The sequence below is a fragment of the Hypanus sabinus genome, unplaced genomic scaffold (assembly GCF_030144855.1).
Source record: "Hypanus sabinus isolate sHypSab1 unplaced genomic scaffold, sHypSab1.hap1 scaffold_129, whole genome shotgun sequence".
Lineage (NCBI taxonomy): Eukaryota > Metazoa > Chordata > Chondrichthyes > Myliobatiformes > Dasyatidae > Hypanus > Hypanus sabinus.
The window spans coordinates 253,830-325,918 of record NW_026779356.1 but is presented as its reverse complement, the minus strand read 5'-3'; the positions used below and the strand labels follow the sequence as shown (position 1 = coordinate 325,918).

The 72,089-nt window shown below is 43.7% G+C and overlaps 1 non-coding gene across 1 annotated transcript; it reads right to left on the bottom strand.

Annotated features, from left to right (window-relative positions):
- Positions 1–37,997: 37,997 nt before the first annotated feature.
- On the bottom strand, positions 37,998–38,111 carry trnal-caa (transfer RNA leucine (anticodon CAA)). Its single transcript has 2 exons — positions 38,074–38,111; positions 37,998–38,032 (listed from the first exon to the last, which is right to left on the bottom strand). It is a non-coding gene; the product is annotated as a tRNA-Leu (tRNA).
- Positions 38,112–72,089: the final 33,978 nt, after the last annotated feature.

Below are 72,089 nucleotides of genomic sequence, written 5' to 3'. Positions count from 1 at the left end.
TGGATAGCATCAAGTTCATATTGACTTTTACCGTAAGGGTGGAATATTCCATCCGGTTCTTGTTCCGTGCCGTGTGTGGACAGGAGGTAGAGTATTTTAAGAGGCGAGACACAGAGCAAGTTTCCACCGTGAAGTTCTGCCCCTTGTTGCAAGGCAGTTTGAAACTGAATTTGTCAATCCACCTAGGATTCTCTGAGCTTCATTCTTATCGACCGGACACAAATCCATTTGAACAGGAATACTGGGAATTGTTTACACATTGATTTGGAATGCAAAAGTCATGGGAGCGATGGTATTCTACAATACTGTACCCGAATTTACATTGCGGCTCATCAGTGTGGGGCTGCCACACCGGGAGTCCACGATATGACCATCAGATCCTGAAGGACAGATTGTCATGAACGGTGGTTCTTGAGGAAGCAGACGGAGATGCAGGTAGGGCACCTTTAACACTTGCACGGGTAATTGGCAGGAAGGAGTTCAGTAGGGAGGGATAGTGGACTTGGGTGTGATATGGAAAGTGATGGCTGCAGAAAACGGCGAGTGTTCTCGGGGAGTGGAAGATGATGCGCATCTTCGAAAGATCCACCTGGGGACGGAGGAACTTACGGTGGACGAGACGCTCGTGTGTGTTAGGTAACCACATGAAGATGCTTTTCCTACCTGGGACGCTGGAGGAAGTTATGATAGCAAAGTCACTAGAAAGTCAAATATAGATATCTTGAAATAAACTCCTGTTAATGAGTAATAATGTCCTTCAGTCAAACAATGGTCAGTGAGATTTTGCGTAAAATCAAAAACTGAAACCTGCACAGTAATAGTGATTATTATCTGAGGTAAATGAAAGTCCCGGAATCCGCGCCAAACTCCAAGCGTGTGAGAGTGGTTTGTCTGGTCATTCAGTGGGAGATATTCACGGACTTCGACCGGCCAGCCTGTTTATTACTAGAATGTGTTGTTCTGCCAACTCTGCAAAAATCTCAGCTGGTGTATCTCTGTTGAATACAATTACTGTCATGTCGGTGTGAATATATTGATCTCTTTCTAGTCAATATCATATATGTTTATTATGCTAAGTATCATCAACTACAATCAGCACTGAATTACTGACGGCTCAGGGAAACGTGGGAACTCCATTTTAAGGAGCAGATACACATCTATTTCATGTTACCAGCTAGACCCCTGACTTCCTTCCTTCAATGGAGAACCATACTGCGCTACCAAGATAAGAACTGACACTTATTTGGCGCAGATCATTCATGTTCTGAAAATGACTTGCAATTATAATTCTTCAAATTAAGCAGCTCATTCCGTGCCGAAATAAAACCCACCCGAGCCTTCATTTGAAATGCTTTAAACAATAATTTGCTTGGCAGCCCTTTGACGGGCTTCTCGTGCTGAACCAAGGGCAGCTCGTCCAAATTTGGTCCCGACCTGCCACCGAACACTCACTTGTGACTCCAAGTAACTGCTTGTATTCGACAGGTGCTAGACCCTGGTACAGGTAGGCTAAACCAGGTGACGATATCCGGGAACCACCAATACGGATTTGACAATCACAGCATGCGAACCATTTGCCGGACTGGGTGGCTGACAACAACTACAAAATCCAAAGCCCAAGAAGGCGGTGTTGCAATACTTCATTGAGAGGGAAAGGCAAAACAAGGCATTGAATGGGCCATGGGTTTCAACTGCAGCCGTGGAAGCCTCTGAACTTGACGATCCTTCCTACCATTTTGCGAGATTGTTAAGCCGAAAGAATGGAGCCGCCCCGGTATCCCGAATATAAAATTCTTCCAGCACTGGTACAGGTCATCGTCGGAAATGATGGACAAACAACACCAACTGAAAAAGTAAAAAAAACAGAAGGAATTATATAAGGAAACAATATCAGGTAGGACATAATACAATGGCAACTTCGTTATTCTTCCGGAATTCTATCTTGCACGATAGCCACAATCACTGCAAGTGTGCATTTGCTTTCTAATTTTTGCTTATGTATATTCAAAAGACATTGTCTACAGATAATTTCTACCGGATACTTTTCAGTTCTTCACCAATATGCGTGTATAACTAAAGAGATAGACGGGTGGACAAATCGATGGTTTTATAGATTGAAAGAAGTACACTTAAGAAACAGATAATTTGATTCGGTTTCTAGTCTGTGAGTAAACACAGCGGTATTTCTCTCCTTCCAAACCATCAATTACTTCTATAAATGGAATTGCTGGCGGTTTACTGCGCATCACTAAACACACTGCTGGTCATGCCGCCGTCACATAAGTCATGTCTCTGCTTGACCACTTTTCTCAATACTGCAATGTTATTATCCCAGCCTATTCTGTTCCATGATCTTTCACACTGTTCACTCGGAGCCATCTCTGAGTATACTGTAAACGTTATTGTTTTTCCAGCCTCATGATGGACATAGCGCCAACAACATATAAGACGATAAAGCCAGAAAATATACCTCTTTTAAAAAAAAGTCCCTCAGCAAATTCACTCTGTTAGTACTGATGCAAGTGATCGCTAACCGATTTTGATTGCACCCTAGAATTTGTTACTCTATTAATATCACTATAGGCACACGACTGTGTGTGCGATTGGATCACTGCTCCAACGATTTAACAGTACCTGTCCTCAGAAAATAACTGAAAGCTACTGCAGAAAGGGAAGCCTGCCAACCAGACAGCTGTTCCCCAAACCCTCGCTAGTTTGGACAGGTGGGTGTTGACGAAGCTTGGCTTCCCTTGGCTCGATCAGTCCGAAATGGTGTTGGTTGCAGTTCAAAAATGAGGGTGCACTGGAAAGGCAAAGAGCGGCAGATATCGGTCTCACGTGTCAACCTTTCTGGAGGAGGCAGACGGGGCTCTTGGATGGGAGGAGTTAGCGAGAAAGCCGGGAGCAGGGCGATAGATGCAGTTGCAAAATGTTGATGGGAGCTCTGGGATAGATGGAGTGACTGAGTCTGGGCCACAAGGTCGGCTGCATTGGCAGAAAGCGACTCCACTGCCCTGAGCACGGTGTCCAGATGGTTCTGATGTCTCCCCAGCATCACTGCCTGCTATTCCGGGGCAGATTGTATTGTCAGGACGCTGGAGCAGGGATCCAATCGCAGACACAGAAGGTGTAAACAAAGTTCAGCCAAAGATCAAAACGATCAGAAAAATCCAAAAACCGGAACAGGGAAACAGGCAGAGTTCAGACGAACAGAGTACAGATACAAATGCTGGAAAGGATCAGGAAATCTGGCACAATCTGGCAACAAACAGGTGAAAATTCAGGACTGAACTGCACTGAACAATAAACAGAGAAGTAGATGTTAGGTGGAGCACAATGAGACACAGGTGGCAGCAATACAGATAATCATGAGAAACAGATGAGCGACGGAGTATTCAGTAATACAGGAGCCGGAATAGAGCAGGATCAGGAACACATGGCAATGGAAAACACAGACAAACAGCTCGGAGGAAACACACAAAAGATAGAGTTCAACTGCAGGTACTAAGAGAATCTCTAACCACTATCTCACAGTATTGAATATGCAAAACTACAAACATTTGCAGTCACATGTGCCCATAGACCCGAGAAACGTATGAAGACAACAACGATCTAACGATACAGAAACTGATGATTTCTTTCAGTTTGACGCCTTTTCCTGGGAACCCATTGACATCACATTACAGTCGATCGCTGTGTCACATCCGCTTTGCGAGTTCACTGTGATGTCGAGGCGATGCCAGAACGAACTAATGACATTGCACATAATTAGTGTGACCCAACGATCCTGCTGGAAGAATAACATTGACTGAACGTTATCGATCTGAGTTCAAATGTGCAAAACGTGCAGCACTCCGACAGAGCAAAATGACGGCTTATGCTACAATGGTAAAATTATACTGTATATCCCAGTTGCTAGTGCCCTCTGAATCCACGTAGCATAATTTGACATTGTATCTTCCAATCTGCTTCTTTTTTCACGTTAGTGGTGTTGGCGGTATTTTCGAGATCTGGTAGTCTCCATAACAAGGTAACATGGTGGTCTGAAGAAAACTTCAACTAACTAGAGATCGTCTTGTTTCATCCCACTTTTTTGTCACACAGCCATTTGCGTGAGCTCTGATACCGTCCTTGAAGCTCAGCGTGCAGTTCCCTGAATGCTGGTATGTGAACCATATTATTTTGTAGTCTCGGTCTTGCTGCCCCCTTCTAGGGAAAACCGCTTTGTTCTACCCTTTCATGTCGCAGTTTTGGACATTATTTCTTAATGTGCCCCCCTTGACCACAATTGCACCATTTCATTACTCCACTTTTAGTTCGCCCTGTTCCTAGCCCTGTTCCTTTTCCTCTGCTCTTATTTGCCTTTTGATAGTTTGCCAGGGAGGTCCCCTTCCCTCATTTCTCCAGACAGACGGATATTTAATAGATATCATCTTCCCATTAGAGAGTACTAATGGCTTTGTATCACCTCTTCCCACGCTCTACTCATTTCGTCAGTACCCATACCTCAGTATGTGTGGGTTTCAGTACCGTTTTCGAATCATCGGTACTGTGAGACGCAACTGTCATCAAAGATCTATTTGAGGCTTCAATTCTTAAATGGTCCAGCTCTGATGCTCCTCCATACTCACCTCTGAAAACAGTCCATAAACTGAGTGCAAATGCAGTGTGATGTTCACTTCAGCCTCTCGTAACATTTGACGAGGGCGTCTACAGGGTCCCCTTTGTTATGACCCATAACGATCGTTATTGCGTTCTTCAAAACATCACGTCTTCCACCATCACGTCGGTTTATATCTCGTGAAGCTGAGTGTATATTTGGTTGCAAGCACATTATAGTTAATCTCCTTTCTTGGGAGTCATGTATTGCTCTCCGATGACTAGTTGATTGGAAAAGCTCTCAAGGATCATCTCCGAGCAAACATGTGCCGATGTGTTTAGCAATTTTTTTAATCTGTTGCACCCCGAACGGCGTGGTGTGTGTACGTTCTGCTTTGTTTTGCTTCTCCTGCTGCCCCCTCTCTGATAATAGATCGATAGTTGCATTCCCCAACAGTTTTCCCTTCACTGCCAGGGTGACCGACAATCTCCTCATATTGCGGCCATTTTCCCAACGTATTTCTGAAGGTATCCACTTCAATTACACATATCCAAGTCCTTTGAACTTGCAGAGTTTCCCAAATTCATTACGCTGAGTTAGAAACCGCTCGCTACCCAGCCGTAGATCGCTCGGTACCTCACCAACGTTGTCTGACTCGAGTCACCCACTGAACAAAGAGATTTACCCTTGAACCCACCCAGGGACATAAATTCTCCAACAAGTCTTGCAGTAATGATCAGTGAGGTACAGAGAATCTGTATTTACAGACAATTGACTTTGATTGTCTCAACAAAGTACATAGACTCTCTACCTGTGTGCATACCAGTAGAATCCCTGGCTCACCATGATCTGTCAATGATGAGAAAATAAATTACCCGATCTCACCGTGGTGCCATCTCCACCTACATGACTTTTCTCCATAACCCTTAACTTTGCAAGAATCAATCCAACTTTGGATTAAGTATATTTACTGAGGTAGCCCACACTGCAACATTGGGCAGAGAGATCCGCAGATTCACCATTGTTTGGGAAAAGTAGTCCTTCCACATCTCCGTCCAAAATCTACATCATTAGGCTATATCCCCAAGTTCCAGTCTGATCTATCAGTGGAAACAACGTTCCTGTCTCTGTCGTATGTATCCATTTCATAGCTTTATGTGTTTCTATCGCCTGAACCTCTGGGCGACAGTCTTCAAACGAACCCTGAGAAGGAAGAGAAATAAATATTGAAGATAGAAATATAGCTGCTTCCAAAGACGCAAACAAAGCAGCTTCCATTAGGCTGCATCCTCCTCAGCTCCGCCCGCCGATTATAAGGGAGGCATTTCAATTGGTTGAAATGAATTTGCAGGATCATTTGAATATCAGAGACTGCTTACTTTTTTCCGAAATAGTCTGATGTGTTACTGTACGGGGGCCATAATTACCCACATCTGGATTCCCTTTGTTCTTTAGAATATTTGATAAGGATTTTCACTCTCGGAATTAAATGTTTTTTTTCTCTATACGCCAGTTGCCGACGAAAATTTTGAAGGATGAAACGAAGATTTTTGTTTTTCCTTACCTGCGTATTTAGATTGCGTTCTTTTGTTTGTTTGCTTTGGTGTTGATCTGAGAGGGAGAAACGGATTCCACTCTGGTCATGGGAAATCAAGGATAAGGTGATCGGGATATGAGTGTATCAAAGGTAAATTGACATTCAGACAAATTCGTGTATACTTAAATTGGGAATTTGGAATTCGCAATTTCGGAGGTGGTTCATTTGGGAAACATCAAAGGATGCTGCAGAAGACTTTGAAACTCTGGTTTTGAGTTGCAGGGTTCCATTGAAAATGATTGTTTTGATGTAATCGGCCCTGTTATAAGTACACAGGGAATTCATTTCAGAGAGCGTGCAGTTTCAGTCCGGATTCAGTGTTTTCCTCTCATCATCAGCCTTAACTCAGTGAATTATCCAAGTGCTGCAGCATGGTCAAAGTAATGTCAGTCTCAGAACACTGTCATATCAGAGTCTAGACACAGTTGTAGAGTGTACTAAAGATTATACCTCACTTGCGTAACATCTCCATCCACTGCCTCATCGGCCTTCTCTTGCTTGGCTGATTCTGAATCTATACAGCCGGGTTTCACTGGATCCCAGGCCATCTGACGTTCTGAATGAGTGCACCATAGGGAACCCAGTCAAACACCTTAACAATCAATATACCTCTGCTCGACGGTTCTGACTTCATCTACCAATTTTTCACTTTTTTATATGATTGTTTCTCATAAGGGAATACGTGATCTCACAAAAACTTGCTGACTATCCCCAACCAGCATATGTTTCTCCAGATACTCATAATTTCTGTCTCTAAGAAACCTTTCGTATAGCTTGCCCACAACTGACCGAAGACTCACTGGGCTGTCACTCTCAGGACTGCATTTTAATTGTTGGAAAAAGGAATAACATTTGCCATTCTCTGTGTCCAGCGATGACGCATATGTCATGTCCTAAAGCGCAGCAATATCTTCGCTCGCATTCTCTAATTACCTGGATTGCATCCCTTGCAGCACCCGGGAAAGAATTATTTTGATGTTTTCCCAGTTTCGAGATCGTAATTCTAAGCGTCTGTTTATCCCAGTACCTCTTTCCTTGCGCCCTGTAACGACATTCATCAATGTCGCGGTCACTGGTGACTATCAAAGCAAAGTATCAGTAAGGACCTTCACTCCCTACTTGCACTCCAGGGACATGTTTCCACTGATCTCTCCCACTCGCTATCTCGTCGTCCTTCTGTTTTATACCTCCGAGGCCTTCACATGTCCCCTTCTAACTCCTGTTAAATTTCTCCTGGCTACATTGTGTCTTTCCATAGCCCTGCCTGATCCTTTCTTCCCAAACCTTAAGCATTATTTCTTTAATCTTCTTCAAGATTTGTTCCTTATTTGTTATCAACCAGGGTTATCTTTGGAGACATTTGCTCCCCGCCTCAATGAAACAAACCTATACTGACCCCAATCTAGTGTTCCAATAACTATGTCCATATATCTGTTGTGCATTTGAAAGAACACACCTTTTGCCAAATTCGTCGACAAAGTTCCTACTTGCTGACCCGCGGAGAGATCTGCTACCTGATCTGATTCACTTTCCAGTACGAGATCTAGGATCGACTGTTCGCTAGTCAGCCTAACTGTTGTTGTGAATGGGACTCCTTCCCGAATGCAAGCTAGAAATTCTATAACATCTAAAACTTTGTAAACAGATTTTATAAATCTGTTGTAAAATCACCGGTCCAAAATCAATCTCCCGATCTGTCATTGTCACTCTGTGTTGATTTCGTTTTGGTGATGGGAGCTCTGTACAGAATACTCTCAAACGAGTGTTTGTTCCTTTTCTACTAAGTTAGACTCACAGTCTACTAACATACAAAGCCCGCCACAGTGTCCTCCCTTTGTGAGGTCTCCCTGTGTTTAAAAGGGATTACACTTACTCTCTTTTACCTGACTATGAGCATTTTGAAACTTCTGAACTCCGAGATGTCCGGAAGTCATTCCTCCTATTGAGATTGAATTGATTTTATTTCCTCCACATACACGAGGAATAAAAAAAAATATTTAGGTTACATCTCCGTCTAAATATGCAATGCTCAATCCTAGTAATTTACAATACATTATAATAAATCGAACAGTCAATGTAATAGAGAAAAATAAAACACTCTGATCAGCGTGGTTTAATCAGTCTGATGTCCAGGTGGATGATGTTGGCCCCGAGTCTGTTGGTGATGCCTTTTTTGCTGCATTACCGTTTCCCGGGTGATTGTCAAGTCTTTGCGATAGTTTGGAATTTATTCATTTCAGGATGAACAGAAACATGAATGTTTGAATTTATGACATGTTTGCCAAATCTACTCATTTTAAAACGGTTTTATCTGAAGCTCCGCCGAATTGCAATTGGAGTGGGAGTTATCTACACAGATGACCATTTAAAGTAAACACATACTTCATTCCATTCTTCAATTCTTTTCTAAATTTCCTCTGTGTCAGTGTATAGATACACGTATTCGTGCACATACTGAGAATTTGCAACATTAACCCAAATTGTTGTAGTATATATACAGGGTAACTCATATATCTGTCCTGATACAAATAGTTTTCCACTTGCCATGTCATGGAATGAACTACGTAGGGTATCCAAAATAAGATGAAATTTGCTGATATTGCAAACAATAAAATCATTGATTTTCTGCGGTTTTCCACCTCGGTATCCTTCTGACAATCACTGCTGTTCCGAAGACCTCTGCGGACTCTATTTGCCGCAATGAAATGTCTGACTGTTAACCCATTGAACACTAGAATCAAGCCTATTGGTAACAACGGTGTTAAAATACTATCCAATAATTCGTATCCTTTCCACGCTGCTGAAGTAGCGTATTCATGAGTGAAGGCACAACGCCACGGCGTGTTGTCAATAATGACGTAAGGTTCCATGGCAAAATAAAACGTGACACTTCTCCCGCAGCTCACTATAACCACCGTCACCATAATCACCGTAGCTGTTCTCTCACTGCAGTACCGTTCCGCGAGCTTTCGACAACATATTGCGATGAAACGATCGAAGGTAAAACTGACAGTAAACCAAACAGAACAGTCAGTCGTCACAACCCTAAACACAAGTGTCAGAGCGCATACAGGAGTGATGAGCAGGGATCTGGAATAAATGTAGATATTGTTGATCTGTTCCACTAAACCAACAACGAAAACCACAATCAGATCAGCTGTTGCCATTCCAACCAGGTAACGGGTGATGCATTTGGAGAGTCCGCACTTTCCACGAGATAGGATCACAATTGCCGTTAAATTAACTACGAGAAATTAGAAACAAAACAGCATTATCGTTAGCTGAATACACACCATTCATCCGAAACTATACAAGTTTTTTTTGAAGTGAAAAACAGAAATTCAATGTGTGCCGGCTCCATCACTAGACACCTGCTGGAGGACCACAATGGACAAGCGACTTTCCGACAGTTTAGAGCGAGTCATCGAGCTTCCACGGCTCACCTATCGGTAAGCAGTTGACCGCTCCAGCTAAAATCTCCATGAGCAACTCCACTTCCATTATCCCAGGTGAAACATCAGAAGGGATTATTTGATGTGAAATTCAGGAGGTTTAAAGCATAAGTTACAATTCAGTAACTTGGGGAAAAGCAGACCTGCGTGTCGATACTCAACTGGCCTGTCAGTCGAAAAAGCTGTCGATCTGGAAAAGCAACCATTGTCACTTCAGAAAGCCGAGCAGGTTCTAGCTATGAAACTATTGGCAACATCGTATTTCACGTAGGAGATGAAAATAATTCACATCTCGAAAATATGGAAACTGAATTTAAAAAAAAAATATCAGATGATTGATTCCTCAATTCAGGAAACTTTTTTTTTGGCGACTGTTCCATTTGTGCCGAGTAAAATTCCTAACGGTGCAGCGGGACAAAAGCAAGACGACGGCACCATACATAGAGTGACCATCTCCAGTATCTTACCACGGACTCCGATCGCTACAAGTGCAGGATAGTGAACGCTCGCGATGTAGTAAATCGCTGCATATCCCATATTCCGTCAGAAGGCGCGTTCCGGTCTATAGAACGTTCCAAAGGTTCAGATGGACCGGCGATAGGTTTTACAGAGTTATATGCAATTCAGCGTAATTCCACTGAGGCAATTAGCCTGTTTATCACGTCAGTCGCATTGGTGACAACCAGTTGCACAAACACTTACATTAAATTGTTTTTGTACTCACTCTGTCTTCGTGCCATGAATCCGCATCCCCAACGGACGTTACAATTTATTAACATTTAAACAAATGATAATATGAAAGTTGCCAATTTAGTTTCCAAATCACCTGTTCTTCAGCTGCTGAAATGGGAAATTTTCCGGCCAGTGTTATTTCAAACATAGACAATCATCCTGAACAATGAACATGGACAATCACCTTCCAATAGGTTTATTTCGTCACATTGGCCGAGCACATTCGCTTCTGACGTTGTGTCGGAACATTTGCTCGGCAGGTGAAATGGGGCACACGTTATTGAAAAGGAAGATAGGATCATTTTTTTCGCTTGTTCTAATCTAGACATTTCCTGTCATTTGAATGACGGAAGTCACAGCATTAGCTGATGAGATGCCTCACAATAAAATTTGCAATAGGTATGTACTTCTAAGCATATAAACGAGATCGAAAGCAAAATCCCAGCGATATTACATAATAAAACTGTTACAGCCACAGAACGTTATCTGCGCTTGTGAACGGATTGATGAACATACTTTTCTGGATTAGCAGAGAGTGGATGTTTGATTCTTCGAATGTGACAAATGTATTGGCGTAAGGTCGGTTGTTTTAATGACTTAGATGTCGATGTAGAAAACTGATTCAGAAATAATTCGACGAATCCTGGGTTGGGGGCGTTTTTCCAGCCAGGAACTCTATAAAGTCTTGTAGACTGGCTGGAAAATGGGTTGAAAATTGAAGATGGAATTTAATAGAGACAAGTATGAGTTCGTCTGCATTGTGAGGACAGATAGAACAGGTTAACAACCACACTGAATAGAGGGAATTTAGTGTGCAAATGGAGACCTGGAAATACAGATCGATGATTCCATAAAAGCGCGTCACGGGAAGGTCGGCTTGTATTGAGCTCTAATCACATTGACCTTCACAGTCAGTTCACTGAGAACAGGAGCTGGGACGTTACGTTGAAGCTGTACAACATGGTGGTGAGGCCGTAGATAGACTATCCTGGGCTGCTGCGTCCACCAACCTACCGTTTTAAAAAAGTCAATAAACTTCAAAGTGTGCAGCAAGAGTTCGGGAACTGATGACCAGAGTTAGAAGGAACTGTTGAATCGGAATCTATTCGCTTGACAGCAGGACGAGGAATGGAGATCTTACAGACGTAACACATTTGTGAGAGTTACAGACAGGGTGATTGCTCGCAGACTTTCCTGATCCTCTGAGTGAATCTAAAACTACTTTATAGGTGTGGGGTGAAAGCTTAAATATGCAAGAGCGTTGCGTGCTAAAGCTGACTCGCCAAGAGGGTCGAGGGGTGTGGAAGATTCTGCCAGCGTCAGTGGTAGATGCGGGTTCGATTGTATCAGTTCAGGGAAGGTTGTCAAGGTAAGCGCTTGAGACGCGGACCGAGGTTGCAAATAAATGGGACGAGGCGAAGGATCGCAGAAGGATGATCCAGATGGTCGGAAGACCCTACTTCTCTGTAGTAATAATCTCTAACTCCATGATGATCTCTGTCCCATTTCCCCATTCAGTGTCTTCTCATTTTCCACCTTGACACCGATCTCAGTATGTACAGAACTGTAGATGTGTTCAAACTCAACTTTCAACCTCATTTCCTTCTGATCTCGCAGTACATCGCTCTCTGACTATTGAGGAACTCGTACCGATGAGCGTCTAACGCGTCTGATGCGTGGCTCCCGGCTCAGTTCAGATTACCTCAGCGCTGAAACACGCAGTCCGCTCTTACACTTTGAATACTATTTATGAGGCTGACTGCACCACACTCACCGTTTTACTCACCTTTTCCAGAAAATTATTTTCACCCCAACAGGTGAACAGCTGCTCTGTTTTCCGACAGCTGTTCACTCAATTCCTACTCGGCTTTTTTTTTATATCACCAACGGCGCCATTAATCAATACATCCACCCAGCATTGGTTTTGTTTACTTCTTCGATATAAGCGTTGTTACCAAGGCATTATTTATTAGGTGTCTCCAATTGCTCCTCAGATGGAACCGAATCACTTCTCTTCTGTACGACTGCAGCCTTTCAAGCAGCGAATGGAAAGATGGAGACTGAAGAACAGTGCCGTATGGAGATATATTTCTTGGAAAAACAGGTACTGGTCTCGCACGGGATCGCGGGATGCAACCTTGGACGATCACCGCACGCGGCACACACAGTGCCGAATGAAATATGATAAAGTGGACTTTTCTGGATGGTATTAATAATCCTTCGAATATAACCGACACTTTACACCCAGCAGAACAGCACCAGCTGCAATACACTGATAATCCTGCCAGGATCCGGGATGTTTCTGATCGCGTCCACAGAATATTAAAGTAGGAAAGACAACAACCAGAGGTCGTGGTGCATTTTGATACCAACGACATGGGTAGGAAAATAGAGGAGGTCCTGAAAAAAAGACTACAGAGAGTTAGGAAAGAAGTTGAGAAGCAGAACCTTACAGGTAGTAATCTCGAAATTGCTGCCTGTGCCACCTAACAGTGAGTATTGGAATAAAACGTGGTGGAGTATAAATGCATTTCTGAGGGATTGGAGCGGAGGGCAGGGATTCAGATTCCTAAACGATTGGGACCCCTTCTCGTACAGATGTGATCTTACAAAAAAGACGGGTTGCAGTTAAATCTCAGGGGTAAATACCCCTGCGGGAAGCTTTGCTAAGGCTATTGGGTTGAGGTTATACTGGAATTTCTGAGAGCTGGGAACCGAACTGCAGTGACGGTGGAGAGGGAGCTTGGGTCACAGAGAAGGTTTGGAGACAGTGCGAAATGGAGTAGAGGCAGGTGATAGAGAAGGGGCGAGCTCATTCCGATGGCTTGAGATGTGTCTATCGTAATGCGAGGAGTGTTGTGAATAAAGCGGATGAGCTCAGAGCGTGCATCAGCACTTAGAACTATGAAGTTGCTGTCATCACGGAGTCTTGGATGGTTCAGCGGCTGGAATGGTTACTTCAAATGCCAGACTTTAAATATTTCAGGATGGATAGGGAGGGAGGCAATAGAGGTACGGGCGTGGCACTGTTGATAAGGGACAGTGTCATGGTTGCAGAAAAGGCGGAAGTCATGTAGCGGTTGTCTATGGAGTCTCTATGGGCGAATGTTACGAATAGGAAGGTGTCAATAACTCAACTGGGTGTTTTCTATAGACAACCCGAACAGGGATATCGAGGAGCAGAGGGGGAGAGAGATTCTCGAAAGGAATAGTAATAACAACAGGGTTGCTGTGCTTGGAGATTTTAATTTCCAAAATATTGATGGGCATCTCCATTGAGTCATTGTGTTAGAAGGGGTAGAGTTTGTTAGGTGTGTTCACGAAGGTTTCTTGACACAATAGGTAGATTGGACTACAAGATGAGAGGCTGCACTTGATCTGGTATTGGGAGATGAATTTGGTCAGGTGTCAATACTCTGTCCGTGAGTAAGCATTGTTGAGAGATTGATCACAATTCTCTCTCCTTTACCATAGCATTGGAGAGGGATATGAGCAGACAAATTAGGGAAAAAGTTTAATTGGAGTAAGGGGAAATATGAGGCTATCAGGCAGGAACATGGAAGCTTAAATTGGAAACAAATATTCCCAGGGAAACGTATCGAAGAAATGTGGCAGCTCTTCAGGGGATATTTGCCTGGGGTTCTGAACAGGTACGTTCCAATAAGACATCGAAAGGATGGTACGGTACAAGATCCGTGGTGCACAAAGGTTGTTGCAAATCTAGTCAAGAAGAAAAGAAGAACTTACGAAAAGTTTAGAAAACTAGTTAATGATATGAATCTAGAAGATGATAAGGTTTGCAGGAAGGAACTTAAGAATGATATTAGGAGAGCCAGAAAGGGCCATGAAAAGGTCTTGTCAGACTGCGCTTGATGGCTCTGGGCCTGTGTTCACGGGGATTCAGAAGGATGAGGAGAAACAGAGCGCGAACCATCAAAGTTCCTCATATGATAACCTGTTTATTCCTGCAATCATCTTTGTGAACCTCCTCTGGACCCTCTCAAATGGCAGCACAACTTTTCTAAGACGAGGGGCCCGAATGTGATGACAACACTCAAGGTGAGGCCTCACCAGTGCTTTATAACTTCCCTAGCACTGACGACAACTCAACCTTTTTGTATTTTGCAGGTTTTTCCCTCATTCCCGTTTGGAATAATGGATGGGTTCTCACGAGTCCTTACGTAACTCGCCGGTGGCTAGAGAGGTCATATAGAAATTGAGCAAGTCCCCAGCAATCCCTTCACTTGTCTTACCCTGGGTCATCCAACATGGATGAAAGAGAAATGGAGGTTTATGAGGTAGTGCGGATTCAGTACAATTTTTATTTATTATATTGGTCGGCACAACATGGAGTGCTGAAGGGTCTATTCTGTGTTGTAGTGTTCTATGGTTCTATGCTTTGTCAGAACGTCAGAGAATTCAGCGAGTGTGCAAAGCATAACCTGCTTTCCCAAAGCAGCACTAACTATCCATAATCAGGTTATGGTTCTCCAAATTGTCGGAAATCCTATTTCTAGGAATACTGTTCAATAATTTGTCAACATTGAAGTAAGACTCACTGGGCATTAATTTACAAGGTTTGTTACGTATTCAGGCAACAATAAATATATGAGTTCGGCAAGGGTTTCTTATAACAAACAACACGTTTATTAAACACAGAAAACAAACCCCCCAAAAGTAAACAAACACTACCGTAACCGGAATCAGCTGCTGAGCGGCTGTTCAAACAGTTCGTAAAGTGATATTCCAAAACAGTTCTTAAAGTGATATTGCCAAAAGTTCGATATGCTCACAGTTCATTTAAAAGGAGAGACTTTACAGGACGATTTAAGTTCTCTTTCACGTCGCTTGCTTCGATTCCCGACGTCGAAATTCCCACGAAGAATTTACGAAACAGAACGGCTTAAAGGCACTGACCTTTCCTTCCTCACTATCTTCAATCCTTTCTAGTTAAACCTAGGGATTAACACGAAGATAGTCAACGAAATCCTTCCGAATAAGGATCAAACGAAGGTCGCCCCCGTTTCACCGTAGAAAGCGATTCTCCTCGATCTTTAACTTCCAACCTTGAATCTTCACTCTCCTTTAATTCTCAAACTAACAGAATCATAAAGAACCTGTTGGCATTAACCTTTTAATCTTTAGGCATTAAATAAAAACTTCATCCTTCAACTAAACTGCGTCATCACTTCAAACACGCAGTGGCATGAAGTCAACTTGGCAAATCCAGCCACGAACTGCCCCCCCTCACAGGGTGGGGTCTACCTTTTATAATCTGTAAAAAAAAAACATCACATGATCTCTACTGGCGGGAAAATGACGTCATTCCACCATCACAAGACCATCACCTCAAGTCCAGTACAGCCTCAACCCCAGTCACATGACAAGGGCTCCACTGTCATGTGTCACGAGTATGTAACAGGTTATTCCTACAGCCTTTTGTGAACCAAGGTCTAATATGTTCCACTCTCGAAATCTCTGAAGCTACTTCTGTGGCCAGTGATATCAGAGCCTCAACCAAACATGTAAGATGTGTTGGCCATTTGGATTCATAACTGGCTTGGCCGTAACAGACAGAGGGATGTAAACGAATTGACTGCAGGTCTGTGGTTAGTAGTGTTCCGAAGGGATCTGATTTGGAACCTTTGCAGTTGCAGATATTGTTGGGGAAGTGGCAGTTGGTGTAGTACCTAGCCAAATATTAAACGTTGCAATTCGACACGGATTCTCAGAGCCGGGAGTCATAAGCTCCCATTACCTATAAAGTGTTCCAACTGGCGTGCGTCACTAACAGCCTCTATGTACTCTTAGTCTCAACGTTTGACTTAGTTATTAGGCCCGGTGGAATTGTTACTGCTGACAAGAGAAGAGGCAAAGACGGACCACTGGCACCTCAAAACCATTTACTTCGGGAAAATGCGGCTTGTCAGCCTTGGGCAGCAGCCCGCCTAGGAGAAGAACGCTGATTTTAAAACTCTGCATCCTTGCAGCCACACCCACCCGTGAGAAACTATTCGGGATTAAACCCCGAGGAAGAAATCCGGAGCCGGGGTCCCTAAGGCAGATTTATGTTACCTACAACATTAGCCTCTGCGATGACACTGGTGCCAAGCTGTACCGACGCCTGCCTTTCCCTTGGACTACATCAGCGATGTGCAAAGGGGGAGGACCCTGCGTGTCCAAACTTCCAGCCCAGGCTTGCGCCCTGGAGAGCACACAATACACCAGAGACGCTACCCGACTGTCCCCTGGGACCGACGCCTGTCTACTACTACTTATAGCAAGTGTGAAGAGACATTACCCTGTTAAATGAAAGAATCTTAAAAGTGGTGATGAGCAGAAAGATCAAGTTCAATGACCAAGTTCATAATTCCCTTTACGTGGCTACATTATTTGATCAAGTGGTGAAGAAGACATATAGCATCTTCGCATTTGCTAGTCAAGAAATTGAGTTTAATTGTCAGGAGTTTATGTTGCAGATTTATAAAACTGAAGTTCCGTCACATCTGCAGTATTTCATACAGTTCTCATCACCCCATTATATATAAATGTCAAGGGTTTGGAGAGGGTTCTCGATGAGATTTACCAGTATGTTGCCTGGATTGGAGGGCGCATGCTATAATGATTGTTTGGCCAAACTTACGTTCTTTTCTCGAAGTGGCGTAGTGGGGAATGCGGGTAGTTTTGGAAGAGGTTTTATCGATGTTTGAGAGACATAGACAAAGTAGACAAACGCTAATTTGTTCCCAGTGTTGAAATATCTACTACCAGAAGCCAGGAATTTTATATGAGAGGAGATACGCTCAAAGGATGGATGAGGCAAGTTCTTTGACACATAATGTTGGGTGGCTGGAATACGCACCAGGTGTGGTGTTGAGGCAGATACATGTTCTATGACTATGTTCTGTAACATTGTTCACTTTACAATGTTTCAATGCGATATTCAGTTCAGCATGTGTTATTTTTATTGTTTGCCATACGGAACTCCAAAACTTCTTTCAGCATTTTGTTCAACTTTGCCGACCCATTCCTCACTTCCAGAAACGATTTCCACACCCAAGTCAATCCCAGCGACTGGGAACCTTTCCCCATCACCAGGCCGAGGAAGAGCCGGGAATCCTCTGTCGGGGTTCCCTTCTCTGTGAGTTTTGTGATTTCCTGTGAACAATGAACTTGTTGAGTGAAAGACAGAGTGAAGAAAAATGGAAATTAAAAAACAAATATCAGCTCAGTGATGGGACGTCGGACTTTGAGCACAGGAACAGTCACTGGGCAGCCTTCTCACCTATTCTGTAAATTTCTGGGTTCAGTCATTAGCAACAAAGAACTGTGGAAATTACAAATCAGAATATTATTAGAGTCACAGAGCACAAACTCACAGAAACACACCCTTCGATCCTTCTGATTAATGCCGAATTGATTTTCTGCCTCGTCCCATCTGCCTGCACAAAGGTCCTCTCGCCACCTCCCATCAATGTGCTTACCTGACGTTCTCTGAAGTGTCGAAATCGAACCCGCATCCACCATTTCCACAGGGAGCTCATTCCGCACTCTCACCAGCTTTGAGTGAAGAAGCTCCCTCCTCAATTTCCCTTAAAATAAATCACATCCATACTAATCTGGAGGAAGAAGGTAGAAGATGGTTTGAAAAAGAAAGCGGGTGTCGAGGGGCAGGTGCCGGAAGGACGAGATAATGGTAGAGAAAGTAAGAGGCCAAGTGTGGAGAGGGAAACCGAACGGTTTGTTTATACTTAACATATTTCAAAAAAAAAATACTTGAGCTTACTTACTGCAAACCTACTGCCCATACCCGGAACATTCACAACCAAATTAGTGATATAGATGATAAGTAGCAATGGGCGTAACGCTGGGAAGCATCAATAGGCACAGGTTTCAAGTCCAATAGACAATTTCCCACCATCACTCTCTGCTTCCTACCATCAAGCCAACTGTGCATCCAGTTATCCAGCTCTCCCTGGACCCCATGCCATCTGACTTTCAACAGCAACTTTTCATGCTACACGTTACCAAAGGCCTCACCGCTGCCATATAAGCCATATTCCTGCAGGGTCTCAACGTCAAAGAGAATAGATTTAAGCAGAGGAGCTGAGGACAAAAACTTTTAGCCAAAGGGTAGTTAAAATGTAGAACAATCTACCCGAGGTGGTGGGGGAAGCCGTGAAAGGGCATTTAACCTGCAGAGGAGCAGTGGGCTATGAACCCAGTGCTGATAAACAGGACCAGTGTAGACAGTAAGAGGATGGTCAGAACAGGTATGGACGGCCAAAGGCCTATTTCCATGCTGTGCGATCCACCACTCGGACAAGACAAATTAACGATGGTGGTACTGCAAGGCATTGAGTTCCAACTCCACACCCCTCCCCAACTTGGAATAAACCAGACTGCATCATTTGTCGCCACTGCTAAATTCTGTTTCTGTCCAGGTAATATATAAACTTGAACCATCTCACTGAGGGTCTGGTGGAGAACCAACCCCTGCCCTCTGCACATGTGATCACATCTCTCCTGCTTCTGAAATTTCAAACACCCTCAGAATGATTTTTTAATTAATTCTGAAGGTTATGGTACATTTGGCTCGTGGTCAAAGCTGACAAGCTTTCTCACAGCTGGTTCCATCTGTTGGTGTGTTCTCTTTCCTCCACCTCCAGGGAAGCTGCATCTCCACACGAACTCCTCACTTGGGACGACTGCCTGTACCCGTGACACAGGAAACCACGTCACTGTCACTCTCCTGATACCATGTCTGATTTGCTCACTTCTGGGTATCCTCCTGGATCACTCTTCTTCTCAACAAAACTCTCCCTCAGTTTCCTCCTGTGAAATTATAAACATCAATTAAAACGATTTATCAGACAGCTCCTGTAGACTCATCAGGCTCATTTCTGATCATGAGTCCCCAGTAAATACCCGCTCTTCAACCTTACCCTTTTCCTTTTGCAACCTCTGGATATGCCAGCTGATCTGAGCTCATTGTTTGACCATAAGGTATAGGAGCAGAATCAGGCCACTTGGCCCAATAAGTCTGCATTCGCCTTTTCATTCTGGCTGATTTAAGCTTTCTCTCGGCTCTAATCTATCCGCCTTCTTCCCGTATCCATCCATGCCCTGAACAATCAAAAATCTCTCCAAATCTACCGTAAATATATACAACGTTGAATTCCACAGCTGACCGTGGCAAAGAGTTCCACAGATTCTCCACTGTCTGGCTAATTAAATTCTTCATCCTCTCCGTTCTAAAGGGACGTCCCTATGTTCTGCGGCTGTGTAAGGACATTTGTCTCTCCCCAGACCATCACATGTCATTCTCTGATGCATAGGTTGCTCACAGCATCTTCCCTGTCTGCATATATTGTCGCTCTCCAGGGTAATGCCGTCTGAAAATTGTTGTGTTCCCGATGACCGTCAGTAAAGATCAGCGTTGTCTGGGTAATCCCCTGAAAATGTTGATACGCACTCTGTGAACAGTTGTATATTTTAACGCTCATTCCGGACTGCCCCTAAACTTTGACCCTTTCACGGTGAGCCCTCAGAAATATTTACGCTATCTCGTTGACTTGCGATCTCCTTCTGACATACTTTAAATATTCACTCCCATCTCTCTCTCTCTCTCTCTCTCTCTCTCTCGCTCTCCCCCGTTTACATTTTGATGCTGTCATACTGAATCTCAATAAATATTAAATATTAAATGAACTCCATCATATATTCGTGCTTTCTCTGTAACCTCTTGTTAGTATTGAAGATGCCCCTCTGACCCATTGTAATTATTGATGCTTTCTGCTGATTCGATCAAAGCATTCATCTCCCTTTGGCTATAAGTCCAACATACCAATGACACCTTGGTATTTCTGAACTAAAATACTTCCTGCACTGATGCATATTATGTCACAAAGAGATTTGAATGTGCCCTCAGATCCAATGAATGACAGTTCAACAGATGTCTGTTTTTTTTTCTTTTTTGACACCCCAATAAATTTAATGGCGTTTATCATCCTGTCCCGGGGTAAATGCGGTATCTGCATTTGCACCAGACGCTACCTGGTGGACATGGAGGTGGCGGATCTGTTTGTCATTGTTACTGAAGTTATCTTGTTTCAAATTAATTATCATTACTTCTCACTGAGTTTCCTGGACATCACTCCAGTGTGCGCTGTTACAGACATATTGAGTCCAATAACCACAAATTGCTCAGTCTGGTTCACCGTCACTTTCACATTTGATCGATTTGTGCCATACGTAGCTAAAAGCTGAAAACTAAAAGTTGCACCGAGAAAACTGCGGCTGTTTTGCAAACAACAACTGGAATAATTCTTTGAAAAATATTCCGTTTTACTTCACAATGGAACATGGGAAATTATTGAAAATATCCCGTGGTACTGCGATCCCAAGCCATGTTATTTCACTGACAAATGTAGGGTTGGACCTGACTGGTTCGATACCGCTTTAACACCACTGCTGCCATTCGCTATAATTCTGATGGTCGGGCACTTATTAGTCGCCAGTCGTGTCCCGAGGGGACTCAGAGGTCAGAGTAAATGAGCGAACAGTAGAGACCCAGAGATGGAGAACAGGAAGAGGTCTGTGGTTTTGCTCTTCACCCCCTCTGGCAGCTTTAACCTCCTGTGGCTGACGGTTGTCGTATAATTCGTCTATAACCGCGCAAATGGGCAGAAGAGGCGAGCATTGGTTCCGGAAATATTTTGACACAAGTTGGCTCCGCGTTAGCGAACTTAAGTTGCTGCACCGATACCTTTAACTACGCAGTGACTCAGTCCGTGTTCAGCGAGCAGTGAAAGAGCTCGTTGAAAGATTCAGTCACCTCAGTAGTCCGGTTCTTAAAAAAAAAGCTGCGAACTGAGCTCAGTCCAACCGCCCAGGACCAGGCCCCTGCTTTGCGCCGTCTCAACTCCAATTGCTGAGAAAGTACTGAACACCCAGTATTCAGCAAGAGTCGAGATCTCCCAACATTCACTGACCCAGCTTCCAGTGCAGCATTTATTCCCGTTTTCTCTAGGTTCAGCACCAGCCAGAGCACAGGTAAAATTCTCATGTTTTGTGTGTCTGTATTCACAAGAATAAAAGGAACATTTTTAAACAGTCAGCCGGCTGGACAGAGTATATGCAAATAGATAGATCAAAAGACAGTTCAGAAAATGAAGATTGCATCACAGTCTGAATAATTTCGGCTCTCTATTTTATCCAATAAAATGGCAAAACCAAAGATATTTTCTTAGTCTACATCGACCTTGCTTTGCTGATTCCAGTTTTATGTCTTCTTCCATATTTTCATTTCTTCATGGCCAACACTTCTTGTTCTGCGAGAACTATTTCCAACTCTAAATTTGCCTTCGGCTTCATTAACCTTCTTCACACCATGGTCACCGCATGGGCTCCAGTAATACCATGGTTTCATTGGTTAGGTGGGGCAGTCCATGTTCCAGGCCTACACTCGTGACATTACAAAATTCTTCAGCGGTATATCGACGGCTCTATTGATGCTACTTCCGGCACCCATGTGGAGCACGGACAAGTCAACAGCTTCCACCCTGCTGTCCAATTTACCCGCTCTATTTCCGAACCCTTGCTTACTAGTCTTAGTCGCTGAGTCCTTTCCCTTGGCATGTCTGCGGAAAACATTTCCAAATGTCCTAAATCCAGAGGGCTAAACACCGAGCACCAGCTAATGTCCTACTGTGATAAAGAGACTACTAAACGATTGCTGCCATGAAGGATCAGGTAGCATTGAAGTACTTCTAATGTGACAGGAAAATTACTCGTATGTATGCAGAACATAATGAAACTTAACAACTCTGACTGTGGAATTATTCATGAATCCTGACATCTGGACCTTCCACCACACTGTTACTGTCTTCCACGGCGAAAACTCATGCAATATGTTATAGCGCGACCGCCATTTCATTGTTCCCATTTACTGTCTGTGCAGCATCGCTTTACAGCGGTCCGATATCCACTCTCGACTCTCTCTCTTTCACTTTGTATATCGAAATAAATGCTGGTATCTCCTTTAATATGATTGGCTGGCGTTATTTCTTATTTGTTCAATGCCTTCTTATTGACTTTTTTTGGTTGCCTTCAGTTTAAGAACGTCCCAGTTCTCTAACCGCACTAATTCTTTCTCTTTTACGTGACTAGTGTTTGAGTATTAAGTTGGCTTTGTCTTCTCTTTTTCGACACAGTTCTGTCATTTTCCCTTTATGATACTTCTTCTGTTTGTAACACATGTATTGCGTGCCTTCTAAAACCTTTCCATAATCGCAGTCATTGCTACGACTGTTAGAATCCTCCCCCCCCCCCAATCAATTCTGGTAACTCAGCTTTTCCTTCTTGTTTCAGGATGAATTCGATCACAGGTCTATCTAAAATAAATCGCCAACTTCCGATCCTATAGGTCCTCTTTCTAATGATTTCATTTAATCTTTAGACAACAGAACAAAGCCGTCCCTCTAACTTTCTGCCTATCCTTCGATATAATGTGTATCCTTGACGTGTGGGCCACAAAGGGTTCTAAAATTTGACAGGGGAGCCGGACCAGGAGCAGATGGACGGAGTGTTTTGGTAATACACCTCATAAGAGAAACTAAAATATCATGGGATATGTAGAAAACATGTGCTTTAATTTCAATTGAAAATGAATAAATGCATTACAACAAAATATCTGTCTTTGAAGTCCAATGGTATTTAGCTATTTATTGAAATGACTTTTAAAACTGAAAATTAAATGAATAAAATACAGCTTTTTAAAATAGTAACAGTTATTATTTTAAAGCACTGAAAGTTCTGTTATCCTTCAAGATTTTATCATCATCACTCTCCTCCTGACTGTCTTTATTTCAAATACGGTAGGAGATGCAGGTCTACTTGTCCTGCTCCTTCTTATTCAATTGTCCCCTGTGCCAAAACTCAACAACGACCCGCACAAGGACAGAACAGTGAGAGCGCGCCAGTATGCGGATCCTGTTATTTGATCTGGAGCGCATTTTTTTTATTTTGAGAACGTACGTGCCCCTGCGCACTACTCATGTCCATCACTTAACAGAAATGACATGTAACATGTAAGACTTATTGAAAAAGATATTTTCAAATACATTTTTTACATAACACAACGAAGAAACTTATTTTTAATTTCAGTGGGAATAGTGTTGTTGGCCTCCCTTTTTAGCCAGCGCATCAAAGTCTGGATTTAGTTTTGTTGTGGCGATTCTCAGTATGGATCTGAGGTTTTGGTCTGTTAACTTGGATCTGTGGCTAGCTTTGTTGATGTTCATGACGCTGAACGCCTGTTCACACAAATAGGTCGAGCCGAACAAGAGTAAAGCGTAAATGTGGAGTCATACGCTGCACCTTAACAAAGGTCAATGTATATAGAGTGCGTCAGCCGTTGGGAAAACGCCAGAATTGCGGGGAAAAAAACGTTAACAAGGTTTATTAATATAATTTCATCAAGTTCTGCGGGGCCGGATTAAAAAGCCGTAGTTTGCCCATGCCTGGGCTAGGCAGTATCTATAGGGAGAAGCACTATCGACGTTTCGGGCCGAGACTCTTCGTCAGGACTAGCTGAAAAGAAAAAATAGAAAGAGGCGACGACAGCATTGGTGCTGCCTCATGCAGGCATGCTGAGCTCGTTGACTTCATTAACTATGCCTCTAACTTTCACCCTGCCCTCGTGTTGGAACTGTTCCTCAAATCACTTTCATCTCGAGCAGGTCGTTCTGTATATAAATCGTTGCTTTTTGTGACTTCTTTCTAATTATCCTCCAACGAACATGATTTCAGAATTAACAGAAACGCTGTTTCATTAATTATTTTGTTTCTGTTGTAACACACAAAATGCTGGAGGTACTCAGCGGATTTTCCGTGCATTTGATAAATTTACCTAGATGCTGCCTGGCCTGCTGAGCTCCTTCAGCATTTTGTGTGAGTTGCTCGAATTTATGCCGTCTACAGATTTTCTCTTGATTGTCATCACATTTCTGCTTCTGTTTTATTTTTGCTATATTTTTACAGTATTTGAAGCCACTATTCAAGTTCTTTGCATAGGAACAGTGTTGGCACCGCCAAATATCATATTGATAGATATCAGGATAAGATCAGATTAGATCATATTTCCCTTAACTGTGTATGTTGTTGTTAGGTTCAAAACATTATGATCTGTGTGTCCATTTGGCTGCCTGTCCGTCTGCCTGTTTGTCCGCCTCTGACATTTTCTCTGTCTCTCCCCTCTCTCTCCCTCTCTCTCTCTCTCTCTCTCTCTCTCTCTCTCTCTCTCTCTCTCTCTCTCTCTCTCTCTCTCTCTCTCTCTCTCTCTCTGTCTCTCTCTCGCTCTTTCACTTTAGCTCCCAAACTCGTTTTCTCTACCTTGAGTTCTACCTTACGATCTCTCACTCTCTCGCTCGCTCTCTGGATCGGCTCCAGTTGATAGGAATTGACAGATTAATAGTTCGGGGTTTCTAGGTAGGATAAAGTGCATGGTTATATGCAGTAGTGTCTTATGACCCTACAACTCTTGAGGCATTTGCACAGACATTTCAATGAGCAAGGAATTAATTAGTATAGATAGATCTTATAGTGGGAGCACACATATGATTGACCGATGGGCCTGTTTCTATGCTGTACAGTGGTTGATCCCTTCTGTTGACCAATCTTTCAGAAATCTCTCCAGTATTATCCACTATGCCTCACCCCTTTCCCATGTAAAATGATGTTTCATTATTTTACCCTCGATCAATAGAAATTTATTACAATGTTTTCGAATGTTTCAGGTCAGTTCGGTTGAAGTTCTCTGTTGCATATTCCCAACGCAGAGTCAGAGCCCATCGTGTGAAAGCAGATCATTGAAAATCTCTCTCTTCCAATTAAGCATTTGGTCTGTTGCCAGCTACTTTGATGAATCAAGTGTTCAAGAAAATGGTCCTTAAACACTTACCTGCATAATCCACAAAGGCTATGTGTTCCGGATTTTTTACTTTATGAAGCATACATTCCTCCGAACGCCACATAACCTCACACTCCTCTTCTTGTGCCGGGCTACAAAAGACAGGAATCCCATTGGATGCCTTCATTCTGTCCACTTGTTTGTGCACCTTCAGTGATTCTTTTGCCTGTACGTCACTGTTGGAATTCCTGGGAGTATTGCAGAAGACGCAGGTTAGATACGTCTGTTAAAATTGGGGTCATATAAATTGCAAAAACAGTATATAGTGGGAAGCGATATGATTGGCTTTTAATTAAGAAAACAGAATCAGATTTCAAAAGTTCCAAGTACATTTATTTTCAATGTATATTTTCTATATGCATCCTTGAAATCCGTCTCTATACAGGCAGCCAGGAAACAAAGAACAGATTGAAGAAAAATTTAATTTAATTCGCTCTCTCTCTCTCTGTCTCTCTCCCTCCCTCTATCCCTCCCTCCCTCTCTCTCTCTCTCTCTCTCTCTCTCTCTCTGTATCGACATGTATAAACCAGTTGAAGCTCTGAATTCTATTCCTGGCGGACACTTCAAGTTGAGAGAGAAGAAGAGACTGCAGGTACAGGAAGAGGATAAGGAGTGTCTTCAGGAAGGAACCGCCTAGGCGGGAGTAGGAGCTCGTTACAGACGGAATTAATCTCCAGATCAGGCAGCTTCAATAGAACCGTGAAGCAGCGGTAACTGGTTTTATTCAAACTTCAATTTAATCGGATAGGAAGTTTGCGGGGGGGGGGGGGGGGCGGTGTTTGTTGGGTTTAGGAAAGTACTCTGGGATTCTAGCGCCAGTGACACCGTCGGGATCGGCTGTTAACATTTGTTGCAAACTCTAAGCCACACACACAAAATGCTGGGGAAATTCATCAGACAACGCAGCAGCTGTTGAGAAGAGAAGGCAGTCGATGTTTCGGGTCGAGACGCCTCATTATTTGTACGTTATTTTGTATTTGGAGCAACTGCAGATTTTCTCCTGTTTGTTGTGTTGCACTGTTCATCAACTTCTTTACATTTACCCGTTAGTGGGGGGTTGGGGTGCAGAATAGGGAACATGATAGTAGCTGAAACCTCATAACGTACACCATTTGTTTCTAACGTTTAATGAATTTCAAAATCCGACTTATTGGGTATTTCACCGCATTCTTCAGTTCCCCTCGGAATTTGCTCTGAGTCAGGGCATAAATACACGTGTTGGTGCAGGAACTGAGAACCTGCAGCATTCCCGATGTCAGTTCTGTGATGTAACGGGGATCCGTGACAGAGTAAACAAAACCTATTGAAATTTGTTGATAGATATAAAATACCAGCTGTGTAACCCACAACATAATGAAACTACCGGTTAAGCTGAAAAGCAAAACGATGGATTTGCGTCGGTTCTCCATCTCCTGGTCCTTGTCATTCTCTCCATTCTTTTGTCCCCGGAGCCCCCTGTGGGCTCGACTGGCCGCTAGAATGCGCCTGACAGTCAGAATATTGAACAGCAAAATCAGAAAAAATGGGACACAAGGGGTTAAAGTGCGGTGAAACATGGTAAATACCGCCCATGAGGGAGAAGATTTGTAGTTCTCGGTATAAGCACAATACCAGGGAATATCATCAATGATTTCTCTAGTCTCGTAAGCAAAGCCCCAGGGGACACTCTCCAAACAGGCCAGCACACTCACCGTCCCGATAGCCACAGCCGCCGTTCTCCCAGTGCAATATTTTGTTTTCAGCTTCTCACAGCAAATAGTCACAAATCGATCGACGGTGAATGCAACAGTCAGCCAGACTGAGGTCGCAGTGCTCACAAATATCAACCAGGAACGGAGTCTGCACACCGGGGTGATGCTCAGGATTGATCGGGGAAAATAAATCTCAGCTGTCCCTCTCAGCAGCGGATCGGAGATAACGACCAGGAGATCGGCCGCTGCCATTCCCATCTTGTAGCGAGTGACACATTTGGAGAGACCGCACTTTCCCCGGGACAGGATCACAATCGCCAACAAGGTTAATGGAAAAGAAACAGGGAACAGCTTGTAGGGAATATAACGAACTAAGCGAAATGCAGCAGTGTTAGCGGATCCTTTCATGTTTTCACTTTATTGTTGCCTTTACCGGTGGGAGGGTGGAGTGCAGTCGCAGAACTGATGGAGACAGAAAGGAGTTTATGCAGTAAAATTAAATCAATATGATCTGAATACAGATTCCTACTGATGACCGAAATCTGAAGTGGCAGGGGAAATCTAAAACTGTGTGGCTACCTCCTCAGAGTCAATAATGAATGGAACAATTTGTGCCGGCGCCTTTCGCTTCTCGTTTCGATGAAATTAATAAAGCCGGACTCTAATGGCGGGATTTTTCCATTATACAATCATTAACTTCCATGACCCTCTTGTCAACGACAGAAGAGCCGAAGAAAGAAACGAAATCAAAATGCTGGAGCACTCCTCCAGGCAAAAAGGAATGTGTGGATAAAACAGTTGACGATTCTTTCCTCAGAACGGTTCTCAGTGAGGTCCCTGACACGAGTGTTAACTGGCTTCTCTTTCCACACAAGCTGCTTCGGGCTTCGTGCTTCGTGAATTCCCCGGGTGTGTTTCCTTTCCCCCCATTTGCAGCTACACTGACTTCATAACAGAGATTCACATACCATCAGACACAGCGCAGTCTGACATAATCTCACAGACAGACATGGCCCCTCCCACAGTATCCATTTCAGGGAAGACATTTCACAGTACTGAAAGCTATGGAACAACACGCGATGGCGTTAATTGTTCAGCAACGACTTCATTGTGTTGTCCATCAATTGTTTCACATTCAGTGATATCGTCCACATTAAAGATCCGCGACCTTCATGAAACAACATACAACTGCCAACAGTTGCTGAGGTGATACTACGAGCCGATGGTTTCGTTGTTACACCTAACTCAGAGAACCGCTCCCATACAAACGTACAGAATCAGTTGGTATAATATATGCGGAACGATATTTCCAAATGCAGGTGACCTGCTACAAGACCCGATTATTGAACACAGGCAACTGAGAGATCACTGCCTGACCCGTTGCGTTCCATAGGTTTTGGGGGAATCGCGACATTTCTGCAGCGGTCCTCAGATCCGGAAGCCACAATCCACAATCTTTGTGTTTACATTCAATTCCTGAAAATTGGAATATTAGCAAACTGTGGAAACAGTAGAAACCAGCGACAGAAGTAATCACAATATTGGAATTGCTACCACTGCTGCTTACCGGGAATTCCAAAGGCTGAAATAAAAGGATAGTAGACGTCCTCTATCCGCCAGATGACTGGATACACCATTTCAGTGAGAATGTGTGACCACTGTTGCTCCTGACTCTGCAGCTCCGGCTGACACCCTGAGCTGATCCTTCCCAAACGGCCCCGATTTATACAGAGGATCGGTCTCCAGAGATACGATTATGCCCCTGACTAGCTTCCTTCATTACAGTGACTTGAACGACCACTTGAATTCTGCGCCGTTGACTCTGATGTAAATACCGGGCTGATTGGAGATAAGTGCATCAAAACTGGGGGGCGTTACCTTGGGCATTTTTCACCCATGTGGTGGAGCTCTAATGCCAAAGGGTGAATGTTATCACCGAGCAGCCACTTTCACTGAGTTCACACTTCTGATGTTTAATTCATCTGTAAGGAGTTCAACAGCACTGTCCGATCCCTAACGTCTTTCTTTGCGGTTTCCCAGTTGAAACTCCCCTTCAGTACTTCACATCCATTCTGGCCACACACATTGTCCAACACACATACACGTGCAGGAAGACACACACGCAGACACACATATATATACACACACACACACACACACACACACACACACACACACACACACACACACACACACACACACAGAAACACAGATAAGAACAGAGATAAAATGGACAGAACAATGTCGTCACAGCCAACGGTCAGATGACCATGTTGTAGAAAATCTGCAGATCCTGGAATTGTGGACAAGATAAAGACACAGAATGCTGCATAAACTGCTGTTCCTCTCGCCCTTTTTGACGTTACTGAAGTAACAGACTTTCATGAGCGTCTCAAATCAGCAAGAGGTCAAACGAACATTGAAAATATTTCTTTCAACCGGCAGAGAAATGGTAGTCCGGTTAATTAATAAAAATGGTACTCTATATTTGGAGATGAATAGATTCCGGGACAAAAGACAGCGTCAAAGAGACAGACAGGTTGACTCTTGCATTGACTGCACTGGCCACTTCACAGAACCGTCTGACTATTACCTCCCCCTCGCTAGCCCAGTTTCCTTCTCCCACCCACCTCCGACTTTACTCCGGTCGAGGCACAAGGTACTGAACAGCCAACCTTCTCTCACTGGCAAGGTGTGTTAGAGAACAGAGAAGTGCTGACAGCACAGACAGAAGAGATATTCAGTCCCACACTGAGCACAAACACAAAATACACGTTTTCAATACAGCTGTTACACGCAAACAGAGGTGGGCATTATTTCCATTGTATACCATACCAGTGTCCTACAGGAGGAGACATTTTCCTACGAGAGGTTTTGTTTTGGGTGGTGGGGACTGTAACACAGCTTTCGTTGTTCCAGTGCGGTGCAGGAAAGAACAATCAGCAATCAGATGGGAAATTGGGAAACAATGTATCAGGTGTGAGTGGAAAGATACTGACAAGCACATGGTGTTCGGGATAATGCGTTTGTGTGAACTGACAACTAGCAGCAGGTCAAAGGCAGAAATGGGAATAAAAGGGGCTCTTTCAATTTGGGATTATGTGGTTAGAACGGAAACTGGTGGAATGCGTCTTGGTCCCCAACTGTTCGCTGTCGACATCGAAGTTTGGATATGGGGCCAAGTATATTATATTCTTGTCTCCTGCAGTTACAGAGCTTGGTGTCAGAATCAGTATGGCTATAGGTAGTGAGAGTGTGTGGATGCAGACAGAAGTGATTGAGTGAGCATCTGCAATTTGACAACATGTGGGAAAACGTGATTCCATCCACTCCGAGAGGAACAAACTAGATGTTTTTTGTTTGTTTTTAACTTTGGGAAAGAGATAACGGTTCAGAGGTACATGGGGTGTTTGGAAACAAGTTATTGAGAGTCAGCGTTCAAGTTAGTGAATAATTAGGGAAAGAAACAGTTCTTTTATCCAATGATGTCCGAGAATTGGAGAAGTGCAAAATAATGGATTTGCGACGGGTCTCAATCTCCCGGTCCCTGTTATTCTCTCCCACTCTTTTGTCCCCGGAGCCCTCTGCGAGCTCGACTTGCCGCTGGAATCCTCCTGACAGTTTGAATATTGAACAGCAAGATCAGAATGAATGGTACACAAGGGGTTAAAATGCAGTGAAACAGTGTAAATGTCAACCTTGAGGGAGAGTTTCTGTAGCTCGCTGTAGCAACACAGTACCAGGGAACACCGTCAATTATTTCTTCAGGCTCGTATGCAGAGCCCCAGGGGACAGTCTTCAAACAATCCAGCACCCTCACTGTCCCTACAACCACAACCGCCGTTCTCTCGTTTCAATATTTTGCTTTCAGCTTCTCATAGCATATAGCCACAAATCAATTGACGGTGAAAGCTACAGTCAGCCAGACGGAGGTCGCAGTGCTGTAAAAACTTAACTAGAAGGGTTCTACACACACCTGTGATCCGCACTGATCCGCAAGCATCATCTGGGAAAGTAAATCCCAGCAGTCCACTTCAACAGCGGATTCGAAATAACGGCCATTAGATCGGCCGCGGCCATTCCCACCAGGTAGCGAGTGACGCATTTGGAAAGACAGCACTTTCCCCGGGACAGGATCAGAATCGCCACCAGGTTCGTTGGAAAAGTTTACAAAATATTGAGCAGCAGCGAATGCAACGGTTTGAGTGGATTGTGTAATATTTCCACTTTATTGTATTTATTCTATTTCCCAGCCTTCATTTTCCTTGACGCTCCCTGTCAGCAATGGAACAGCCGAAGGAATGAACAGAAAAACAGGAAATGCTGGGAACACTTATCCAGACAAAACAGAATATGTGGAAAACCAGGTTAAGAGTCCTTTCTCAGAATTGTTCTCAGACAGAAAGCTGACCCGAGTGTTAACTGGTTTCTCTTACCATACGGGCTGTCTGGAGCGTAGTGCTTTTTGAATTCCCCGTGTGTGTTTCCTATTCCCCAATTTGCCGTCCCACACACTTTGCAACCGAACATTGACTGATTCTAACAGAGACAGCGCAGTCTGACCCAGCCGCACAGACGGACATGACGCATCTCATAGAGTCGGTGTGGGTGGAGGTCAGAAATAGGAAGGGAACAATCACGTGTGCTGGGAGTAGTCTATATACCCCCAAATAGCCCTCGGGACACCGAGGAGCAGATAAGCAGGCAGATTTTAGAATGGTGCAGGAAATACAGGGTTGTAGTTATGTGTCATTTCAACTTCCCTCATATTGACTGACACCACCTGACTGCAAGGGGGATAGATGGGGCTGAATTTGTCAGGTGTGTTCAAGAAGGATTCCTGATACAGTATGTGGACCGGCTGATGAGAGGAGAAGCCATACTGGATCTAGTTATAGGTAATGAACCTGATCAGGTGGCAGAGCATTTTGGTCAGAGTGACCTCAACCCCCTTAGCTTCAGCATTGCTATGGACAAGGATAAACAGGCAATGGGAAAGTGCTTAACTGGGGAATGGCTAACTGAAGGGATGAGGCAGGAACTAGTGGGAGTAAATTGGAAACAGATGTTCAAAGGTGAAAGCACAGAAGGAATGTGAAGGAAGTTTAGGGAACACTTGTACAGGGTTCAGGATAGGTTTGTCCCACTGAGACAAGGAAAAAGTGGTATGAAAAGGGAACCGTGGCTGACAAAACACGTGAGGCAACTCGTCAAGCGAAAGAAGAAAGCATATGTTAGATACAAGAAGCAGGAAGCAGGAGAGGCTCATGAGAAATATTGGCTATCCAGGAAGGAGCTTAAGAAAGGATTTAGGAGAGTTTGAAGGGGGCATAAGAAAGCCTTGGCATCTAGGATTAAGGAAAACCCCAAGGTGTTCTATGCGTATGTGAAGAGCAACGATGACAAGAATGAAGATGGGGCCGCAAAAGGATAAGGAGGTCAACATGTGCCTGGAGGCGCAGGCGGTTGCGGAGTTACAAAATGGATACTTTGCTTCAGTGTTCATAAGTGAAAAGGATCTTGATCAGGGTGAGGTCGAAATAGAACAGGCCTGTGTGCTGGAGAATGTGGAGATTAAGGAAGAAGGTGTTGGATTTTCTTAAAAACCACAAATCCCCAGGTCTGGACGAGATATACCCCTGGATGCTGTGGCAAGTGAAAGAAGAGATCGCTGGAGCAGTAGCTACGATCTTTGAATACTCTTTGGCTTCAGGGGAGGTGCCGTAGGACTGGAAAACGGCTAATGTAGTTTCCTTGTTAAAAAGGTAACAGAGAAACCTGGTGAGACCTTCTATAGCCCAGTGAGTCTTACGTCGGTGGTCTGCAAACCATTGGTAAGGATTCTTAAGGACACGATCTACGAGCATTTGGAGAAGTACAGTCAACATGGCTTTCTGAAGGGAAGATAGTGCCTCATGAGCCCAATTGTGTTTTTTGAAGACGTAACAAAATAAATTGATGAGCGTAGGGCGGTAGATGTCTACATCGATTTTAACAAGGCATTTGACAAGGTCCCCCACGAGAGACACATCCAGAAAGTCATGAGGCATGGGATCAGTGAATCCCTGCTGTTGGGATAAAAAATGGTTACTGGAGGAAGGCAGGGGGTAATTGTGGAAGGAAAGTGTTCTGCCCGGAGGTCGGTGACTAGTGGAGTGCTACAAGGATCAGTCCTGGGACCCCTGCTGTTTATGATGTTTATAAATGACCTGGATGAAGACGCAGGAGGATGTATCTGTAAGTTTGCGGATGACACGAAGATTGGAGGAGTTGTGGATGGAGCTGTAGGTTGTCGAAGGTTACAAGATGGTATGTACAGGTTGCAGCGTTGGCCAGAATAGTGGCAGATGGAGTTCAATCTGATTAACTGTGCGGTGATCCATCTTAGAAGGACAAACCAGAAGGCTGAGTACAGTGTTAATGGTCGGTTACTTAAGTGTGTGGATGAACAGAGGGACATTGGGGTTCAAATCCATACATCCCTCACGATCGCTGCATAGATTAATAGAACAGTTAAGAAGGCCTAGGGGATGCTAGGCTTCTGTAATAGGGGGATTGAGTTCAAGAGTAGAGAGGTCATGTTGCAACTCTACTAAACTTTGGTGAGACTACACTTAGGGTATTGTATTCAATTCTGGTCACCTCATTATAGGAAGGATGTGGATGTTATGGAGACGGTGCAGAGGAGATTTACAGGGAAATTGCCAGGATTGGGAAACAAGTGTTATGAGGCATGGTTAGCAGAGCTGGGACTTTTTTCTTTGGAGAATAGAAGGATGAGAGGGGTCTTTATTAGAGGTCTACATGATTATGAGAGGTATAGATAAGGCGCTATCCAGTACCTGTTTCCCAGGGCACAGATAGTAAGCACCAGAGGGCATACCTACACAATTAAGTTAAGGGAGAGAAGTTTATGGGAGACATGAGGGGTATTTCCTTTTACACAGAGGGTTGTAAGTGCCTGGAATGACTTGCCAGGGATTGTGGTGGCTAAAACATTAAGGGTATTTAAGAGCCTCTTGCACAGGCAAATGGATGAAAGAAATATATGGTTTGGCTGCAAATCGAGCGCCGAATGTTCTGTATTGTGCTATCATATCCTTGTGTCTAGTGTCTTCTAGTGTCATTTACAATCCGTGTCCACGTACTTGCCATTGGTGCCTGTTAGTGCCCTTGGAATTCCGGGGCTTATTACTGGTAAGTACCCATACAATGGCTACTTTTCGTGGAAGCTGGCATTTATGGAAACAGCTGTTGGAGTAACTGAGACTATGGAAACGGATGGAACTTTTTTATTCTTGTGAGAATGTTCCAAGGAGCAAGCAAAGAGAGAAGTAGAGAGAACTTTTTGAACACCGTGTCCATTCACCAGGTGTTCAGATTTGCTTTAAAGGCGGTGCAATTTCCTGCTAAGTAGGATTATGAGCGGAAAGGACGAACTGTGAGGTGCATCCCGTCTAAACCTGTCATGTTACGTTCTGGAAGCAACTAGAGCGACCGGAAACCCTACATTTACTGAAAAGTTCGAGGAATGGAAATGGAGATTAACTGATAACGTGTTGGAACGTGAAGACGCCTTTTCCACTGGCAGTCCTGAGTTTGATTTCTCCAAGAGTACTTGCCACAGTATTAAAGCAACCGAGGGCATCCCTTTCCGAGAGAGGTCTCGCTGATAGGTCCCAGCGGGGGTTCCTAACATTCATCCGCAGCTGATGAAACAGAGGGAAGCTAGGTTTAGTCATAGAGCAGGAGCGCCTAAGCCGCCGGGAGACACAAGTGACAGACACCGGGAGAGACGGTCCAGTAGTCAGCTGGGTGACACGAGTGATAGAGACTGTCCAAGGGGTGATTTGATGCGCGAAACACTCACTCTCCTGAATTCCCCTGAGTGGAGACCCAGAACCAGCACATGCTTCTCGCATGACAAAGCTTTCAACCCTGGAATAATTTTCTAAACCACCTCTGAACCGTCTCCAGTGACAGCACAACGTGTCACAGACAAGGGGCTCCAGACTGCTCACAATACTCGAGGTAAGGCCTCAATAGTGCATTTTAAAACCTGAAAATTCCATCGCTGCATCCATACCACATTCCTCTGGAAATTATCGCGAACATCGCATTGGCCTTCCTCACCACTTTCGCAACCTGCATGTTCACCTTCAGGGAATGCTGGACGAACAACGTTGAGTCCTTTTGCACCTCAGATTTTCCAATTGTCTCTGCGATGAGAAAATAGCCTTCCATTTTATTTCTTCTGCTCAAGTGCAGCACCATACATTTCGTGGCAGTGTTTTATGTCTGCCACTTCTTTGCCCATTCTCCTCATCTTCCCTTGTCCTTTTGTAGACTTTCTACTTCCTCCAGATTTCCTGCACCTTCTCCTATCTTCATCTAGACCACAAACCTGTCCGTATGATCATCAATTCCAGCATCCAAGTCATTAACACATAAAATAAGAGTATTCATCCATCGGTTGTACTGTATCCTGCAGTCCCGTTATATATTATGCAACCTCAAATGCAACTCTAATTATGTTTAATCTAATACGCTTATTTTGTCCAGATTTTGTTTTTATAGCTTTTGAAATCAAATTTACTATATGTATTGTGTTTCAGCTTTACGTGAATAATTTCAAATCGTGCATATTCGATCCTCTGTCAATGTGTAATTCATCTGTTGTCTCTGAGAGAGGTTAAATCTAAACAAACTCCAGTGAGCTTCATAGTCGCCCTGGATTATTACGTAAAATAACAATTAATATTGCTATTACCATTATTCTATCACTTGACTTTGCACAAATTGCTGTGTTGTACTCATTGAGTGTTTTGACCGTCCTGTTAGTGCGGTCCTTCATGGATTTTATTGTGTTTCTTGGATGCCCGCAGGAATGTCAATCTCATTGCTGCAAATGGTGATATATGCATACAGGTATGCTGTGATGCAAAATTTACTTTCGGCTTTGAACTTTGAAACAATTGGGCCGAAGGCTATTTTCCATGCTGTACGACTTAAAATATCTGCATTGCAAAACAGGGAAGAGTGGCCTGTTAAACAATGGAAAGTGAATATAATCCAGTCCAGAATGAACAATCCGATATTCCCAAATCCAGAAAGGTGTTAAGCACACGCTACGGAGCTCCGCGGCAGATGCACGTTTGAGAACGTCGATGTAAAATGCCTTTTCAATATAGAGACCAGCAACGTGTCTGAATGGCCCCGATGTCACTCTGTCCAATAAACAGCCGCGGTTGAGAAGGTGATGCAGACACTCTCAAACAGGCCTCTTTCTCATCAAACACCGCAGCCCGAATCCCATGTAACCTGTTGTTCTGCTCTCTGTTGTGACTAAAACAAAATCTTTATGTTAATTGTGTCTTTCTCATACTCCCAAACATACCACGCTTTGATCGCTGCAGTAAAATTACAGTGATTACATTATAAAAAACAGCACATGGAAAACAGAGTATTTGTCGTGAGTGGGATTGGAACCCACGCCTCCAGTTGGAGATCAGAACACTCGCGTTTAATAGGATGCGACTTACTCGCCTTAAGTCTGGCGCCTTAGACCACTCGGCCACCCTGACCGCTCTGCAGTACTCTCTCCACATGCCAGATAAACAGCTGAATTTCGGAATAGTCTGAATGACTGCTTTGATGAGAGGGTATACATACAAACACTCTACATCCTGGGATTCTAAATGAATATGGACGTGATGCATTTTCTCAGGTTGCGAGCATGTGCAAAATCAGAGCGTACAGCATCACAACACTGGAATTGTGCTGCACCCCGTTCAGGCCATCCTCCAGAGAAAGGATGACGAGGATTCGGAGAGTGTGCGGAAGAGCATCACCAAGATGCTACCTGAAATAGACGGTTTGTGCAATAACGAGAGTTTAGTCAAACTTGTTCTTTTTCTCTGGAGCATCGGAGGTGAGGCGGAATCCGACAGACGTTTCTTAGATTTTCAGGCAAAGATATTGGTAGTGCATGCAAAAGTTATCTCCATTCCAGGGTTTACAAGTCTTTAAACGATCCTCTCTTAGGGCATACATTTCAACTAAGAGGGGATCGTTTCAAACGCGATGTGCCAACAATCCATAACTTTATGTCGGCAAAACCAAGGACTGATTGTTGTCTTCAGCAGAGGGAAAACCAGAGGTTTTTGAGCCAGTTCTCCTTGAAGGATCAGAGGCGGGGCGCGTCTGGAACTTTAAATTGTTGGAATGACTTTATCCTTTGCTTTCTAAGGAGACTGCGGAGATTCAGCATGAGATCAAAAACCTTGATGAGCTTCTATAGAGGTTTCGTAGAGAGTATATTGTCTGTCTGCATTGAGACAGGGTACGGAAATACCGTACCTTTGAAGGAAAATCTTTAAAAAGTTTATTGAATTCTGCCCAGTCTATCACGGGAAAAGCACTGCCAAACATTAGGCACATCCACATAAAACGCTGTCATAGAAAAACAGCATCCACTGTCAGAGGTCGTCACCGTCCTGCCATGCTCTTTTTTCGCTGCTGCCATTGGGTAGATGGTACAAGAGCCTCAGGACTCGCACCACCACGTTCAAGAACAGTTACTACCCATCCGACACCGGACTTTTGATCAAAAGGTGATAGTGTACACTACATGCCCACCCATTGAATATTCCGACGACCAATCATTTCACTTTAGAAACTGTATTGATCAGCTGAGTATGCCAGGAGGAGCTCAGCAGACCAGGCTGCATCTATGGACAGACGTAAGCAGTCGGCGTTTCGGGACGAGATCCTTCACCGTGAAATTGTTTCTGAATAAATCACTTACCCACAGTTCGGTGTACGGTGATCTATTGTAATGCGATGAACAGTGTCAAGAACATAATCTTCCAACAGTTTTTCTAATCCACCTCAACAACCCAGGGTTTGTTTGCAGAAATAACATCGCCTCGATTGAATGCTTAAAGACAAATTATGTCAGGAGTGGGATTCGAACCCACGACCCCAGATGGAGACCAGAACACTCCCGTTTGTCTGAAGGACTTTCATTCCTTGAGTCTAGCGCATTAAACCACTCGGCCAACCTGACAACTTTTGATGTGTGTTTGTGAACGGAATGAATGCCTGACTTGTAAGCAAAGTTATATACACACAATCACACATATCGTCCTGCCAATCGGAAATGAAAGCGAGAGTGTTACAATTTTCTCAGTTTAGGCAACTTCTGTGGAAAGTGAAGCTGTAAAACAATTCCAAATCGAAGACTCGTGAGACGCGTCTCGGTAAGAATTTGTGAAGGATGTTTGCTGAGATGGATGAGAATGCTTGGAAGACTCAATAATTTTACATTTAGGGAAGCAGAGAAACAAACGTTAATAATCAGGACTGAATCTGCAAACTGGGTGGGAGTTGATCGCAACAATGTCAACAGAAACTGATTACAGGTTGTTCAATGATACCGAGCAGCGCTGCTTTACAGATGGAATCTGGTATGTAGACGACAAGTCCCAGTAATCTGATGCTTGTGGAAGAAAGCGAAGATGTGACAAGTTTCGCAAGAACATAAGACATCGTGCAGAAAGGCCGTTTGATCTCCTGTGTCTGTTTCATCATTCCGTCATGGATGAATTATTACAGTCAGAATGTTGTTCAGGCTTGTAGAACAATGTTTAATCTGTCGGAGAGGAAACAGAAACAATGTGTTTTGGACGACAGAGCAGCGGCCTTTCTGAGAGATGAGACGCTTTAGAGAACGTAATTCGCTCAGGTTCTCTGATCCAGTGTTAACGGTACTGAACACATTAAAATAAGGCAGGGACAGGCTCTGGATGCCATCGACTCAGTAAAAGGCTCCTCGCGGGATGTGAAAGACGGGGAGGCCTCCAGAGTTCCTGATGACGACACCTGCGGGAAGTGCTCACAGCTGCAGCGTGTAACAATCCGCCCTGGGGTGCTGGTGTTGAAGCTGGATGAACTCCGGTTCATTCAGAGCCTCGGACGTGATGGACCGGAACATATAGAGTGATAGGACAGCCAGGGTGCAGGACACAGAAAACTGGGTGACAATCAGGAGGAAAAAGGTTTTAAAGACCCAGTGCAGACTATCTCTATGGCCATCACCGTCAGCAACACCTGGATGCCGTTTCTGGTTGGATGACCTGGACGGGGAAACACATAGAGGTCGGATCTCTGGCACTGAGTATGGTCTGTGACTCAGACTGGTAAGGGAAGAACAGATTCCTGGATGGTATGTTGCCCCCCGTGTGCCAGGGTCAGGGACAATTTCGATTAAGTCTTGAACATTCTCCAGTAGGAGCGTGAGTCGGCAGGGGTTGGCTCCAGCTCGGTGCCAATGACATCGGTAGGAACAGTGACGAATTTCTGCAATGGAAATTCAGAGATTTAGGTGCTGAGATGTAGGGCAGGATCTTCGGGGTTCTGACAGCGACTCGTGCCGCGTCCTTATCAGACCAGTACAGGAAATATGATGCAGATTAACACGTGGCTAATGGTCTGGTGCAGGAGGGAGGTCATACGATTTTTCGATCATTGATCTCTCTTCCAGGGAACCTGAGACCCATTGATAAAGATGATTTGCACGTGAACTAGAAATGATAATATCCTGCCAAAGGTTAGCTAGCGCTGCATGATTAAGTTTAAACAACATTTGTAGGGAGGTGGGAACGAGCGTGCCAGAACAGTCAGTGGAGAGATTGTACCGACATTTTGATAAGATCTCACACAACGGCAGGAAGGTACGACTAGTGCTCTGCACTGCGTATACTTCAGTCGCAGAAGTATCGGAGAATAAGTCGATGAACTCTGGGCTAGGATCAAAACCTGGAATCATGGTAACTTAGCCGTTAATGAGACTTGGTTGCAGAAGAGTCTGGTCTGGCATTTCAGTATCACTGAGTTTCTTTGTTTCAGAGTGATAGAGCGGGATGGACTAAAGCAGGAAAAGTAGCGTCAATAGTCAGCGAAAATGTCACGGCTGACTTCAGTCAGGACAGATGCAGAATTAAACTATTGTGGTTTTATGAGTGAAACTGAAAAAGAGGAAAGGTAAGATCACGTTAATGGTGATAGTTTACTACCCACCCAATAGTCAATAGTATTTAGACGGCCAATGTTGAGGAGATATCGCTGTTTATTGCAAATCATTACGGTTGTTAGAGTAGGTGTTTTTAACATTCCGCACGTTGATTGTTAATTCCACACTTTTAAAGGACTATATGACAATAGACAATAGACAATAAGTGCAGAAGTAGACCATTCGGCCCCGCGTTAGGAGATCGTCCAATGTGTTCAGGATTTTTTAAAAAATGTGCATTTACTCGCTGCCGAGAGCGTTTGCGATACTTGATATACTATTATGAAATTAATGAGTCGGGGCAAGAGATAAAAGCTTGATCTAACGAACTCATAACTGGTGATCACAATGCCATTGGTTTCAATGTAAATATGTAAACGAGCTTTTTGCTCATTGATGTTCGTGCGTTGAGAATTTTCATTGGAGAAAGGTCAATTTTGACGGTATCAAAAACACTTAACAAGTGTCGATTGGAGACGGACGTTTTCTGGTAAGTGGGACGCGTTCAGAAATGAGCCAAATACCTGTACATGTACTCAGTGAATGACCACTCTCCTTCGGCTTGCACTGTTCCAAATCGACATTCTTTTACAAACACTAATACACAAAATTCATGCAAACATACAATAGTTTTATTTGAGCAGCAGCCCAATGGCGTATATTATGGAGCTTGGTCCACACTCCATAATCGGGAAAAATGAAGTTCTATACAATTGATAAATGATTACAAATATTGAATAAAACATGAATGTTCAAGTGAAAACCAGGCTAAAGGCGTTACTGTGTGTCCTAATTATGTTAACAATTATTCCTTATCGCCTACCTAAACACGGGTCTCAGTGTCGACTTATATTCCCATCCTTTGCCAAGACGCTCGCAGATGGGTTGACGTTCAGAGTGAGAATTCACCATCGGGAACACTAGAAGTGGAGGATAGTACGAAGCTTCGGGAAAGCCCAAACAGAAGATTTTTGGCACAGTGTTTGATGTGACCACTGGAATTGCTTCTTACTTTGAGTTCCTATTGACATTAATGGATCTGTTGTTGAGCGGATGAACTGCTTCGAATTCCTCGGCATAAAGATCACCGAGGATCTCGAGTCGTCTGTACACGCCAGCTCTGTGGTGAAAAAGGCACAACAGCGCCTCCTTCACCTGAGACGTTTGAAAACGTTTGGTATGGGTTTCCAAGTTCTAAGGTCTTTCCATAGTGGAACGATTGATAGCATCCTGACTGGCTGCATCACTGCCTGGTATGCACACTGTACTTCGCTCCATCGCAATACTCTAACATCCAGGCTCATCTGTACATATGGAATTCCCACTATACCGGACGTAAACAAAGACAGGTGTGTATATAGGTTTCTAAGGATCATAAGAGACCCGGGTCACGCTAACCACAAACTGTTCCAGCTGCTACCATCCGGGAAACTGTACCACATTTTAAATGCCGCAAACGAAAGCTAAGGGATGTCTTCCACCAGGCCATCAGGCGGTTTAATTAATGCTGACGCAACTGTATTTCTATGTTATAACGATTATCCTGGCGTACATAATTCTGCTTAGAAAATACAACAATTGCAAGTTGCTCATTTATACGAAGACGTATTCAAAAACGTTTTACCGTCATGTATATGAATGATGTCACTAATCAAGTCAATTTATTTCAAATAAACAATACAAAATAAAGTGGGAGTTAAAATAAAAGTGGACCTGTAATATTAATCATGGACTATAGCATTTGATGGGATTTGCCTGAGGATAGAGAGGCAGAGATGAGATTGCTCGGTCTTAACCAATGTATCAATGCCCCGGATTGCCAAGGACACTGTGGGACAGGGGAATAGCTATGTTGCTCCATCTTGCAGAAGGGAAATCTGGATAAAGCGAGTAACTACAGAGTGTGCGTTAATCGGCAGAGCCATAGAAGTCATAGGATTTTTCAATTGTTCCAACAAAACCACCATTTCCATCGCTAAATGAATGACATTTAACGCAAAAAAGAATAGACCCCAACAGAGTCCCCTGTGAAACACTACTGGACAACGCCTACCAGTCAGAAAACGCTCTAGTTACCTCCCCGCCCCCCCAGTCATCAGCCACTGCTTTGTCCATGCTAGAACCTTCACTGTATTACCATGTAGCTTGTCAAGCAGCCTCATGTGTGGCACTTTCTCAAAACCATTCGGAAGATCTCATCTGTCTGGTTTGTTCCCCCTTGAAAGAATTCCGTTAGACTTCTCAGGCAAGATTTTCCCTGGATGAAGCCATGTTGACTCCGGCCTAGTTTATCATGTGTCTCCAAGTACACTGAGACATCATCAGTAATAATTAACTCGGACATCTTCCCAACCCCTGTGGTCAAACAAAATGGCTTAGAGTTTCCTTTCTTCTGTCTCTCCCTGCTTGAAGAGTGAAGTGAGATTTACAATATTCAAGTCTTCCGGAAACATTGCAGACCGAATGGTTGTTGCAAGATCATTTATAATACTTCAACCATGTCTTCAGCCAACTCTTTCTCAACTATGGCGTGTACACCGTATGGTCCATCTGATCTACCTTCAGATATTTGAGTTACTCACTAACCTACTCTCCCGTCATGGTAACTTCACACACCTCATACCCATGACACCTGAAATTTCCAACACACTGCTAGTGTCTTCCACAGCAAAGACTGATGCAAGAGATCTTTTTAGTTCTTCCGGTATTTGATGGTCCCACAGTGCTACATCTCTAGCATCATTGTTCATCGATCTGATGTCCAGTCTTGCTATTTTACTTACTTTTTATATATGAAGAAGAGATTGATGTCCTTACTAATATTATTCGCTATCATACTTTCGTACTCGATCTTTCCCTTCATAATCACTTTCCAGTGCTCCAACTTCCCACTAATCTTGCTCAATTGTTCACCCTCTCTTTTGCTTTTTATTTTCATTTTGAAATCCATTATTACGACCAGATAGCCATAAGATATAAGTGAAAGTATTCCATTCGGCCTGTTGAGTCTGCTATACCAGTCAATCATGTGTTGATTCAAATCTTCCAGTCATCCTCACTTCCCTGTCTCTTCACCACATACTCTTTGATGACCTAGTTAATCAAGAACCTATCTATTCCTGAATTAAATACATCCAATGCCCTGGCCTCTGCAGGCGCTCCTGGCAACAATTTCCACTGATTTACCACCCTCTGACTAAGCTAATTTGTCCTCATCTCAAATCCAAATGGACATTCATCAATCCTGAAGTCGTGCCCTCTTGGCCAACCTATGCTTCCCTGGCTTCACCAACTTCCCTGTAATTCCATGGGCTCTTATCTTGTTAAGCAGCCTCACGTATAGCACCTTGTCAAAGGGTTTCTGAAAATCCAAGTACACCACTTCTACTGCATCTCCTTTGACTACCCTGCTTGTAATTTCCTAATAAAATCGCAACAGGATTGTCAGGCAGGATTTTCCTTTCAGGCTTTAGCCTACCTTGCTATGTGCCTCTAGATACTCAGTAATCTCATTCCTTTCAATCGATTCCAACAACTTTCCAAACACAGATATCAGGCTAACTGGTTTCTAGTTTCCGTTCTGCTGCCTCCCACCATTCTTAAATAGGGGAGTAACATTTGCAATTTGAAATTTTCCAGTCTTCCGGTACAATGCCAGAATTCATAAATTCTTGGAAGATCATCGTTAATATCTCTGCAATCTCTCCAGCTACTCCCTTCAGATCCCGAGGGTGACCATCTGGTCAGGAGATTTATCCACCCACAGACGAGGAAGCCTCCTGAGCACCTTCTCAGTCGTAATTTTCCCTGCACAAATTTCACTTCCAGGACACTTTTGAATGTCCAGTTTACTGTAGAGGTCTTCCACTGTGAAGACTGATGCAAAATTCGCATTCAGATCCTCTGCCGTGGCGTTAGCAATGGTTGTGTCATCATTTCTTTAAATCAATTTTCTTTCTCTTTGAAATGTATATATCTTGTGCCTTCCAGATTGTTTCCGTGTATTCCAGACTTTGCAGTTCAGCTGTCATCCCTGCCAGTGTTTTTCTTTTCTTTCTCAATCAGTTCTGGCCAGCTCCTCACTCAGCCGCTGTAATTCCGATTACTCCACTGATATACTGATACATTTGTCTTGAGCTTCTTCTCAAATTTAAGGGGGAATTCGATCATGTTATGATCACTTTCTCCTAAGGATTCTGATAGCTGGAGCTCTCTGAACAATTTTGGTTCATTGTGCTTCACCCAGTCCAGAAAAGCCGATCCATTGAGCTCAAACACGCGGGGCTCTGATAAGCCATCTAGTAGATATTCTAGAAACTATGGATCCCGTAATGAAGCACCCACCTGATATCCACCAAACTACATGCATATTGAAATTCTCCATGACAATTGAAACATGGCCTTTCCAGAATGCATCTTCTACCTCCCGTTGTAATTTGTAGGCCACATCATTACTGCTGTTTCGAGGTCTGTACACAATTCCCAGCAGTGTTTTGTTTTTAACCTTGTGGTTCTTTCGCCCTTTCACAAATAAAGTAACCTTCTGGTATTCGGCAGATCCACTGCGGGGAATAGTCATCTACGCTGACTATTATCGCTATAATCTTATTGTCCTCGATCGAACTCCGACCCAAGATCCTTCTGCATATCAATACTCTCCCAGCCTTTCTCATTGTTGTGTTTGTACTTCATCTCTCAAAGGTTAAGGTTTCGTATTTGAGCAGCATAAATGTTATCTATCATTTCTTCGCCTATATGTTCTGTTGAGTCTGTAATATTTCATTATTAGAGTGTATTGTAAATATGTAGTTTTATTATACTTTATTTCTCATTTACACAGTAGATTAAGTGTATTTTAAAGTAATTGGCTTTGGATTATTTTCCCGTGATTAGACCATCAACAGCAGCCATTCTAGTACTTAGCGCATGCCTTCATATTCCTAACAAAACAGCATCTTTTTTTGTACTTTTTCCTGTTTCATTAACTTAATCAACTTAGACCATGCGAAAAATTCTAACGGAGCAAAATTAGGTCATTTGGCTCACCGATTCTGTTCCGTGTTTAGATCATGCATGGTCTATTTTCCCTCTCAGCCTCGATCTTCTGCCTTCTCCCCGTAAATCTCTGCCTTAGGTACGCATAGAGAATTGACCTCCACAGCTTATTGAGGCAATGAATTCCACAGATTAACCATCCTCTTGTTAAAGATATTGCTCCTTATCTTCGTTCTAAAAGGACGCCCTCATTTCTGATGCTTTGCACTCTGGTTCTAAACTCCTCCGTGGTCAGCAGTAAGTTAAGTGGATGTACAGTACAGGGCAGGGGGGTGGTCTCAATAAGAATGACTGCAAAAACCTCTCCCCGGCTGTACACCGTTCCGAACTGTCCAGTCGATCGTTGACCCCACCGCTGAAAGGGCCCAGCTGATTTGTATTCACTGAACATTCTGACTGGGGGTGAGTGCCCTTTCTCAGTCTACCACGCCATCGCAGTCTTGTCACCGGATATCTGCTGTAACTTGGATCGCTCTCCTTCTACTTTCCACAATATGTTTTAATTTCTACTCTACGCTCTACAACTGGTCATCAGCCTTCAATATAGAAAGCCGTTACCAATATACTTTAGCATGCTATTCACGGCTTTCTGTCACGCTCTCGGAGTATTCAGCATATATGAGGAGGAATAGACTCGACGTCTGATACTACAGGAAGGATGTGGAAACCATTGAAAGGGTGCAGAGGAGATTTACAAGCATTTTACCTCGATTTGGACATGCCTTATGAAATCAGATTGCGTGAATTCGGCCAGTTCCCTTTGGAGTGACGGAGGATGAGAGGTGACCTGATAGGAGTATAAGATGATGAGAGGCATTGATCGTGTGTATATCAGAGGTTCCCCACTCCCACCCCAGGTCTGAAATGGTTGCCACAAGAGGACACAGGTTTTAAGTGCTGGGGAATAGGTACAGTGGAGTTGTCAGCTGTAAGTTTTTTACACAGAGGGTGGAGAGTGTGAGGAATGAGTTGCCGGCAACGGTGGTGGAGGCGGATATACTAGAGTCTTTAAAAAAAACTTTTAGATAGGTACATGGAGCTTAGAGTAGGGACATGTTAGGCAAAACCTTGTGGGCGAAAGAGCTATATTGTGCTGTGGGTTTTCAATGTTTCTATGAGACACATCCATCACAGAATTAGCACTGACCCTTCGGGGCTTGGGTCAAAGCCTGGTGTCATGATATGGATCTATGAGTGCGAACATATTTCGGGGTTATCGTTGATCTGGTGTGTCTAACGAATTGGAGGTGAAAGTTGCTTCATTTATAGATACGCCAATAATAATTTTAACTTGAATTATGAACTCTCTCCTTGTGTTTTGCAACACTGCAGAGTCCGCACTTTCCCCGAGAAAGGAATCAATAAGTGTAAACACACCAGGAAGCGTTTTCTTAAAGCATTTGTCGTCAAATATGCATCATAATTTGGAGATGCGAAACGATTTAAGGGTCTGTATGCCAAACAGGGTACGTCCGAGTTTTGGGGTGTGCACAGATTTGCGTTTCTCTTGTAGAATATTTTGGTGGACTGGGATTAGGTGTGCGCACAGATTCGGGCGTGTCGCCGGGTTTAAGGCAGCGCACGGATTTCAGCGAGTCGGTCGACCTGCGGGTGTGTTAAATCCCAACACTCTTTGAAGTTTGAACTTTGCTCTTGCTATTCTTTAAAATGGAGTCACCAATTTTTCTAACTGTTCTTGCTCTGGGATAATCTAATATGCAAGTGGCGGACCAGCAGATTTCGGCTTGTGAACAGATATCGGGATGTGCACAGATTAGGAGGTGCCTCGGCGAATATGGGGTTGCACGTGAATTTTGGGATGTGCTCAGATTTGCGTCTGCCGGAGAATATTGGGGGCGCACACAGATTGGCTGGTGTTCGTGTATTAGGAGACGCATGCTACTTTCTGCATTGCATGTATACTGTGTGGGGTACAGGGATTTGGGGCAGCAGACATGATATCTGGCTGCGTGTGGATTTGGCAATGTACGCAGATTTCAGGGTGTTGTGGTGAAAATGGGTTCAAACGTAAAGAATATATCGGTTATTTTGGAGCTGTGACAATTTCAAGCATGTTTCATTTATAGATACCTTTATAATAAATGCATTTGAATGATGAACTCTATTTTCACTATACATTTTCATGTGGATCCAGCTATTTTCTCATCTGTTTGAAAGATTTGAACTGGTTTAATCAATTATGCATGTGGTGAGTTTGATGCTGTGTAAAGATTTTGTGGGCACATAGATTTGTGAGTGTGTGCAGGATTGGGTACAGATTTAGGGGTGTATGGATGCACATGGATTTGTTGATGTCGGCAGATTTGGACGTGCGACTGATTTCAATTTTTTTTCATTTTGTTTGTTCTTGCAACTTTTTCAGGTGGAGGCGATTATTTGGTGAGCTGTTTAAATATATTTTCGCTGGGATAATCATATGTGCATATGGGGGTTTGAGCAGGGATGCATGCTGATTTAGGGTGTATCGTCGAATAGGTGACTGCGCACGGTCTTGCAGACTGTCCGTGCATTTGGGTACGTGACGAAACTCAAGATTGCCTCATTTAATCGAGGGCTGATTGATACGTTCGTGGCCTGAGTTAGAAGCAGATGAATTGTAGAGCTCTCGTTACCTGCATGTCAACTCTTTGAGTGATTATGCACAACGTTTGTAGTTAATAATTCATCTCCTATCATTAATGGGATTCCTAGCACACAAAAAGTTAAGATCAAATGATGTATTGATCTTACACAAGAATATCAGTGCAACACTAGCTGTTGGGGAAGAACGCTCACTGTGTTTTATCATTGTCATTACATCAGACTGTGGTTGCACTCCAAGCAGAGCGGGGAAAGGGAATGTTTATTGCACAGAGCTACACATCCGTAAAATGAATTTGTTGAAATTACACCGAAGAAATTCATGATTTATACGCTCAAATCTAAATCTGATCCCTCTCCAGATGATCAGCAGATGAAAAAAATCACATGTGCAGCGTGTATTCAGTGGCTGGAAGTAATGGTGACAACCGAATAATCTAATACTATCTTTACTTCGACACCTACTGTAGAAAAACTGTGCTTGCCTGATGTTTTGTCTGACGAAGAAATCTGTTTTATTGTAACCTGTTAATGAAACCGTCTCCAGGTTTGAACACATTTCTGTCAAATGACCAATGTGAATATACAGGTCCTCTCTGCTGTTTCTACATTTCTAAGCTTTAAGAGAAGCTCATTGCAAACCACAGCAGAGATTAATAACAGTCAGGAAGAGACGTGCTTCTTAGTTCTCGTTCGGCCTTTGAAGTCTTACAAATATGCCATGTTATTATTCAGGGGGAAAGGAAAATAGCACCCGTTTCCAAAGATTTGCAAATAATATATGAAGGTGGATACTGTTCAAAAACACGAAACATTCCAAGACGGCACACAAAGGGGGAAAAAGGCATAGTAAAATAATCTGAATAACTGATTAGGAGCACTGGTGGCTGCTGGTTTTTGTGAGAGCTTCAATCGAGGCCAAATTGTACAAACGTAGAGCATCACCAATAAATACAAAGTCACTTCATAAGAAGGTGATGATGCCCCTGGATTAAAGCGTTTTCTATCATATCGACTGTTTACATCCAGCGGAAAAGCATCAGCTGCCGTACAGTGGTAATGTCTATATGACTGCGGCCTGGCCTCCTGTGTGGGATACGGGTCCGGGTATGGACAGTAAGAGGACCATTTTTCCATGTTTCTTTCTGATTTAACAGCATGAGGATTTGCAGTAATGTGAGACAGAGTGCACATGTTGAATATTATTAAGCTACTATTATATCAGGATGACATGAGAAATACCAAACAGCCACTTGTGAAGGCACAAGTGCAAAGACTGCGTGCGAAGAGTACTTATCGACCACTCAGTGATATGATCTACATTGTGCCGGACGGAACCCTGTTGCCGACAGTTAATTCCATCATTCTTTGTCTCTCATTCTGCCTTTCTCTCTCACACCTCCTGCCTTCCTCTCCTCCGCATGTCTGACGTTCTTGCCTCGTCGCTGCTCCCGGCTACCAAGATAACTCCTTTTTCGAGAAAGGCTGATAGTCTTTCTCTCTTATAAAATTGACATATCCTGAGCTAATGCCGCTGTTTCAGAACCGCTGTTTGCATTTCTCATTTTACACACATCACGAAAGAATCAAATGTGATTTTTGACTAATTTACCTCATTCCTTTCACGGGATTTTAAAAGTACATAGATACATTTGTTTATTATTTAAGGACCATTTTTCTACTTTATATTCAGTTAAGTCGACCGAAATCTTTTTAGTTATTTTTTAATTAATTTGGTAATTCCTGTATATGTAATAGACGTATAGCAGCTACTCGGTAAACCAAGGGTTAACTCTTTCTGTCATTTCATGGAAAATAAATAACATCTTTTCAAGTTATGCGGTTGACGTCACCGGAGGGTTTCTCTCTCTTATTAATAAGAGTCCCTTTCTCTCAGTTCCCCACTTTCAGTGGGAGCAGCCTCTCCTGCCAGGGACAGAGATCCGGAGCTGCACAAAGAGGGAAAGTAACGACAGACTAGCTAGTTCTGTCATGGATCAGAATTCTGGAAGGACAGCTTGGAATATAACAGGAAATGGGAAAAATATCTTCTGGATGGTTCCATATGTTTTTGCAGATGATGAACGGATAACGGCAGATGTTCGAGTCATGAATGCATTAATCGCCATTCAGGTGATTTTCTACCCAGTCCTCGCTATCATTGCTCTTCCCGGTGAGTCCCTTCTAAAGATAATTTATAAAACAACAGTTAACCACACATTTTCCTTCTGACGTGTATCTCTCATAATAATAATTAATGCTGCTGTCACGCATCCCATTTGATAATTAAGGTAATCTTTGCTGCATGCGCTTTGATAACTTACTGAATCCAGGACTCCTGTCTAAGGAAATACGTGCTGACAGTTGCGATGATCCAGAGCGGGTTTACCACAACAGTATATCTTATTATCTGTCTCCTCGTAGGAATGAAACCTCATCGTGAACACTCCTCCTCCATTTCTCCCTGGTCGTTTGAACCAACATCGGTCGCAATACTAACTGAATAAATTCGTTTATAACTTTCCAGCTTTCATGTCAGCCTGCGTTTCCACTGAAGCAAAGGAAGCATTCTCTCCGCGAATGTAATCACGAGTTCCCTCTTCTACATCTGACCATCTTCCTCCCCACTGTGTTCTTAAAACTACATTTTCTATTTGGGATCCTAAACATTATAAAATGCGAAGATCATTACTGTATACTTTCACACCAGTTGCATTTGACGGTTTTTAAAGCCCAAGTAACAGATGATAGACCACTGGAATTTCTTGAAATATTGATGTTGACGTATTGTTTTGGTGACAAATCAACTTCATTGTTGCGGAGAAAGTAAAGCCTAACTGAGACTGTAACAAATACCACACGAATATAAGGGCAAACATACAAGAGAGACGGGGAGGCTCGCGGAATAATTTGAAGGAAATGTTCAGTTCCAAAAGGTCAGGACACTGGAAGTTAGGTGCAATCATTGGGTATTGGGTTGCTACTCCATTTGCCAATGCCGGTGCCCTGGGTGACGCGCAGCGACGGGAAGCTGCTTTTTATCTAATGGGACACTTAGTTCACGACAGTTGAGATGCCGCAGATTTATTGCGCCATTCAGTGCTTTTGCCTCAAGAAGTACGAAATCCACCAATCGTCAGACATGGTTACCTGAAATCTCCGCTCTCTGTTTCTTTACTTATATTCGGTCCAACAGACGGCATTGAGGGACACAGATTTATCTGAAATCTCCGCTCTCTTTTTCTATACTGATAGTCGGTCCAACAGACGGCATTGAGGGCACACAGATTTGCAAAACTGTTTAATTTTAATTGAATGGTAGTCGCTACGATTCTATTATTCTGTCAGGTCCCAACTGTTCTGATATTGTCACTTACTGAAAACTGGATTACTTTATATGCTTGCTTGAAGAAATCGCTTCCTGATGTGTTTACCCTGATTGATTCCTTTCTTCGCAGTGAACACGGTGACCATATTCATCCTGTCTCGGGGAAAGTGCGGCCTCTCCAGAGTTGCCACTTGCTACCTGGTTGCCATGGCAGCGGCGGATCTTCTGGTTCTTATCATGGACCTGATATTGAGCAAGATTCCACTTATGTACATGCCATTCGACGTTTTCGTCCGATCAATGAATAAGGGGTGTAATATCCACTCTGTTCTCCTTTACACTGCAACCGACTGCTCGGTCTGGTTCACCGTCACATTCACCTTTGATCGGTTTATCGCCATTTCTTGCCAGAAGCTGAAATCAAAATATTGCAGAGAGAAAACCGCGGCTGTGGTTTTCGGGACAGTGAGTGCCATTGGTTTTTCAAAGAATATTTACTGGTATTTTAGGCTCTCGGGGTACTACGCGTGGATAGCAGTTCCATTTATTTGTAGGGTAAGAGGGCATTATTTGAATTTATTTATCGCGACACCAATTGAACTATTTTATTACTTCCTTACCCCTGTATTACCATTTATGCTGGTACTGCTGACGAACGGCCTCACCGTCAGGCATATCTTAGTCATCAGCAGAGCTCGCAGGAGACTCAGGGTTACTGGCAACAGACCGAGTTCCAGAGACCCGGAGATGGAGAAACGCAGGAAATCCCTGGTTTTATTACTGATCGTCTCGGGCAATTTCATCGTGCTGTGGGCACCTTTCACTGTGTACTCTGCGTGGGATCTGCTATATGCTTTTGCCACATATGTGCGTCCACCTGATTCGCTGCGAGAGCTGGGAGTCATTTTACAGCTCCTGAGCTGTTGTACAAACACTGCCCTTTACGCCATTACACAGACCAAGTTCAGGGAACAGTTGAAAAATGTGGTGAAATCTCCACTCGGTCCGATGTTTGTGAAGAACTCGTGACATTGCGGCGTCACCCGACCTGAAACCACTGAAGTTTTATCCACTACGGTCAATTTTTGCCCATTTGGGCCCTGCGATAACCTTGTTCCACTCACACCTCCCAGACGGTAATTACATGAATGCGTCCATTATACAGCTGCAGTGCTCGTCCCTCATTCGCCGGCCTATCATCTCATCTCTACGCGTACAGCACCTACATTCACGACTGAATTGGTGCTGCCTGTCCACTGACGACTGAATTGTGCTGCTTCCTGCACTCACGCTGAGCCCGTCAATTTTATCTAGAGATTGCCACACCGCCCTCAGATCAACTTGGTCCCATTCTGGCACCACTCTTGTCTCTCTGACCCCGACACCATAGATCTATTAGAATTCCGAATTCTATAACTATCCCTTTATTGGGCTACACGCCCCTAAATCAAAGAGCGTTCCCGAATCGCCGTGCATCTCTACATTGGTAGGCACAGCACTAAATCTGCGCAAAGCTGAAATAGGTGCACATCACAAACACGCTGACACCCCATAATAGATCATTCCAGAGCAGGAATTATTTCAAAATATTTCAAAAATGGGGGCATTTCGAGATTAATGATCCGTACGCACCCCAAATCTGTAGGTAGCTCCAAATCTGTGCACAGCCAGTTATTTGATAACAGACTTTAAATCTGCGCACATCGCCAAATCCGCGAGTACCCCCTTGGCAGAGCGCACGCCTAAATCTGCACGCATGCTGAAATCCATGTGCAGCCCCCAAAACTCTGTGCATCCCATATATGCCGACTATACCTTAACACTGCGCAATCCCCAATTGAGTGCGGATCCCAAACACGCTGCCACCCCCGACCATGAGCTGTACGGTATCCGGGAGGAAGAATCATTTGAAACCGTTCACAAACTGTCTGCCTCCACCATAAAGTAACAGGAATACTGTTGAAACGTCAAAGTACATTGATTCTGAAAGTATCTATAAATTAAACAAAATTCATATACGTCACACTACAAATCCGCAGGCACCACATCTCTGTGAGAAACAGTTCACAAAATAGCTGCGTCTGCTTTCAAACGACCTTGAAGAAGAAGAAGAAAGCCCTTAACTCCGAGTGCAGTCATCACGACGCCGTCATGACGGTGTTTTCTTTTAGCAGGCTTTCTTGTTTTTATGAGGCCGCGTTGCGAGCTCGATGCTGAACCGAGCACGGATGGGAGCCGGGTGGATTCGAACTGGAGAGCCATCGCTCCCAAGTCTGGCGCTGATGCCACTCCGCCCCGACCTTGGGAAATCACCAAATCCGTGAGTACTGAAACTTGCCTTGCAAATCTCCAAATCTTTGTGCACCTTGAAAACCGAGTGCGGACCTGACAGTACAATTGCTGATCCCAGAGCGAGGATCATTTTAATCCTATTTCTTTCACGAGAAGGCTTAATCCGCATTGAAAATAACAAGAGCAAAGTTCACTGTTAAATTATTAAAGTATCTGTAAACGAAGCAACCTTGATATTTGTCATTACCCCAAATCCAGCAACACCCACAAGTACTTCTGGACACCCATATCACAGCGCACTTTGAACCCGCTAACACCCTCCAGATAAACAATAACTTATCCGAGAGGAGGAATAATTACAGATAATTCACGAAGTAGCAATCACCAAGTTAAAAATCAGAGTAAAAGAAGAGTAGAAAATTAAATCAGTATTTATTAATGAAGCGCTTATTATGATACAACCTTGACATTCCTCACCACTGACACGTCCAAATCCGTGAGCACCCTCAGACCGTGTGCACCACCAATCCAGCTGGCACCCATGTATGCACATTTGATTTTCAAAGATGAATCCTTTTTAAAAGTTCACAAAATAACAGCATTCTCCTGACATAATTAGTGAGAACAAAGTTCAATGCTTAAAGTGCGTTTATTAAAGACCTTAAAAATTGAACTACTTTGAGATGTGACAAAACCCGAAATCGACCGCCACGCAGAAATCCATGGACACGCAAAAGCACCGACACAAGCCTAAACCTGCGCACACGCTCAAATCCGAACACACTACTCAACCTGCGCACAAGCTCAAATCCGAACACACTACCAAACCTGCGCACATGCTCACATCCGAACGTACAACCAAACCTGCACACACGCTCAAATCCGAACACACTACCAAACCTGCGCACATGCTCACATCCGAACGTACAACCAAACCTGCACACATGCTCAAATCTAAACACACTATCAAACCAGCGCACACTCTCAAATCCGATCACACTACCCTACCTGCGCACATTCTCATATTCGAACGCACAACCAAACCTGCGCCCATGCTCAAATCCGAACACACTGCCCAACCTGCGCATACTCTCAAATCCGAACACACTACACAACCTACGCACATGCTCAAATCGGAACACACTACCCAACCTGTGCACATGCTGAAATCCGAACACACCACCAAACCGGCGCACACTATCAAATCCGATCATACTACCCCAAATGCGCACATGCTCACATCCGAACGCACAACCAAACCTGCACACATGCTCAAATCCGAACACACTACCCAACCTGCGCACACTCCCAAATCCGAACACACTACCCAACCTGCGCACATGATGAAATCCGAACACACTACCAAACCCGCGCACACTACCATAGCCGAAGACACTACACAACCTGCGCACAAGCTCAAATCCGAACACACTACAAAACCTGTGCCCATGCACAAATCCGTACACACTATACAACCTACGCACATGCTCAAATCTGAACACACTATCCAACCTGCGCACGTGCTCAAATCCGAACACACTATCCAACCTGCGCTCATGCACAAATCCGAACACACTATACAACCTACGCACATGCTCAAATCCGAACACACTACCGAACCTGCGCACATGCTCAAATCCGAACACACTATCCAACCTGCGCTCATGCACAAATCCGAACACACTACCAATTCCTTGTGCGGCACCAAATCCCTTTCGAGCACATACCAGGCGACACTCTCATCAATCTGCGCGCATCACCAAATCCGTATGCATCCTTAAATCTGCTGACACAACCACATGGACATTAGATTATCCCAGAGCAAGAACCATTTCCAGCGGTTCCCAAAATCGACTTTAAATAATCAAGAAAGAACAAAGTACAAGATTGAACGTGCGTTTATTAATAAATTATCGCAAAACATCAACCGACACGTCAAATACCCATTCTATAGGAGTAGGCCGTTGGCGAGAGTACAAGAGTTAGCCTTTGTCTCAAAGGGGCATTCGTCTCTGAGGACGCGTCGGCTCTGTGTAAAGCGTCTGTTAAGGTTTCATTTTTGTTTCCTATCTCTCTTACTATACCATTTAAAGTGCTATGGGGTGCTGTTCATGCCGCAAGTTGGTGAGCTGAGAGTCCCTGTGTCTCCCGGGGAAATTCATCTGCGTGAAGTGCATTTCGCAGCAGCTCCCTAAAGATCTATTAGCGATCTGGAGCAAAAATTGGATTACCTTCGGCTTTCAATGGCTTTCAAATCTCTCACTATCTTTCCCTTCGGTTAGTCCTGACGAAGGGTCTCGGCCCGAAACGTCGACATCGCTTCTCACTATAGATGCTGCCTAGCCTGCTGTGATCTACCAGCATTTTGTGTGTGCTGTTGTTTGAATTTCCTGCATCTGCAGATTTCTTCGTGTTGGACCTTCGGCTTGTATCGAGAGCGAGTGTATAACTGATCAAAGATATAGGGCAGTAATCACTCCGAAATAGCATGAGTCGGGGTGGCCGTCAGGAAAATTGGAAATAGGCAGTTATGGCAGAATACAACTGTGGCCATTCCGGAAAACAATGATGTCCTGAAAAGAAAATTTAGAGAACTCGATCGAATAATGCGAAATGTTTCTGCAAAAAATGAGAAGGTGCCAGGCATGTGTATTCCAAAAATGAATAAATGCCGAAATTGTAAAATAGTACAACCAAGACGGACAAAGGAAGTCAAAGCTATTGTAAAAGCTAAAGAAAGGGCATACAACAATGAAAACATTAGTGGGAAGATAGAGGATCAGAAAGTTTATGAAAGCATACAGAGAGCAACTATAAAATCATTAAAAGGGGTAAGATGAAATATGAATATCAAAGAGGATAGTATTTTTTTTCGTACAGTATGTTAAAAATAAAAGAAAAATGAGACACTGAGAAATGAGTGACTAAGACATAATAACGGGGCAAGGAGATGGCTCATGAACTGATAAATATTTTACCTGAGTCTTCAGAGTGGAAGGCACTAGCAGTTTGCCTGACGTTGTACTGTGTGAAGGGAGAGAAATGGGTGCAGTTAGTTCTACAAGAGAGAAGGTGTTCAAAAAGCAGTAAAAAGCCCTAAAAGCACATAGGTCACCTGTACCAGAGGAACTTCAATCTACGGTTCTGAAAGAGGTAGCATTAGAGATTGTGGTGGCTCAGAAATGTTTTTTCTTTTCAAAATCTATTGGATTCTCGCATGCTGCCAGAGTGCTGGAATATTAAAAAAATATTACTGCACTCTTTAAAAAAGGAGGAAGGCAGCAGGAAGGAAATTATAGGCCGGTTAGCCTGACCTCGGAGGTTAGAAAGATGCTGGAGTCATGTTTTTAAGAATAAGGTGATGGAGTACTTGGTTACACATAGGCCATGTAGCACAAAGTCAGCAAGGTTTCCTTCAGGGTAAATCCGGCCTGAAAAAGCTGTTGGAATTCTTTGAGGAGTTGACAAGTAGGATAGATAAAGGGGATGCATTGAATGTTCTATCTTTCGACTTTTAGAAGGCCTTTGACAAGGCACCAAACAAGAGGCTGCTTACTAAGTTAAGAACACTTGGTATTACAGGAAAGTTAATAACGTGGTTGCCCGCCAGTGACTAGTGCTATTCCGCAGTGGTCGATGTTGGGACCAGTTCTTCTAATGCTGTATTTAAATATTTTTGATGATGGAATAGATGGCTTTGTTGCCACGTTTACAGATTATACGAAGAATTGTAGAGGGGTTCGTAACGTTACGGAAACGGATAGGCTGCAGAAGGACATACAGATTAGGGGAATGGACAAGAAAGTTGCAAATGAAATACAATGTTGGGAATTTGCGAATTAGAAATAAATGCGCGGACTATTTTCTAAACAGGAATAAAATCTATGATCTGAGATGCAGAGGGAGTTGAGAGTACTTGTGCTGAACATCCTGAATGAAAACTTGCAGATTGAATCGGTGATAAGGAAGAGAAATGCCATGTTAGTTTCCATTTCAAGAGGTTAGAAATATAAGAGCAAGTGTGAGATGTTGTGGCTTTGTAAGACACTGGTGAGGGTTCTCCTTAAGCATTGTGAACCGCTTTGTTCTCCTCGTCTTAGTGAAGATGTGCTGGAATTGGAGAGCGTCAAAGAAGATTCACAAGGATGATTACAAGAATGAAAGTGTTATCGTGCAAGGAATATTTGTGCGCTCTGGGTGTTAAATCGCAGGAATTTAGTCGGATAAGAGGGACATCTCATTGAAAGTTTGGAATTTTGGAAATTCCTGGACAGAGTAGATACTGTAAATACTGTGTTTTATACGTGCTGCTTTAGAATGCAATCACTGTAATTTTACTATCTCAATCAAAGCATGGTCTGCTGGGGAGGATGAGAAAGACGCAAGAAAGATAAATATTTTGTTTCAGTCACAACAGAAAGCAGTGCAACGGGTCACATTGCATCGGATTCAGGCTGGAGAGTTCGATGAGAAAGAGCCTTCGTGAAGAGTGTCTATGTCACTTTCTCAGCCGTGGCTGTTCGTTGGACAGAATGATATCGGGGCCTTTCAGGCACCTTGTTGGTCGCCATATTGAAACAGCATTTTACGTCGTCGTTCGTAAGCACACACCTGCAGCGGAGCTCAGTAATGTGCATTTAACACCTGTCTGCATCTGGGAATATCGGAGAGATCATTCCGGACTGGATTATATTCACTTTCTGTGGTTTAATGGGTATTTTTCCTTCTTTTGCAAAGTAGATGTTTAAGTGGTACAACACGCCCAACCGGTTGAAAGATCAGTGCAGAAAGTAAATTTTGCATCAAAACATATCTATATACATATATCACAATGTACAATGAAATGCAATTACGGCGCGCATCCAAGATACACAAGAAAATCAATGAAGGACCGCACTAATAGGACGGTCAAAACATGCAATGTGTATAACACAACAAACAGTGCAATGTCAAGAGAAATAATAAGGACACACACACACACACACACACACACACACACACACACACACACACACACTACCGAAGTGTTTCGGCGCGAATACATTTTCCGTGGATGATGTTCTGCGGAGTTCCTCCTGCGCTTTTTGCGCATTGCTTGAAAATTACAAAATTGGTGTTTCCAGTTGATCATGACGGAATAATTAGACTCAGCATTACAGGGAAATCCCTTTTGCAGTTGAATTGCCATCACGATTAAACCGTTAACCCTGCTTCTCGGTTCTGATAGAACTGCCTAATATTGGAGTATGTTTTCTGTCGGGAAGCGGCCTGGACGAGGGAGGTGCCTGGTGTGAAAAGTGCTCGTCCTTGGCTCGAGAGATTCAAGTATATTTTCAAGCAAAAACTGGCAGTTTTGGCAGTTGGAATGTGCAATCAAGAATTGATTAGCAGTTGAATGGCAATCAAGACTTGAATAGCTCAGCAGAAAACAGCTGATTGGGCAATGGAGGTCAGCTGACCAAGAAGCTTGCAAAACTCAAGCAAATAAAAAGAGGAGCGGCCATTCGGGAAGCGGTCTGGTCGAGGGAAGTGCCTGGTCTTTGGCCAGGGCGTTGATGGAGGAGACTGCGCCACAATTAGAGAGGGTGAAGACATGACCGCTAAGCTGATTCAGTGTTCTACGTGCATGATTTGGAAGGTCAGGGACACAGATGGTGCCCCCGGCTCCTACCATTATGGAACGTGTGTCCAGATTCAGCTTCTGAAGGAGCATGTTGCTGCACTGAAGAGTGAAGTAGATGACCTCAGGTTCATCCGGGAAAACGGGAGATTTCTGGACAGGACCTACAGTGAGGTTGGTGCACAGAGGATACCGGAAGAGAGAAGTGGTCGACGATGAGGAAGGAAAATATGCTTGAAGTACAGGAGACCCCGGGGTATATACCTCTCGCAAACTGGTTCACCCTTTTGGAAGTTGTTAGGACAGGAGATACGGCAGTCTAAGAGGCGGACAGGTCTGCGAGCCGAAAATTGGTGCAGAAGCAGAGCCGGGGACTCAGACATCAGGCCGAGCCGTGGTAGTAGGGGGACTCCATAGTGAGAGGTACTGAAAGAGGATTCTGCGGCAATTGGCGAGATTTAAGGATGGTGTGTTGCCTCCCTGGTGCTAGGATCCATGATATCACGGACCGATTGCAGGGAATCCTCAAGGGTGAAGGTGAACAGCCGGAAGTGGTAGTGCATGTCGGTACAAATGACATCGGGAAGAAGAGGAAGGACATTCTGCAGCGGGACTTCAGAGAACTGGGAAGAAGGCTGAAAAGCTGGACTTCCAGGGTGGTTACCTCCGGTTTGCTTCCATTTCCTCGTGCTGGAGAGGGAAGGAACAGAGAGATAATGGATCTGAATGTGCGGCTGAGGAACTGGTGCAGGAAGCAAGGATTTACATTCTTGGACCATGTTCTTGGACCATTCATGGGCTATGTTTTGGGGTAAGGATGAATTGTACAAAACGGAAGGTATGCACCTCAATAATCTGGGGGACTGTATTCTGGCAGGCAGGTTTGCCACTGCAACACAGATGTGTTTCAACTAAGTAGTGTGTGGGGGTGGGGGACTGGATGAACTGGAAATATAAAGAGGGAATTAAAGGGAAATTCAAAATAGAAAAAGCTAAAAAGGACAACAGAATCAATGGAGCAGAAAGCTCAAGAAGAGATCATACAGTGTGGGCAAGTGAAATGAGAATTGATATGAAAGGTGAGGGGACTAACGAATTAAAATTATTATATATGAATTCACGAAATATAAGGAATAAAATAGATGAGCATGAGTCTCAGTTGGAAATTGGCAAGTACGCTGTTGTGCGAATAACAGAGACATGGCTTTAAGCAGACAAGGTCTGGGAAATGAATATTCAAGAATATACGTCTTATCTGAAGGACTTACTGCCAGGCAGATGGGGTGGGGTGGCTCTGTTGGTGAGGAATGATATTTAGTCCCTTGGAGGAGGGGGCACATAGAATCAGACGATGTAGAGTCAGTATGGATAGAACTGAGAAATTCTAAGGTTTTCAGGACCCTAATGGGTGTTATCTACAGGCCCCCAAGCAGTAGTCTGGATGTAGGGTGTAAGTTGAATGAAGAGTTAAAATTGGCATGTCGCAATGGTCATGATACAGTTGTCATGGGGGATTTCAAAATGCAGGTAGACTGGGAGATAGAGGATGGTACTGGACCCCAAGAAAGGGAGTTTGTGGAGAGCCTCCGAGATGGATTCTTCTAACAGCTTGTACTGAAGACTACCAGGGAAGAGGCAATTCTAGATTTAGTGTTGTGCAATGAACCGGATTTTATCAGAGACCTCGAGGTAAAGGAGCCACTGGGAGGTAGTGACCGTAATATGTTTTAACCTACAATTTGAGAAAGAGAAGGGAAAATCGGATTTGTCAGTATTACAGTTGAACAAAGGGAACTGTGGAGCTATGATGGTGGAGCTGGCAAAAAAATAATGGAACAATACTCTAGCAGGGAAGACAGTGGAACAACAATGTCAGGTATTTCTGGAAATAATGCAAAGGGTGCAGGATCAGTTCATTCCAAAGAGGAAGAAAGATCCTAAGTGGAGTAAAAGGCCCCCGTGGCTGACGAGGTAATTAAAGGACAGTATTAAAAATATGAGAGAAGAAGTACAATATAGCAAAGATGAGCGGGGAACCGGGTGAGTGGGAAGCTTTTAAAGAGCGATGGAAGATGGCAAATAAGGTAATACGCTTAAAAAAAACAGATACGAATGTAAACTAGCCAAGAATAGAAAAGATGATAGTAAAAGCTTCTTTAGGTATGTGAATAGCAAATAAAATAGTTAAGACCAAAATTGGGCCATTGATGACTGAAACGGTCGAATTTATTATGGGGAACAGGGAAATGGCAGATGAGTTGAACAGGTTCTTTGGATCTGTCTTCACTAGGGGAGAGACAAACAATCTTGCAGATGTAATGGTGGTCAAAGGGACTAGGATAGTATTTGTACTGAAGGAAATTTATATTAGGCAAGAAGCCATGTTGGATAGACTCTTGAGTCTGAAGGCTGTTAAGTCCCCGGGACCTGGTGGTCTGCATCCCAAGGCACTTAACGAGGGGGTTCTAGAAATTGTGGACCCATTGGTAATCATTTCCCAATGTTCTATAGAATCAGGAACAGTTCCTGCTGACTGGAGAGTGGCTAATGGTGTCCCACTTTTCAAGAAAGGATGGAGAGAGAAAACAGAGAATTATGGACCGCTTAGCCTGACGTCAGTGGTGGTAAAGATGCTGGAGTCAATTATAAAAGAGGAAATTACAACACATTTGGATAGCAGTAGAAGGATCAGTCCAAGTCAGCATGGATTTACGAAGGGAAAATCATGCTTGACTAATCTTCTGGAGTTTTTTGAGGATGTATGTAAATTGACAAGGGGGAGCCAGTGGATGTAGTGTACCTGGACTTTCAGAAAGCCTTTGATAAAGTCCCACATAGGAGTTAGTGGGCAAAATTAGGGCACATGGTATTGGGGGCAGAGTCCTGGCATGGATTGAAAATTGGCTGGCTGACAGGAAACAAAGGGAAGCGATTAATCGGTCCCTTTCGGAAAGGCAGGCTGTAACCAGTGGGCTACTGCAAAGTTCGGTGCTGGGACCGCAGCTGTTATCAATATATATTAATGATTTAGATGAAGGGATTAAAAGTAACATTAGCAAATTTGCCGATGACACAAAGCTGGGTGGCAGTGTGAAATGTCAGGAGGATGTTATGAGAATGCAGGGTGACTTGGACACGCTAGGTGAGTGGGTAAATGTATGCCAGATGCAGTTTAATGTGGATAAGTGTGAGGTTATTCACTTTGGTGGAATGAACAGGAAGGCAGATTACTATCTAAATGGAGTCTATTTACGAAATGGGGAAGTACAAAAAGTTCTAGGTGTTCTTGTGCATCAGTCAATGAAGGAAAGCATACAGGTACAGCAGGCCGGGAAGAAAGATAATGGCTTGTTGGCCTTCAAAACAAGGGGAGTTGAGTATAGAGTAAAAAGGTCTTTCTACAGCTGTACAGGGCCCTCGTTAGACCCCACCTGGAGTATTGTATGCAGTTTTGGTCTCCAAATTTGAAGAAGGACATTCTTGGTATTGAGGTAGTGCAGCGTAGGTTCACAACGTTACTTCCTGGAATGGCGGGACTGTCATATGTTGAAAGATTGGAGCGACTGGGCTTGTATACATTGGAATTTAGAAGAATGGGAGGGCATCTGATTGAAACATATACGATTATTAAGGGATTGGACATGCTGGCGGCAGGAAGCATGTTCCCGCTGATGGGTGAGTACAGAACTAAAGCTCACAGTTTAAGAATAAGGGGTAGGCCATTTAGAACAGAGATGCGGAAAAACATTTTCACCCAAAGAGTGGTGGATATGTGGAATGCTTTGCCCCAGAAGGTAGTGGAGGCTGAGTCTCTGGATGTATTCTCGAGAGAATTAAATAGAATTCGTAAAGATAGTGGGGTCAATGCATATGGGGAGAGGGCAGGAACGGGGTACTGATTGTAAACGATCAGCCATGATCACAGTGAATGGCGGTGCTGGCTAGAATCTAGAGTGCCCAAATGGTCTTCTCCTACTCCTATTGTCTATTTTTTTTCGGATGGATGTTCACCCATCTGAACGATAAAGGCAGCAATGTGAGTCATGTTATTTTATTTATCCGTGCTTTTACACCATAAAGCCGGTTTTACTAGGTGTAACCTCACGGAAATTCAGGTAGATACTCCACTATTGTCCCCTATTACTGACCACATGTTCTGATGGACACAGAAAATGAGGTTACAGAGCTGTTTTTCAAACGCACAGGCAGCTCAGTGGACAGTCCATTCCCCATTCCTGTTCACCAAATACCTCGGACTTCCTAATGCAACCCGGAGTCCTGCCACCCACAGATTCGTCCGCTGTGGGCTGTATCAGACGTGGTAAGAGGGTGAGTACGGAAGAGTGGTACTGTGTGCTGAATCACCTGTTGCTCAACATCATGAGCACGAAAGAGTTGGTGTTGAAGATGAGGAAGGCGAAGACGCCCTGCATTCCCATCTGCATCAGGCAATAGATGTGAAATTCGTCTGGCACTACACATACTTGAGAAATCTCCAGGGACTGCACGGGACTAAAACTACAGAGGCCCTGTGCTTTTTTGGAAGTTCTTGCAGTTTACATGATAATAGCTACTCCGTCTGCTCCTTTTATAACCCGTCCATTTCTTCGCCCTCTTTCTTTCTTTTACATCGGTTCTCCTTCTCTCTGCTACATCCATGGAAGGTATTCACCACGTGCCTCAGTATTGACTCCGATTTGCCCTTCACTGATCATCTGACAAACTGAGCAATTTCACCCCATAACTGACGTCCCACTGTCGTATTTCTGCACTGAGTATCTCGACATCACGATAGGGTCTTCCTGTGAGCGCTTCGGTTCAGCGCATGCGTACATCTCTGTGCATGTCAGGGGAAAATAAACCCGGAATCTAAATGTTGTGTCTTATTTACAGTGGAAATGCAGTTCAGATTGTCAAATGTGTAAAGGCAACCTCACTATCAACAATTCTACCTATGGTCATGGTTGGTAGAAAGATAATAAAGACAGATGTTCTGTCGGTTTATGCAATTAAACCAATTCGCGGGTCATGCCTAAGACTATTGTATTACTTTGCTTCATACCAGTGCGAACTTTCATGGGGCCCGGTTTGCTGTGAGGTACAACCTCAATCTGCCGCACATACAAAATGCAGGCAGAACACGGTCGCTCAGGAGGCATGTGTTGAAATAAATAAACTGTTGATGTTACGTGCCGGGACCCTTCAACAGCCCTGGAAAAAGGTAGACGCTGCCTGTATAAGGAGGTTTGCGGATGGGGGAGGACGACAGCCTTGAAGGTGGTAGGTGTTTCTAGAAGGTGAAACTCGATTGTGCAGGGTGGGGCACGAGGTAAGTGCTGGAATGTGATATGGAAAAGGCAAAGGCCTGGAGGAGGAATCTAATCGGGGTGGAGAGTGTATCGTGAGAGAAAGGGAAGGAAATTGTGCAGCCGCGGGAGGTGATAGGCAGCAGGAGAGAAGCATAGGAAGCCAGAACGGGAAATGAAGAAGAGGGAAAGTGGAGTGGAAATACTGGAAGACGGAGATATCCATCTTCATGCAGTGAGATTGGAGGTAACCCGAACGGAATATAAGGTGTTAGACCTCCAGCCTGAGAGGGCATCATCATGGCAGAATAGGAGGAAGTGTTCCGAAATGCCAGATCGGGAATGGGGATACACACTGAAGTGGTTGGCCACTGAGAACTCCCGCTTTTTGTTGACGGAACTGAGGTACTCGATGAAGTGTTAATTCATTTGAAGGAGGGTCTCGGCCATAAACGCCAACTGTTCGTTCAATTCCATCGATGCTGCCTGACCAATGGTGTTACTTCAGCATTTTATGTGTGTTGCAGTTAATTACATTCGCAGTTTCCGTGCGTTCAGTACCTCAATGCAACAGAGCATTCCAATGAGAGTAGAAGATTGATCAATGATTACTAAATCTGTGCATCTGAACAAGATCTACTATAACAATCATGAAACCCGGTGTGAGCCGGGGAATGGTTTACAGCGGTATTCACTGAATTCGTAAATCGTCATTCTTTCGTCTTTGTAATTTTGCAATTTCGTCTTAGGCTATCCATACTCATCACCCTTGGGATTTGACTTGAACTACATCATGTTTATTCATCCCAGCTGTTGGAAGACAAGTCAGCCTTGTGTAATATTAAATATTCACCGTGCTGGAACGAGTATCAATCAACGACCGTGGAGATTGATCAGCACAGAGTTTCTTCAGCGAGATCGTGGGCAGCTGGAAGACAGGCTGAATCTCACTCAGCATGTTTGAAACTATTTTCCGTGTGAGAAAGATATATTACTTGATCATTGTTGAATCATTGAATCATTGAACGTTGAATATTACTTGATCATAGAAAGCAAAGGGTAGCACTGAATGGGTGTTTCTCGGGCTGGCTGGAGGTGACTAGTGGGGTACCACGGGGCTCTGTATTGGGACCACAGCTCTTTACGATTTATGTCAATGATTTAGATGAGGGCATTGAAAACTATATCAGCAAGTTTGCTGACGATAGTGTGACATGCGAAGAGAACGTTAGGAGAATACAGGGAGACTTGGATAGGTTGGGTGAGTGGGCAGATACTTGGCAGATGTCATTCAATGTGAATAAGTGTGAAGTTATCCACTTTGGAAGCAGGAACAAGAGGGCAGAGTATTGTCTGAACGGTGTAGAGTTAGGTAAGGGAGAAATGCAAAGAGACCTAGGAGTCCTAGTTCACCCATCAATGAAGGTGAATGAGCAAGTGCAACAGGCAGTGAAGAGGGCAAATGGAATGTTGGCCTTTGTTACAAGGGGAATTGAGTACAAGAGCAAGGATGTCCTTTTGCATTTGTACAGGGCCCTGGTGAGACCACACCTGGAATATTGTGTACAGTTTTGGTCTCCAGGTTTAAGGAAGGACATTCTGGCAATTGAGGAAGTGCAGCGTAGATTCACTAGGTTGATTCCTGGGATGGCAGGGCTGTCTTACGCAATGAGATTGGAGAGATTGGTCTTGTACACGCTGGAATTGAGGAGATTAAAAGGGGATCTGATTGAAACGTTTAAGATAATTAAAGGATTTGATAGGATTGAGGCAGGAAATATGTTCCAGATGTTGAGAGAGTCCAGTGCCAGAGGGCATGGATTGAGAATAAGATGTCATTTATTTAAAACAGAGTTGAGGAAGAGCTTCTTCTCCCAGAGAGTTGTGGAGGTGTGGAATGCACTGCCTCGGAAGACGGTGGATGCCAATCCTCTGGATGTTTTCAAGAAGGAGCTGGATAGATATCTGATGGATAGGGGAATCAAGAGATATGCGGACAAGGCAGGGACTGGGTATTGATAGTGAATGATCAGCCATGATCTCAGAATGGCGGTGCAGACTCGAGGGGCCGAATGGTCTACTTCTGCACCTATTGTCTATTGCCGTCATCGGTGTTCTTGGTAAGATCAGAAGCGAGCTAACTTTTGCGGTTCTGTGTACATGGTCTTTGATGACCGACAGCGTTGTGATGCCCCTGTATCAGCGAGTGCGGTACATGCTCTGGGAAGAAATTCTGCCTTCGTTCGAACGTTCCCTTGCAGTTTAAACCGTGGCCTCGGCTGAAAGTAAACTGGCCGTTGTCAAAGTTGCAGTGTGGATGATCAGCGAGGTGGTTTCATTCTGTAAATTCATAGCAGTCCGATTTGATTTAATAATGCAAAGCTACTTTCAAAGTAAACTCCCGTCATTCCCTGCGCTCCACACCTTTACTGGCCTCTTTATCCGAATCAATGGCGCAGTATGTTTTGATATATACTTAAAGATGTTGCTCTGTATTTTAAGAAACTGCTGCAACTTTGAAGGAAATGCGGAAACGAATACAAGTTGAATGTCAGGGTATCGCGGTACACATCACATCTGAGTCAAACACCAAACCATTGGGATTTTCGAAAATTGGAAACTGGTCTGTGTGCGTTTTAGTGCACCAATGTTGCTTCCACGCCCTATTGTCTGTCAAATGAAAAGACAGTTAAGCGCCAACCCAGCTCAGTTAGATGTCAGACAGGGTAAGGATCATGCGATATTCCGCTCTGGAACAATGAGCATTCAGGCTTTGGCAATAGTGCTGTAATAATTTGGAAGTATTCCTGAAAGAGGCCGATATTTGAACCACTTATGTTGTCTTTCTTTTGCAAATTGAATGGATTATACACTAACCTGCAAAAATTCGGAAAATTCCACGGGCGAGCCAATATATTTAAAAGCAAAAAATGAAACTTTCAGGTAGGATTTATTGACATACGGCGGAAGTTGCCGGGGCATCCTGGCTTTGCACATCAGTCGCAAGCTTGCTGGTGGTGGAGTTAGATTTATTTTCCCAGAGCGCCCTAGTTTATACATTTACAACGCCTCCTCCCACAAACAGTGCCCCTCCGCCGGTAACGAGTACCGTACCCTTTCAACCAGCATGCACTCGCTTGAAGCAATCTGTGACTCCCACTTTACCCTTTTAATCATCCAATAATTGAACGTTGAGAAAAGTTTTGTCGCTCACAATTTCAGACTTCTCTCCGCCCCGCGACCAAAGGAGAGGCGAGACAATAATTCACTCATTCTTTTCGTCGTTGCCCCAGTGAATTTAGTGGCGATTGTGATCCTGTCCGGGGGAAAATGTGGCCTCTCCACCTGCACCACTCGCTACGTGGTGGCCATGGCAGCAGCGGATCTACAAACCATCATCTTTGAGGTCCTACTGTGGCGGGTCAGTTATTATTACTTCCCCGGATCTTTCCTGGACATCACCCCGGTGTGTAGTGTCATCTCCTCCCTGGGAGAAACAGCCACAGACTGTTCTGTCTGGTTCACTGTCGCTTTCACGTTTGATCGGTTTGTCACCATCTGTTGTCTGAATCTGAAAGCAAAGTATTGCACCGGGAAAACAGCGGCTGTGCTTCTGAAAACCACCGGCGTTCTGCTCTATTTTAAAAATGTGCCCAAATTCTTTGCGTATAGTCCTGTGAAACTGATTAACAATGTACCCTGGGACTGCATTCCAAAGCCGGGCTACTATACGTATCCCGGATGGGTGGGATATAGATGGGTCTCTACCGTTCTAACCCCGTTACTCCCATTCGTGTTAATACTACTGTTAAATGTTCTGACAGTCAGACATATTATAGTTACTAGTCGCGTCAGTAAGGGGCTGAGGGGTCAGAGCAAGACGGAGAACCGCAGTGACCCGGAGATGGAGAGCAGGAGGAGGTCTGTGATCTTACTTCTCACCATTTCCGGAAGCTTCATCACACTGCGGTCGGTGAAAGTTGCCGAGTTACTTTATAACACAATTGCTGGGTTGGATCAGAATTATTTCAACATTTCGGAGTACATATTTCAACAATCCGGGTACATGCTTGTGATATTAAGTTGCTGTACAAACACATTTATTTATGGGGTAACTCAGTCCAAGTTCAGAGAGCAGTTCATCAGCGCAGCGAAATATCTGCTCACGTCAACTGTTCAACTAATTCATAAATAAAATATTTATGTTGTTTTTAGAGGCGATCGCAGTGTTTTCCACCTTGACACCGCAGAACTGGCGGTCCTCGGAGAACGTGCCAGGGGTGGGTGTGAATCAAGCCGGTTTAGAGCCCGAGCGGGACAGAGCACATGCTGACCCTTCGGCATCTGCAGCCCGCGACGTCCCCCTCCTAGCAAATATTAAACTCCCGCTACCTTTTACTTGTTTACACTAATTTTCCGCTTCTGTCGCCGCCACACCCCTTTTGACGATGAAACCTGAACCCCATCCTAATGCTCATCGGTCAAATGACCTACAAAGCCGTTGCTTCGCGGCGACGGAGAGGAAGCAGAGCACCTGACAGAAATATTGGCGTCACAAGGAGACCGAGGCGGAATTTACACGGAACGCGCCACAGATCAGATCGGACCTGGTCCATACTCATAGTGAGAAAACAGCGCTGCAAAGTGATTCAGATTATTGTGTACATCTTCGGCACGTCCTCCAACTCGCTATGAGCAGTCAGCATCCTCGTGTACATACACCTTAACTTCGACTGTGAGCATACCTGCTTCGAGTGACTTTGTATCAACTTTGTGATGTATTCATCTGCACAGGGAATAGCTCAACATGCCACAACTATCATCTGCAAAAAGTTTACTTCTGAAGTTTTCTTGCCTGAAACTTTGATGAAGCAGCATTTATTACTCATTTCTTTGAGCGCTTTTAGGAAGTAGCTTAGAATTTCAGTGTAGAATCTGTCAACAGACACTTGAGAAAGGATTTTAGAGAAGGGTGAATGGTTAATTCAGACGGTCAAATTGCACGGTAAAGACCATTGCACCACTGTGTGTAGAAGCAGAATTGGGCTATATTTTCTGTCGAGCTCTTCCACGTTTCTTTCATGGGTGAATCATCCTCAACCAAATCTCTTTCCATCGCCCAGAAACACTTAGAACTATACAAACTCCGTGTCTTCACTGCATCCAAAGCCTCTACAATGTCTTTGTCATCAAATTAGAATCTGCTTCAAATAAATTCCAGCACTGCATTTGTCCTCGTTAATGCCAAAATAACTTGCGAGGTAGCCATCAGGAAATCAGGAGCAAAGACATAACTCCATATGCATCTCTTATTTCCGACTTTTCTCCTCGGTTAAAACTTGCTACACATAAGTCTTTCGTTCCAAAATGCTTCATCCACACCTTCCTACGCTGTATTCCACATGTCACTTATTTCCCCACGATTTCAAAGTGACTGCTCTGCCGGCGACATTAATTGTATCTGCGGGCGAATCCCGCCCAGCTGAATCCCATCCAATAGCTGACTCCCCACCGTTGAAAAACTCGTCTACCCTTGCGTATCTCTGCCTCCTTCATGTAATGGCACATCTTTAGATATCTATCGGACTTTCGAAACATTAACGTTTGATAAGGAGGGCACAAAGTTTTCTGCAGAGGCCGCAATGATCTCTGATCTTGTTTCCTATAATATCCCGGGATACAGATACTATCCGAGGATATCCGTGAAGAACTTCAACACTTCATCCATTATAATGTTGATTTGCCACCGATAGAACAGTCCCCTGCGGTGACTCACAAACCTATGTCAGTCCCACGAATAAATGTAGATGAGATATATTCATTTAACACTACCATCATTCTTTTGACATAGATCACTTCTGAGGCTAGCGGTGTCTATTTCACACCCACACCCTACACCCAAACATGTATTTACCCATTTACTTCCCAGATGCAGTATATAAATTTGCAGGACGGTGCAAAATTCATTGTTGTTCGTTTTCACGCCTAGATGCGCATTGGTCGACATTTTGCCGTTTCCGCATCAATTTCGGATTGCAATTAATTTCCTCCTTTCCAAAACTATCGATTCGCACCTTGGAATATCCATACAACTCCATTTATTTTCTTTATGCTCAGGATTAATAGGAACACGTAACTTTGCAAAACAAGCCCACTTCTTTCCTAGTTCATTTGCAAAGGTTCCCGCCGCGAAAAGTGTTCTTGTCATCCGAGAAGTGTGTTTGTTAAAGAAACATTTGATTAACATTGCACCAGATTAACAATCTTCATAAGTCTGGTCCAACAATATGATGCTTTTCTCAGAGGATTTATGAATTGAGCAGAGCTTACGGTATCGTAAATGTAAGGCATTAATTACCTGCCGCTTTTCGTATCCAAATGCACTCTACAATTATACTATTATTTCCGTGATTCTTATCTCCAGCCACAATGCTTTAACTACCAACCAGTTACTTGCCTGACTATCTCAATACTCACCGTCGGAACTGGGACAAGAGATAACGGTGCCACATTCAAATGCAGAGAATGAGGATGTGTTGAAGGCAAACGAGGCTTGGGTATTGATTCAGACAGATCAAAGTAGCGTTTACTTAGTCATTCGTTACGGGTACTCTCCTACCGGCGTGGACTCAGCACAAGTGTTCCTCATCCCAATCACAGAAGCTGCCTTTGGTTTCCCTAACGTATGTATACTGAGAGGGCAGCGGACCAAATGGCCTCCCGCGGTCCGAAACATCCATCTCCTACTTTTATTTACACCAAGTTCCCGTTCTCGTCACCGCCACATCCCTTTGGATAACAACTCAGCGGCTCAGGATCTGAGGACATTCGAGACCAAATCGGCAGAAATGCAACTCACTCGTCACTTCAGTCATTTTGCAGAAGACGGAAATGAAGTCTACCGAAACCTGCAGTAAACCTTGCGCAAGTCCTTCGCTTTGGAGAAGCATTTAACACTGCAGACCTCGGGAATTCTGATAATCGTCTTTGCGAATTTCTATGGAGAACCTCAGTGCGTTATCTCCTTCTGGGAAAGAATGTCATCTCGCCTCCTGATTTCTAATAAATTTCCATCCGAGGAAACTGCATGTGGAATATCCTCTGCATTCACTCCGGTACAATCGCATATTTATTATTATGTATTTAAATCAGTAAAGCCTGAGCTGTCGAGATTGACAAGCACACTCTTACTCAATCGCCAGGAACTTGCGGACTATTCCAGTGGTGTTTAGTATTGTGGCTTTCAGGAAATCTGCACAGACGTTGCCGCAGAACGAATTGTGCACTGTTATTGTGTAGTGACATTCGGATGGAACCAGTTGTAGGTATTAAAATCGGGAAAATGTATACACTGTCCGTGTACCATAGACTTTAAATTTCCTGTTTTATTTCCGCATTTTTCTAGTTTTTCTCCTTTTTCATTTCTGTACTTCTGTATTCAAATCGATATATTCATTAAATATATTGTTTTTCTTTTGTTTCAATATCCTGTAATATTATATCCAGACGTTTATCATGTATTACCCTATATGTAATAATGGATCAGTTGCAATATACTTGTAAGGCTGTGATGATAATACTGGAGCAGGATTGTCTTTTCGCAATGTAACATGTCATTCTGAGTGGATTTTGTTGACTGTCCTGTACCACTTTATTTTGCCTGTGTAATACACATGGAATTAATCTGTTGCAGGCTGATGGAAAGTGTTGGATAGTTTCCAGTTTCTCTTTGCATTTTATTGTCTATTTGTTTCTTTGTTTCTTTGTTTATT